Source organism: Pan troglodytes, chromosome 18, assembly GCF_028858775.2.
Source record: "Pan troglodytes isolate AG18354 chromosome 18, NHGRI_mPanTro3-v2.0_pri, whole genome shotgun sequence".
Lineage (NCBI taxonomy): Eukaryota > Metazoa > Chordata > Mammalia > Primates > Hominidae > Pan > Pan troglodytes.
The window spans coordinates 56660835-56724781 of NC_072416.2; the positions used below are offsets into that span (position 1 = coordinate 56660835).

General features: G+C 48.1%; 2 protein-coding genes across 13 annotated transcripts; one reads left to right on the top strand and one right to left on the bottom strand.

The window, feature by feature from the left end:
• Window positions 1–18935: 18935 nt before the first annotated feature.
• On the bottom strand, window positions 18936–42933 carry SLC38A7 (solute carrier family 38 member 7). 12 transcript variants are annotated; one of them, XR_010152156.1, is made up of 13 exons: window positions 42066–42621; window positions 37969–38353; window positions 36808–37006; window positions 36445–36586; window positions 35438–35536; window positions 34413–34470; window positions 34064–34178; window positions 30238–30385; window positions 29191–29390; window positions 28256–28310; window positions 20749–21314; window positions 20475–20549; window positions 18936–20243 (listed from the first exon to the last, which is right to left on the bottom strand). XR_010152156.1 is itself a non-coding variant. In XM_009430837.5 (12 exons), the coding sequence occupies exons 3-12, from the start codon at window positions 38236–38238 to the stop codon at window positions 21212–21214; spliced, it is 1389 nt and encodes a 462-aa protein (XP_009429112.1). In that variant the 5' UTR covers window positions 38239–38353; window positions 42066–42194; window positions 42825–42933; the 3' UTR covers window positions 18936–21211.
• LOC107968864 (large ribosomal subunit protein eL21-like) lies at window positions 25134–25694 on the top strand. The gene has a single exon (XM_054668441.2). It carries the CDS (start codon window positions 25170–25172, stop codon window positions 25650–25652), a length of 483 nt encoding a protein of 160 aa, XP_054524416.1. The 5' UTR covers window positions 25134–25169; the 3' UTR covers window positions 25653–25694.
• Window positions 42934–63947: the final 21014 nt, after the last annotated feature.

Here is a 63947-nt window from a genome sequence, read left to right on the forward strand (position 1 = left end):
AGTTTCTTCAAACCTTCTCTAGAGAGAACACTCCCACTGCTTGAGCAAAAGAGGGTATTCCCATTTAAAGTCAAACTTTACAATGAAGCTTCTTCCTGAACCTCACCTCCAAGCTTCTCCTTACTGGTTATGTTCTTTCTAGGCTCCTGGGAGTGAGGGATTGCAGAGAGATAACTCTTGCCTGCCAGGTATTGTGCTAAATACTCTATGAGAATTACCGCCTTGCTCTTTTTTTGAGATGGAGTCTCACTCTGTCTTGCCCAGGCTGGAGTGCAGTGGCACAATCTCGGCTCACTGCAGTCTCTGCCTCCTAGGTTCCAGTGATTCTGCTGTCTCCACCTTCCAAGTAGCTGGGACTACAGGCGTGCACCACCACACCTGGCTAATTTTGTATTTTTAGTAGAGACGGGGTTTCACCATGTTGGCCAGGCTGGTCTCAAACTCCTGACCTCAGGTGATCCACCCGCCTCAGCCTCCCAAAGTGCTGGGATTACAGGCATGAGCAACCCCACCTGTGGCTCACCTTGCTTTTCTTTCTTTCTTTCTTTCTTTTTTTTTGAGATGAAGTCTCATCCCATCACCCAGGCTGGAGTGCAGTGGTGCCATCTCAGCTCACTGCAACCTCCGCCTCCTGGGTTCAAGCAATTCTCCTGTCTCAGCCTCCCGAATAGCTGAGACTACAGGAGCCTGGCACCACACCCGGCTAATTTTTGTATTTTTAGTAGAGATGGAGTTTCACCTTGTTAGTCAGGCTGGTCTCGAACTCCTGACCTCAGGTGATCCACCTGCCTCGGCCTCCCAAAGTGTTGGGATTACAGGTGTGAGCCACTGCGCCTTGCCCTTGCCTTGCTTTTCATAGCAACCTTGGAGGTAAGTCCTCATTATTATTCTTATTTCTCAGATGAGGAAACTGAAGCTCAGACAGGTTTGTTTGCTCAAGGTCACATAGCTATATGTGACCATATATATGCTATATGCCATATGCTATATGGGCTCTGCTATATGTCAGAGCCCAAATTTGAACTAATCAGTCTGTTTCCGGGGCACATATTATGCTAAACTTCTTTCCCTACATGATGTAAATCCTCACAACACTAAGTTTATTGTTGCCCATTTCATAGATGAGGAAACTAAGGCCTGCAGAGGTTAAGGAACAGCTGGGAGGTGTTGGAGATGAGACTTGTATGGCCTCTGGCTCATCCAGGCGTGTGAACTGACTGCAGCTTTTATTATGCTCAGGATGGTTTCCTTTCCATGGGATTTTACTCATATGATCTGAAATTAAGGTCCACGAGGCAATGGATTTGTGAAAACACTGGGACCCAGAGATGGGGAGTGACTGGCCAAGGTGATATCAACTAAGACCCAGCTCTGTCGCCTAGGCTGGAATGCAGCGGCACGATCTCGGCTCACTGCAACCTCCTCCTCCCGGGTTCAAGCAAGTCTCCTGCCTCAGCCTCCTGAGTAGCTGGGATTACAGGCGCACGCCACCTTGCCCGGCTAATTTTTATATTTTTTGTAGAGACGGGGTTTCACCATGGGCATTTTTTTTAAAGAGACAGGGGCCTGGCTATGTTGCCTACGCTAGTCTTGAACTCCTGAGCTCAAGTGGTCTTCCCGCCTCGGCACCCCAAAGTGCAGGGACTACAGGCATGAGCCACCATATCTGGCCGAGGCTTTAGTTTTTTTCTTAATTTTTTACAAACTTGCCCCACTCTCTCTTCATTTTAAAGGGAACTTATGCTCCTGTTTGGCTGGGCTGGGCTGCTTTGATTAAATCTCATGCAGGGCTGCTCCCAGAAAGCAGAGATCCTCTCTAACAGGAGCTAAACCTAACTTCACATGGTTTAGTTAAGATGAGAGGAGTCTTAGCCAGGCACAGTGGCTCACACCTGTAATCCCAGCACTTTGGGAGGCTGAGGCAGGAGGATCACTTGAGGTCAGGAGTTCGAGACCAACCTGGCCAACATGACGAAACCCTGTCTCTACTAAAAATACAAAAATTAGCTGAGCGCAGTGCTGGGCCCCTGTAATCCTAGCTACTCGGGAGGCTGAGGCAGGAGAATCACTTGAACCCGGGAGGCGCAGGTTGCAGTAACCCGAAATCGTGCCACTGCACTCCAGCCTGGACGACAGAGCGAGACTGTCTCAAAACCAAACAAACAAACAAAAAAAAGATGAGCGAAGTCTTTCAAGGCCCAGCCCAGTGCTAAATGAACCCTCCTTCTTTTCACTGCTGGTCTGCCCTCAGCAGGATGTAGGCCATAAAGAAAGAACCACTTTTTTAAGCCTAAACATCTTCTTGCTGTGTAACTTCACAACACTCGCTTCCCTCTCTGGGTCTCAGGTTACCTTTTTCTGTAGTGGGAGGGTTGCAGCCAATGACTGCTGAGGTCTTTCTGACTAGGAAATCCTATGGCTGCAGTTGAAGCTTGCCACTAATGATCCTGCAGACACCACCATCCATAGCTGCCACCCCAACCCATATGGCTGGCGGGGCTGAAGGCAGGCCAGGAACCAGCTGCAAGATCTGGGGCAGCATGAGTCCTCAGCGAGGACCCCAGAAAACAAAGGGAAGCCAATGTTCTCTTGCCAACACAGGGCCGCCTCCCAAGAGGCCCACTTCCAGGCAGCTGGGCAGCTTCCTGGCCACAGGACTGGCTACATAATGTGCAGGGCCCTTGTTCAAGAGTTAGGAAGAATTTAGGCTGGGCTCGGTGGCTCATGCCTGTAATCCCAACACTTTGGGAGGCCGAGGCGGGCGGATCACTTGAGGTCAAGATTTCGAGGCAAGCCTGGCCAACATGGTGAAACCTCATCTCTACTAAAAATACAAAAATTAACTGGGTGTGGTGGCTGGCGCCTATAATCCCAGCTACTCGGGAGGCTGAGGCAGGAGAATCGCTTGAACTCGGGAGGCCAGGGTTGCTATGAGCCAAGATTGGGTCAGTGCACTGTAGCCTGAGCGACAGAGCAAGACTCTGTCTCAAAAAAAAAAAAAAAAAATTCAAGAGCATTAAACCAAGAGCAGGGACCTTCTAAACAGAGGTCCCTGAGTGACTGCGTGGGTCACATACCCATGACATTTACCCTGCCTGGCCACCCTAAGACACAGTACCAAAGGATCACTTTCTTTCACTTTCACAGGTTTTTTGTTTGTTTGTTTGTTTTGTGACGGAGTCTCACTCTGTCGCCCAGGCTGGAGTGCAGTGGTGCGATCTCGGCTCACTGCAGGCTCCACCTCCTGGGTTCACGCCATTCTCCCGCCTCAGCCTCCCGAGTAGCTGGGACTACAGGCGTCCGCCACCACGCCCGGCTAATTTTTTGTATTTTTAGTAGAGACGGGGTTTCACTGTGTTAGCCAGGATGGTCTCGATCTCCTGACCTTGTGATTTGCCCGCCTCAGCCTCCCAAAGTGCTGGGATTACAGGCTTGAGCCACTGCGCCCGGCCGATCACTTTCACAGGTTTTTACAGTCCCGAGGGACTCTTCATTAAAGCCTCCGTGCTCTGGCTGAGTGGTGGTCCTGGCTGCAGCTCCACAGAGGAGGGAGAGAATTCTGGCTGAGAAATGGCCCTACTGGGTGAGGCAGAGTCTTCTTCTCAGGGATGAAGGTCATCTGGCCTACTTTTTCCTTCATACAAGCCACAGCTATGCTGAAGGTCCCAAAGGAGCTCCGATTGACCTAGTGCCAGGCTGTAAAGGCTGCGGGCAAGGCAGACTCAGGACTCCAGAGCCAGAAACTCTGGAGGACGTTTGAAGAGCAAGCAGCTCAGTGTGGCCGAATGAGCCCAGCCCAGCCAAACAGGAGCATAAATTCCCTTTAAAATGAAGAAAGGGTGGGGCAAGATTGTAAACAATTAAGAAAAAAACTAAAACCTGGTCCAGGCATGGTGGCTAATGCCTTGCCTGTAGTCCTGGCAGTTTGGGATACCAAGGTGGGAGGATCACTTGAGCTCAGGAGTTCAAGACCAGCCTGGGCAACATAGCCAGACCCCTGTCTCTCTCTTTTTTTTTTTTTGAGACGGTGTCTCACTCTGTCGCCCAGGATGGAGTGCAGTGGCGCCATCTCGGCTCACTGCAAGCTCCGCCTCCTCTGTTCACACCATTCTCTTGCCTCAGCCTCCTGAGTAGTTGGGACTACAGGTGCCTGCCACCAAGCCCAGCTAATTTTTTGTGTATTTAGTAGAGACGGGGTTTCACCATGTTAGCCAGGATGATCTTGATCTTTTGACCTCGTGATCCGCCCGCCTCGGCCTCCCAAAGTGCTGGGATTACAGGCGTGAGCCACCGCGCCCGGCCTAGACCCCTGTCTCTTAAAAAAAAAAAAAAAAAAAAAAAATTGGCCATACGCGGTGGCTCACACTTGTAATCTCAGCACTTTGGGAGGCTGAGGCAGGCAGATCACGAGGTCAGGAGTTTGAGACCAGCCTGACCAACATGGTGAAACCCCATCTCTACAAAAAATACAAAAATTAGCCAGGCATGGTGGCCTGCACCTGTAATTCCAGCTACTCAGGAGCTATTCTCCTGAGGCAGGAGAATCGCTTGAACCCGGGAGGTGGAGGTTGCAGTAAGCCAAGATCATGCCACTGCACTCCAGCCTAGGCAACAGAGTGAGACTGTGTCTCAAAAAAAAAAAAAAAAGGCCAGGCGGGTGGCTCACGCTTATAATCCCAGCACTTTGGGAGGCTGAGGCGGGCGGATCACCTGAGGTTATGAGTTCAAGACCAGCCTGACCAACATGGAGAAACCCCATCTCTACTAAAAATACAAAAAAATTAGCCAGGCATGGTGGCCCATGCTTGTAATCCCAGCTACTCAGGAGGCTGAGGCAGGAGAATTGCTTGAACCCAGGAGGTGGAGGTTGCAGTGAGCGGAGATTGCGCCATTGCACTCCAGCCTGGGCAACAAGAGCGAAACTCCATCTCAAAAAAAAAAAAACCAAAAAAAAATCAACAACCAAAACCTGATTACCCAGCAGAGCACCCTGGCGGGATGCACTTGATAGAGTGGTGTGTTCTGTGTTCTGGTGGCCACACCTGCAGTGCACACACCCTGGGCCAGCCCAAATGCTGAGGACGTTCCAACACTGAGCTCACTTAATTCACCCAACAAACCTGTCTGATGTTTATTTTTGTTTTCATCATGTAGAAGTAGAAATTTGGACTCAGAGAGGTAAAGTGTCTTTCCTGAGGTTTTTTATGCAATGTGTTTAGAGCTCACTGATCAAATTATAAGGCACAGGAAGTGTTATACACAGTGCTAAGTGCATACATAGTAAATGCTTGAGAAAGGTTAGTTATATAAGATCCTACTGACTGGAAATGGTAAAACCAGGATTCAAATTCAGACTTATCCAATTCCAACTCTGCTCTATTTCAAATATCAAGACTGTCCCAGTGCCCAAGCCCTGTTTGGTTAAACCTCAGTTAATTTGAACTCAGCTATCTGGAGCTCACAATTATCTTGATTTTTTTTTCCCCATGGGCTTTCAATCCTTAGGAGAAAAACAAATCCTCAAGACACAAACTAGTATTCAGTACAAGCCACAGCTTGTACTGAAGTGAAGGTCCCCAAGGAGCTCTAATCGACCTAGAGCCAGGAAGTTAGGGTTGGAAGCAAGGCATTCAAACTAGAATTAGTCTATAGGCTGGGCGTGGTGGCTCAAGCCTGTAAGCCCAGCACTTTGGGAGACTCAGATGACTTGAGGTCAGGAGTTCGAGACCAGCCTGGCCAACATGGTGAAATCCCGTCTTTACTAAAAATACAAAAATTAGCCAGACATGGTGATGTGTACCTGTAATCCCAGCTACTCAGGAGGCTGAGGCACAAGAATTGCTTGGACCCAGGAGGCAGAGGTTGCAGTAAGTCAAGATCACACACTGCATTCCAGCCTGGGAGACAGAGCAAGACTTTGTCTCAAAATAAAAACAAACACAAACTAGAATTAGTCTATGAAGGCAACTTCTCAGGAACGTTCTGTAGTTAGTACTCACTCTGGCCCATTGCCTGCACCTTCTTGGTTCTCGAGCCTAGACAGGGGTGACACGTCATAGGTGCTCAAAAACAACTTTTGCAGGAAAGGAAGCTCTTTTCCAGACCTTAAAGCAGCCAAGAAAGATTTGGTTTTATTCATGAGGTTTGTTCAAGAAGAAAAGATTTATTTCTTTTTTTAGAGATGGGTCTCACTGTGTTGTCCAGATTGGCCTCAAACTCCTGGGCTCAAGGGATCCTCCCGCCTCAGCCTCCTAAGTAGCTAGGACTACAGGTGCATGCCACCACACCTGGCTAGAAGAAAGGATTTCTAACACATGTTAAGATTATTTATTTTAAACATCAAGGAATATACAGGGTAGAAGACTAAACCCATATCAATCAGGAATTCAGTTACATACAGTGGTCATTAGGCTCTGGTTATTTGAGGTCCAGCTGTATTAGCGCACAACCCGGAAGCCTCCCTTATACTAATACTCATGGTGCCAGCCTCCCTTATACCAATATCTTGGGTGTGGCTGAAGAGAAGGTAGAGTCAGCTTCTCCCTGGGCTTCTGTTAACCATGAGCAGCCAGACAAGTAAGGAGGATGTTGGGATTTGTGAACTGCTAAAGTTTGTGGTGAAGCTGAGAGGCTGCATCTGTATCACCTCACTCCCTGCACAACCCTTGGCTAGTGTTCCTGGTCAGTCCCATTCCCTTTGTCAGCCTGAGCTTCTGAGTAGAGGCTGATCGGACAGCTGGCTCTGAAGCAAATCTCTGCTCAGCTACTGGCATTTCAGTGCCCCAGGGTGAACGCTAGGTTGCAGGGAAGCAAAGGGGTGGGCTGGAATTGGCTGATTTGGTTCAAGGTCAATTGCAGCTCTTTAAAACCCAGATGTTCCCCGGGGGCAGGTAGGGCATATACATGAGAAAAGCTGCCAGGTTGGAACGGTAGTGAACTTGAGGGCAGGGGTCCATCCAACTCTAGCTCATGGTTTCTAAGCAGGAATGAGGACCAGGGTTGCTGGAAATTCCAATTTCTCAGAGAAGCCAGACATTCAGATACTTTTTTTTTTTTTTTTTTTTTTTTGAGACAGTCTTGTTCTGTTGCCCAGGCTGGAGCACAGTGGCATGATCTCAGCTCACTGCAACCTCTACCTCCCAGGCTCAAGAAATTTTTGTACCTCAGCCTCTTGAGTAGCTGAAATTATAGGCACATGTCACTATGCCTGGCTAATTTTCGTATTTTTAGTAGAGATGGGGTTTCACCATGTTGGCCAGGCTGGTCTTGAACTCCTGGCCTCAAGTGATCCACCTGCCTTGGCCTCCCAAAGTGCTGGGATTACAGGCATGAGCTACCACACCCAGCCTGGCTTAGTTTTGCTTTTTTGTTTTTTTTCTGTCTTTTCCTTTTTTTGTTTTTTTTTGGGGGGGGGATGGAGTTTCACTCTTGTGCCCAGGCTGGAGTGCAGTGGCACAATCTTGGCTCACTGCAACCTCCACCTCCCACATTCAAGTGATTCTCCTGCCTCAGCCTCCTGAGTAGCTGGGATTACAGGCACGTGCCATCATGCCTGGCTCATTTTGTATTTTTAGTAGAGATGGGGTTTCACCATGTTGGCCAGGCTAGTCTTGAACTCCTGACCTCAGCTGATCCACCTGCTTTGGCCTCCCAAAGTGCTGGGATTACAGTCGTGAGCCACCGTGCCCAGTCCCGCTCTTAGTTTTGTTTTGTTTTGTTTTTTTAGACGGAGCCTCGCTCTGTCGCCTGGGCTGGAGTGCAGTGGCGCGATTTCGGCTCACTGCAAGCCCTGCCTCCTGGGTTCACGCTATTCTCCTGCCTCAGTCTCCTGAGTAGCTGGGACTACAGGCGCCCACCACCATGCCCGGCTAATTGTTTTTGCATTTTTAGTAGAGACGGGGTTTCACTGTGTTAGCCAGGATGGTCTCGATCTCCTGACCTCGTGATCTGCCCGCCTCAGCCTCCCAAAGTGCTGGGATTACAGTCGTGAGCCACCGCGCCCGGTCCCGCTCTTAGTTTTTAAATGCTTCTTCTTCTCCGCTTTCCCTGCCTTCCTCTTCTTCCTCTTCTTTCTTTCTCCCTTCTTTGTTTTTTCTTAGTCTTTCTTCTCTTCCAGTTTATTTTTTTTCCCCAAAACATCAGCACACAACGACTTCTATTTACAACCTCTGGGGAGAAGAAGGCTGAGGACAATTTAATCAGCCAGAGCTGGAAGGAACCACAGAATCTCACCATCTCACAAATGTGGGACCAGCGCAGAGGGACCTGCCCAAGGTCAGGTAGTGGTGAGTGCTGGAGCCAGCACTGGAAGCCAGGGCCCAGGCTCCATCCAAAAGGAGGATTTCAGTCCCTGAGGCTGAATTAGAGGGGAGAGGTTTGCCGCAGAGAGACTGGAGTTAGTTGTAAAGAACTTCCCAGCAGCGAAGATGGGGGAACTGAGAGGCAGCGGGAAAAGCCATGCTCTCCCTTGGGCCAGGCTGGTGCTTTATTTCACGGAGATTGCACCAGACCCGCAGACTTGGTCACTTGTCTGGTCTGCTGTCTTCCCATCTGCTATGTGCAGCATCTGCCTCATTTCTTAGAGTGTGCCTTGTACACACTGAGCATTTGCTTTGGGGGACCTTGCCCTTTTACTATTTTTAAAGTTTGCCCCTGTTTGGCCCTGTTCCCAGTGCAAAGAGTCCTGATGGGAGCTACAGAAAGCGAGTGCCTTTGTTCTATGGTGAATGGCTGTGTCTCAGCTAAGAAGATGAAAGGAAATAATCATTTGTCTACAAATGCTGGGAGCTGGGGTCCTCACAGAATGCAGTGTTTTCCTCTCACCTTAGCTTCTTTGGCTGCAGAGGGCCTCTAAGCTAAGATTCCATTCCAGGTGGGTCCCACCACAGTCTCTCCTGGCAGCTCCTCCTTGAGTCTTTTTCCCATGACCACAGCCCTACCTGCGGGGAGAGAGCTGGGGGAATAGAGGAGGAGTAGATACTGCAGACTCTACCCATGGGCAGCTAGCTGCCGTTTTGTGCTTTTTCTGAAATAGGTCACTGCTGAGTCTGTTCTTTTGAGGAAAAAGGACAGAGAAGGATCTCAGGGTTTTCACCTCATATCCACATCTTTCCATTCCCTGGATTGAGCATCAAGGACATAGGCAGAGACAGAGGCTCAGCCAGCTAAATATTAACCATTAGACTAGGAGGCTGGAGGCCTGGCTTCCAAGCTGCAATTAACTGCTGGTGACCTTGATAAGCCACCTTCCCTCACTGGGCCTCAGTTTTCTTCTCATTTTAATAAGAATGTTGGATAAGGGGCCAGGCGCGGTGGCTCACGCCTGTAATCCCAGCACTTTGGAAGCCAAGGCGGGTGGATCACCTGAGGTCAGGAATTTGAGACCAGCCTGGCCGTCATGATGAAATCCCATCTCTACTAATAATACAAAAATTGGCTGGCAGTGGTGGCAGGTGCCTGTAATCCCAGCTACTAGGGAGGCTGAGGCAGGAGAACTGCTTGAACCTGGGAGGTAGAGGTTACAGTGAGCCAAGATTGTGCCATTGCACTCCAGCCTGGGCAACAAGAGTGAAACTCCGTCTCCAAAAAAAAAAAAAGAATGTTGGATTAAATCAGGTTCCCAGATTTGAGGCTTTCATGGATAAATAAAATCTCTATCCCCATCAAAAAAAGAAAAGGTTGAGATTTATTTATTTTTTTTTTCTGAGACGGAGTTTCGCTCTGTTGCCCAGGCTGGAGTGCAATGGCGTGATCTCAGTTCACTGCAACCTCCTCCTCCCGGGTTCAAGCCACTCTCCTGCCTCAGTCTCCCGAATATCTGGGATTACAGGCATGTGCCACCACACCCGGATAATTTTTTACATTTTTCTTAAAGACGGGGATTCCCCATGTTGGCCAGGCTGGTCTCCAACTCCTGACCTCAAGTGATCCGTCCGCCTCAGTCTCCCAAAGTGTTGAAATTACAGGCGTGAGCCACGGTGCCTGGCCATAATCAAAACTCTTGAATCAAAACTAGGACTAGGCCAGGCGTGATGGCTCATGCCTGTAATCCCAGCACTTTGGGAGGTCGAGGCTGGTGGATCACTTGAGGTCAGGAGTTCAAGCCAGCCTGGCTAACATGGTGAAACCCCATCTCTAATAAAAATACAAAAAATAGTCAGGTGTAGTGGTGCATGCCTGTAATCCCAGCTGCTTGGGAGGCTGAGGCAGGAGAATCCCTTGAACCAGGGAGGCAATGGTTGCAGTGAGCAAAGATGATGCCACTGTACTCCAGCCTGGGCAACAGAGCAAGACTCCATCTCAAAAAAAAAAAAAAGGCCTGGCACAGTGGCTCACGCCTGTAATCCTAGTATTTTGGGAGGCCGAGTTGGGCAGATCAGGAGTTCAGGAGTTCAAGACCAGCCTGGTCAACATGGTGAAACCCCGTCTCTACTAAAAATACAAAAATTAGCCGGACATGGTGGCACACCTGTTAATCCCAGCTACTCGGGAGGTTGAGACAGGAGAATAGCTTGAACCAGGGAGGGAGAGGTTTCAGTCAGCCGAGAGTGAACCGAGATTGTGCCACTGCACTCCAGCCTGGGGCACAGAGCAAGACTCCGTCTTGGGGCGGGGTGGGGGGCAGGAAATAAAGAAAGACACATGGATGAATGGATGAAGGACAGATGGATACATGAATGGATGCATGGATACATATGTGCATGAACTGGCTGAATGGAATCCAGGGTGACCTGGGAAGAGAAAAGTCAAGAGCTGGCCATAGGATCACCAACCCAAAGCACAGCCCATGAAATCTCAAAATGGGAATGCTGAAAGGTTGGAGAAGCTCCCGGCTTTCAGAAGAGGAGACTGTAGGACTTGCTCCTGGCTCAGAGGTCATTCATGAGGGAGCTAGGAAGGAGTTCAGAGTCCTCTGGCGTTCCTTATCTTTTTATTGACAGAGTGTAATTCTATGCTCCTTCTTTGCCCTTATATCACCCTTTTTTTTTTTTTTTTTTTTTAGACAGGGCCTCACTCTGGTCACCCAGGCTGGAGTGCAGTGGTGCAATCTTGGCCCGCTGCAGCCTTGACTTCCCAAGCTCAGGTGATCTTTCTACCTCAGACTCCCAAGTAGCTGGGACTACAGGCGTGTGCCACCATACCCAGCTAATTGTATTTTTAGTAGAGATGAGGTTTCGCCATGTTGCCCAGGTTAGTCTTGAACTCTTGGGCTCAAGTGACTCACCTACCTTGGCCTCCCAAAATGCTGGGATTACAGGTGTGAGCTGCTGTGCCAGGCCCTCTTGTATCATCTTAATCATTTTATTTTAAACAAATGAATCCCCTTCCCTGTCTCCCATAATAAAATGCGGTTTATCGAGGATGAGGCTATGACTTGAAAACTTTTTTTTTTTTTTTTTTTTTGAGATGGAGTCTTGCTCTGTCACCCAGGCTGGAGTGCAATGGTGCAATCTCAGGTCACTGCAACCGCCGCCTCCCAGATTCAAATGACTCTCATGCCTTGGCCTCCCGAGTAGCTGGGATTACAGACGCGTGCCACCATGCCCAGCTGATTTTTGTATTTTTAGTAGAAATGGGGTTTCACCACGTTGCCCAGGCTGGTCTCAAACTCCTGGCCTCAAGTGATCCACCCACCTAGGCCTCCCAAAGTGTTAGGATTACAGGCATGAGCCACTGCGCCCCACCCCATTCTCATTTTTGACCAACAACCAAAGCCCAAGGGATGTCATTCAGTTTTAGCTGGTGGCTGGGAATCAGGTTCCTGGTCCAACCACTGACCCTCCAGGAGATGGAACTAGTCACATCCCCAGCAAGACCCTCTTTCTCCACGTTGGGCCTTCAGAAGAGACCTCACTGAGTGTGCAGGGTGCAACTGTAGTTAGTGGGATGTCAGTGAAATGACACATGACCCAGGTCCTCTTTTCCAGAAACTAGGGAAGCTTGCTATTTAGGGTGATGTAAGGTGAATCCTCTTATGTGAAGAATTCCATCCTGATTTACTTAAGGTACTCTTTGATGCCAAATGTAACCTTTTAAAAGAATAACAACAGTCAATGGTTTATTTATTTATTTTTTCATTTATTTCTTCAATCATCCCTCATTATGGGCAAGGTACTTTCTATGAATTCCATATAATTCTTGCAAAAACCCTTTGATCCAAGTATTTGTGTGTATTTTCCAGATTATGTGCTAGACAAAATGGCCACAAGTTCTTTGTCACTTCTCTCTTGAAGAGATGGGGTCTAGCTCCCCTCCACTTGAATCTTGCTGGGCTCTGTGACTCACTTGCCTGAGAGAATGCTACGCAAGTGGCATTCTGAGACTCCTGTAGCTGAAGATGCTTCTCTCTGGGCCTCTTGAAATGCTCACTATTGGGCTGGGCATGGTGGCTCACACCTGTAACCCCAGCACTTTGGGAGACCGAGGTGGGCAGATTGCTTTGCACTCAGGAATCCAAGATCAGCCTGGGCAACATGGCGAGACCCCATCAAGAAAATACAAAAGACCCCTACAAAAAAAATACAAAAAATTAGCTGGGTGTGGTGGCATGCCCCTGTAGTCCCAGCTACTCGGGAGGCTGGGGTGGGAGGATCAGGGAAGCAGAGGTTGCAGTGAGCCCAGATCACACCACTGTTGGGACTCTCCCAAGAATGCAGCCACCACACTATGAGAAGTTGAAGCCACATGGAGAGATCATGTGCAGATGCTCCAGATAACAGCTCAGGCGAGTTCCCAGCCAGCAGTCAGCAAGTGAGTGCGCCATCTTGGACACTGTGCCCCAAGTAAGCCTCCACATGGCTGCAGCTCTAGCTCTAACTTACACTACACAGAAGAGAAGAACCACCCAGCTGATCCTGGTCAACCCACAGGATTGTTACGAAAGTAAACTTGTGTTTAAAGCCTCTAAGTTTTGGGGTGGTTTATTATGCAACAATAGAGAACTGGAGAGATGAGAAAGCTAAACATCAGATTACTCCTGTTTTTGCAGCTGATGAAATTAAGATCCAGGGAAGTTAAATAACTTACTTGAGGTTACATAGCTAAGGAGCCAATGGAGGAATTAGTTGGGAGTCAGACTTTGATCTTTCCGTCTCCAAAGCCCAAGTTTTATGCATTCTGCTCAGCGGGCTTTTCTCCATATCTGACTCCCACACCAAGTGCTTACAAGTATGTGGGACATTAGGATGGGGATGTCATTTGTTGTTGTTGTTGTTGTTTAAATAATTTTCTTTTCTTTTCTTTTTTTTGAGACGGAGTCTCGCTCTGTCACCCAGGCTGGAGTGCAGTGGCGCGATCTCGGCTCACTGCAAGCTCCACCTCCCGGGTTTACGCCATTCTCCTGCCTCAGCCTCCCCAGCAGCTGGGACCACAGGCGCCTGCCACTACGCCCGGCTAATTTTTGTGTTTTTAGTAGAGATGGGGTTTCACCGTGTTAGCCAGGATGGTCTCCATCTCCTGACCTTGTGATCCACCTGCCTTGGCCTCCCAGAGTGCTGGGATTACAGGCATGAGCCACCGCACCCGGCTTTTTTTTTTTTTTTTTTTTTTTTTGAGATGGAGTCTCACTCTGTCTCCAGGCTGGAGTGCAGTGGTGCGATCTCGGCTTACTGCAACCTCTGCCTCCCAGTTTTGAGCAATTCTCCTGCCTCAGCCTCCCAAGTAGCTGGGACTACAGGCATGTGCCACCATGTCCAGCTAATTTTTGTATTTTTAGTAGAGAAGGGGTTTCACAATGTTGGCCAGGATGGTCTTGATCTCTTCACCTCGTGATCTGCCCGCCTCGGCATCCCAAAGTGCTGGGATTACAGGCGTGAGCCACCGCGCCCAGCAATTTGTATTATTTTCAACCACCCACCTGCTGGCCCCAAGCCTCACCCTTGCCTTCCATGTGCCTGAGCAGGGCCACCTGCATTGGACTGTGACGTCAGTGAGATATGAACGTTTATGGTGTTAAGCCACTGGGATTTTAGGATTTATCTGTAGCATCTCTTAACTAATGCATCTTTTTTTTTTTTAGACACAGTCTTGCTCTGTCGCCCAGGCTGGCATGCAGTGGGGAGATCTTGACTCACTGCAACCTCCGCCTCCCAGGTTCAAGCAATTCTTGTGCCTCAGTCTCCAGAGTAGCTGGGACTACAGGTATGTACCACCACGCTGGGCTAATTTTTTCTTGTTTTTGGAGATGGAATCTTGCACTCGACCAGGCTGGAGTGCAGTGGTGCCATCTCGACTCACTGCAACCTCCGCCTTCCAGGTTCAAGCGATTTTCCTGCCTCAGCCTCCTGAGTAGCTGGGACTACAGGCACACACCACCATGCCTGGCTAATTTATTTTGTATTTTTAGTAGAGACAGTGTTTCGCCATGTTGGCCAGGCCTCAAGTGATCTGCCCACCTTGGCCTCTCAAAGTGCTGGGATTAAAGGTGTGAGCCACTGCACCCAGCCCAGGGTTTTTTTCTGGTTTTTTTTTTTTTTTTTTTTTTTTGAGACGGAGTCTCACTTTATCGCCCAGGCTGGAGTGCAGTGGTGCAGTCTTGGCTCACTGCAACCTCTGCCTCCCGGGTTCAAGCGATTTTCCTGCCTCAGCCTCCCAAGTAGCTGGGACTACAGGCATGTGCCATCACGCCCAGCTAAGTTTTTGTATTTTTAGTAGAGATGGGGTTTCACCATGTTGGCCAGGATGGTCTCGATCTATTGACCTCGTGATCCATCCGCCTCGGCCTCCCAAAGTGCTGGGATTACAGGTGTGAGCCACTGCGCCCGGCCCCCAATTTTGTTTTTAATGGGAGAAGGATCAAATGAATCAATCTTGTGTCTGTTTCCCTTAGGAAACTTGACAAGTTTGGAGGACCGGACGTCTACCTTCTTCCTGTCTGCAAAGTCTGTGGCCTTCCTCCACATCTACTGACATTTTTTAAATTGTATCACACCTAACATTCTTACCAAATTATTTCAGTACCAAATCTGGGTTTGTAATATCTGTATCTATATCTAGTGTATGTACCTATACAGTTAGCATCTGTGATTATTCAATTGGTCTGATTCCCCCATCAGGCTCTGGGCCATGACTGAGAGTGGCCTTGCCTTAGTATACGGGTGTCACTCAGATGGACCAAGCAGCAGCCAAGTCTCCAGGAGCTCCAGTGACTCAGAGGCCTGGAGTCTCTTCTGTAGCTACAGGGGTCCCACTTTCATGAGCAGAGATTATGCAAAGGTGACCTCTACTGACCAAAGGAAGAAACGGCCGTTATACATTCCCTGTTCCTTCTAGTTCAGCAAAATGACTGACATAGTCACTGCTGTTGGCCAGGCACTTGACATGTATTATTATGCCATCATCCTTGCATTTGTAATGTCTACATCTACAAAGTGGGCATCATCACCCCACTTTATAGATGAGGAAATGGAAGTTCAGGGAAGTGAAGTAACTCCCTGAGTTCTCACAGTGTTAAGAGGCATCGCTAGGATTCAAGCCAGGTCTGTCTGATGCCAACGACTCTGCGCTGTCCACGAGGCACCTGCCACTCAAAAGTGTGGCTCAGGGATTACCAGAGCGTTGGCATCTTTGGGATTGTTAGCGATGCAGACCTCAGGCCCCACTCCAGACCTAGTGAATCAGAATTTATAGCCCAAGGAGAGCCACCAGGGGATTTGTGATAATTGTGTGCACTTGTATGCATGTTAAAGTCTTAGAAACAGGCTGGCTGCGGTGGCTCACGCCTGTAATCCCAGCACTTTGGGAGCCCAAGGTGGGCGGATCACGAGGTCAAGAGATCGAAATCATTCTGGCCAACATGGTGAAACCCTGTCTCTACTAAAAATATAAAAATCAGCTGGGCGTGGTGGCGTGTGCCTGTAGTCCCAGCTACTCAGGAGGCTGAGGCAGGAGAATTGCTTGAACCCGGAGACGGAGGTTGCAGTGAGCCAAGATCGTGCCACTGCACTCCAGCCTGGGCAACAGAGTGAGACTCCAGCTGAAAAAAAAAAAAACGTCTTAGAAACACCCTGACTCCCAGGAGATGGCAGGGAAACCCCAACATGGGGCCTCTTGGGAAGAAGTTGAATTTGTACATTTCTTTTCTTTTTTGTTTTTTGAGACAGGATCTTGCAGTGTCATCCAGGCTGGAGTGCAGTGGCACAATCACAGCTCACCGTAACCTTAAAACTCCTAGGTTCAAGTGATTCTCCTGCCTCAGCCTCCTGAGTAGCTAGGACTACAGGTAAGCACTATATATATATATGTTTTTGTTTTTTTTGAGGCTGAGTCTTGCTGTTGCTGAAGCTGGAGTGCAGTAGCACAATCTTGGCTCACTGCAACCTCTGCCTCCTGGGTTCAAGTGATTCTCCTGCCTTAGACTCCTGAGTAGCTGGGATTACAGGCGCCCACCACCACACCTGACTAATTTTTGTATTTTTAGTAGAGACAGGGTTTCACCATGTTGGCCAGGCTGGTCTTGAACTTCTAACCTCAAGTGATCTGCCCGCCTCAGCCTCCCAAAGTGCTGGGATTATAGGTGTGAGCCACTGTGCCCAGCTTTTTTCATATTTTTTTTTTCAGAGATGGGTCTTACTATGTTGCCCAGGCTGGCCTTGAACTCCTGGCCTTATGCAATCCACCTCCCAAAGCGCTGCAATTACAGACCTGAACCACTGCACCTGGCCTGCTCACTTGTCTATTTATGCAAGTTAAAAGCACTGTCTGCCTCCAGTCTTACAACCTGTGGGACCGTGGGCAAAATATTTAACTTCTCTTAGCTTTTGCTTCTTCATAGAAATGTAAAGACCACGATTGTGCAAGTAAAGTGTCAGCACAATATAAGAACTCAACAAACGCTGCTATTCATTCATTCATTCTTTCAGTAACTACTGAGCGCTTGTGCCAGGCACCGGGTGGAGGCGCCTGGTGGGTAAAGAAGACATAAGCCTGCTCTCATAGAGCTTACAATCTAATGGGAGAGATGGACATTAACCAAGTGCTTACAAGTATTTGGGACATTAGGATGGGGATGTCTTTTTTCAAAAATCTGTAGGCCAGGCACAGTGGCTCACACGTGTAATCCCAGCATTTTGGGAGGCTGAGGCAGGTGGATCACCTGAAGTCAGGAGTTTGAGACCAGCCTGACCAACATGGTGAAACCCCATCTCTACTAAAAATACAAAAATTAGCCGGGCATGGTGGTGGGTGCCTGTAATCCCAGTTATTTGGGAGGCTGAGGTAGGAGAATCGCTTGAACCCAGGAGGTGGAGGTTGCAGTGAGCTGAGATCGCGCCATTGCACTCCAGCCTGGGCAATAAGACCACTCCAGCATGGGTGACAAGAGGGAAACTCTGTCTCAAAAAAAAAAAATTGTATACATTTTAGGGGTACACATACCATTTTGTTACGTGGCTATATTGCATATGGTGAAGTCTGGGATTTTAGTGTATCCATCACTGAAATAATGTACATTGTATCCATTAAGTAATTTCTCATTATCCACCCGTCACACCAGGATGAGGATGTCTTGAGTGAAGTGTATGAATGGATGAACTTGGCTGTTTGCACTGGAGTACGCCTGTGGCATAGACGCATCCTTTCCTTCCTTCTGTTGAGAGAAGGTGAAACTCAACCTCGTTATTCGCTCCCTAGTCAGGCCCAAAGCCCAAAGCCCAAAGCCCAAAGCCAACCTACCCTTCGAGCCTTTCTGAAGTATTTCTTCCTTGCAGGGTCAGTCCCCCACTTTTACTAGGAGTTGGAGCCTGACCTTCACTTGAGTGTGGCTGGAGCGGAGAGGGGAAGTGTGGTGAGAGATGAGTTGGTTAGACTTGACCCTAAAGGCAAGGGGGAGTCATTTAAGACCCTCCCAACACACAGTCAATGTCTGGCTACCTTGGCCACTTTTCAGTTCCTGAAGTCATGTTCCTCCCAGCTCAAGGCCTTTGCACATGCAGTTTCCATTGCTTGGCAAAGTCTCCCCACCTCTCTTTACTAATTCCTACTCATCAGTCACAGGCCAGCTCAAACATCACTTCCTCCAGGAAGTCTTCCTTGACTCCCCAGACAACCTTCCAGCCCCCAGACTAACACACTGTATTTTCCTTCCTTGGCACTTAACCACAATTTGGAAGTGTATATTTGTGTCATTGCTTGCTTAGCATCAGTCTTCCCACAACTAGGCTGACAGCAGTACTGGAGTCTGTTTTGCTGGTTCTTTTTTTTTTTTTTTAAGATAGAGTTTCACTCTTGTTGCCCAGGCTGGAGTGCAATGGCGTGATCTCGGCTCACTGTAACCTCTGCCTCCTGGGTTCAAGCAATTATCCTGTCTTAGTCTCCCAAGTAGCTAGGATTACAGGCATGCGCCGCCATGCCCAGCTAATTTTTGTCTTTTTAGTAGAGACAGGGTTTCAGCATGTTGGCCAGACTGGTCTCGAACTTCTGACCTCAGGTGATCTGCCCACCCTGTTCTCCCAAAGTGCTGGGATTACAGACGTGAGCCACTACACCCGGCCTTTGCTGGTTTTCTTGCCAGCACTGAGCGTGGTGACTGGTGGCTCCATAACCAAGACAGCTGGGACCTGCTCAACGCTCGCCTCTGAAAAGATGGGGGCGGATACTCAGGAGTTTAAAGCTCTTGCCAAGATCTGAAGTCAGGGGGACAGTCTGAGACTACAAAGGCACAGGAAAGACAGTGAGGGCTTGAGTGAAGGCAGAGGTCGCAGGATTGGAGACTGCGATACATTCCTAAGTCACTGGAGAAGGACAGGTAGAATGTGGAAGAAAGCAGGGGTGGCAAGAGCCACTTGCAGGTCCCTGCTTGGTAGAGGGAGCATGGCGGTGCCATTCCGGAGATAGGGGTCAGAGACAGTGACATGCCATCTACACCTCCTACCCCAGCCCTTCTTCCTCCTGGCAGTGGCCCAGACTCTGTCCCCAGGACCAGATACAGGGGACACAGCTCAGCAGCACAAATCCCTTTTATTAACCATCTTCCCTTTCCCGAGTATACACAAGTAGAAAAGAAACAGTGAAGTACCCCGATAGGGAGGGTGGGGAGAGGATGGGAGGGGGCTCCTGAGGTTAGGACAGGAGGCCAGATTCCAGCTCCTTCTCCTGACTGGTCTGTCTCTGTGCAATGACTCCACTTACATCCCTTGACCCCCGAAACACGGCACTGGGGGACTGCAGCCCTGCTGACCAGGCTGTCCTCCTAGCCCTGTCAGGGACTGGTGCTGGCAGAGCTTGGTGCTGTGCCACAGACTGACAGAAAACAGCACAGTGGGTCTGGCCCCGGGGGCAGAGAAGATCAGGCACCAAGAGGGGATGTGAGAAAAGGCAGTTTATCCATCTGGGGACTGGACAGAAGCCCAGCCAGCCTCCAACCAGCTTCTGCTTCTTAGATCGGACTGCCCTGAGTGGTGGGTGGCTGGGCAGGGGGTCCCTCTCATACCCTGTACAGAGGTTTTGGGGAAGAGGGGACAAGGAAATGCTAGGGGCTCCAGGTGGAGGAGGAAGTCTGATTGGTGCCTGGGATTGGCCAAAGTGAGAGGGGGCAGCTGAGGGGCTGAGGTGGTCAAAACGGGAATATAGTGGGGAGTGGGGTGGGAGGTGGGGAGATAGCCTATCTCTTCGCCCTGTCTGGGGTAACAATTCCAGTGTGACATCAATGTGGCTGGCCACTGAGGCCAGGCCTGATGGACGTGCGTTGCTGAGGAGGCTGGTAAGAGAGCCCCCACTGTCCCCAATTATGTGCGTGGGAGAGACTGAGCTACACAGTGAAATGGGATGGGAGGTGAAGAGGTAACGGGGTGAGGGGGAAGGAAGGAGCAGACAAAATCCAGACTGGAAGGGAAACTTCCAGGCCAGTGTGGCAGGCTCAAATGCTGCCCATCAGTGACAACCCAGCTGCCTTTTTGTTTGTTTTTGTTTTTTTGAGATGAAGTTTCACTCTTGTTGCCCAAGCTGGAGTGCAATGGCACGATCTCAGCTCATTGCAGTCTCTGCCTCCTGGGTTTAAGCGGCTCTGCTGCCTCAGCCTCCCAAGTAGCTGGGATTACAGGTGCCCGCCACCATGCCCGGTTAATTTTTTGTATTTTTAGTAGAGATGGGGTTTCGCTGTGTTGGCCAGGCTGGTCTCGAACTCCTGACCTCAAGTCATCTGCCCGCCTTGGCCTCCCAAAGTGCTGGGATTACAGGCGTGAGCCACTGTGCCCAGCCAGCCCTGCCTTTTTTTTTTTTTTTTTTGTCTCTGGGTAGTCACGCTAGGGCTGGCGGGGGAGGAGGCAAAGGAAAGGCAGGGAGAAGAGAAAACATCACTGAAAAAGAAGGTGTCGGGGAGGTACACCCTGATTCTGACCAGCCCAGCCCACACAGAGGGTCTGAAAGGTTCTCAGCCTTCTCCATCACCCACCCTGCGGCCTCTGAAAAGAGGGGCCCATCTCAGACACAAAAGCAGATACCCCCAACCTTATGGGGAAAGCTAACGGAGGAATACTCACAGCACCGTGGCACGGGACGGCCCTTGGCTTCAGAGCCGGGCTGGCACCGTTTGTAAACATTAGACCTGGTGATGTCTGGGGATGGAGGAGGAGAGGGATGCCCAGCCTGGACCACCAGGTTTGATGAAAGAGACAGGGTGGGGCCCCTCAAGGCCTGGGAAATGTCCATTAGCTATGGGAAAGAGGCTGACAGGTTCATGGTGGGGGTTGCCCAGGAAGGTGTGGACAAGGTCTGAATCTACCTGTCTACGCATTTGCATGACTTCAGTGCTACCTTTGCAAGTGGCCAGGCTCCTGAGGAAGCTACCACTGGCCTGGGGTAATGAGCACAACCCCTACTCAGGACAGGGTGCTCTGTGGAGGATGGTGGCCTTCTGTCCATAGTCATTCTCCAGAGGGAAGTCAGACTGGATTCTTTCTTATGAGATCTACCGACTCTCTTCACCCGTGGATTCCAGGCATGGAGAAGTTGAGAACTGGGAGAGGAGGAAGGGTCCTCTATGATGTGAGACTTCCTGCCGCCATCCATGGCACTGCCAGGACTGGGGAGCAGGAAGGGGACTGGATTTGAGCTGTCCAGAGGTGTGGGGCCTGAGTTTGCCCCAGTCCCTGGAAGAGGATGTCCGGATGTCATCCCACCAGTTGGAATGATCGTGGACTAAGAATGGCCCCATAGCTCTAAGAGATGGGTTCCTGCGACCAATGGCAAAGGCCTTGTGTTCCCTGGGAGGCAGTGGTTATGCCAAGAGATCCACAAAGATGGCGTTGGCTGTGGTCTGGCCGAAGATGAAGGCTCCCAGGGTGACCAAGAGGACTCCGTAGCTGACCAGCACCCACCAGCTGTAGAACAGAGGGTGAGAGAGGTCTGATCAGTCATCCCATCCCATGACTGCAGACTTCAATATATATAACTGTTAATTACTGTAATTATCGCACTTCTCCTGTTGGTAGAGCACTTCCTACTTCCCAAAGACTTCAATACGAAGGTAATGTGGGGCCAGGTGTATTGTCCCTAGTCCATAGGTAAGAAGACCAAGATCTAATGGGAGTAACTGATTGTTCACATCATGCCATGATTCGAAGGTAGGCATCCTGATGGAAAGATGTTCAGAAAAAAGCATGTCACATGGAATGTGGTCTATTTCATTAAAAAAAGGAAACAAAAAGCAGACATCTGCAAATGTATGTACCAATTAACAGCAACAGGGATAAAACGGAATTGAAATAAAGGGTGATTTCCGGCCGGGTGTGGTGGCTCACGCCTGTAATCCCAACACTTTGGGAGGCCAAGGCGGGCAACCTGAGGTCAGGAGTTCGAGACCAGCCTGGGCAAGATGGCGAAACCCCATCTCTACTAAAAACAGAAAAATTAGGCTGGGTGCAGTGGCTCATGTCTGTAATTCCAGCACTTTGGGAGACCGAGGCAGATGGATCACCTGAGGTCAGGAGTTCAAGACCAGCCTGGGCAAGATGGCGAAACCCCATCTCTACTAAAAATAGAAAAATTAGGCTGGGTGTGGTGGCTCATGTCTATAATCCCAGCACTTTGGGAGGCCAAGGCAGGTGGATCACCTGAGGTCAGGAGTTTCAGACCAGCCTGGCCAATGTGGTGAAACCCCGTCTCTACTAAAAAAATACAAAAAATGGCTGGGTATGGTGGCTCACGCCTGTAATCCCAGAACTTTGGGAGGCCAAGGTGGGCGGATCACCTGAGGTCAGGAGTTCGAGATCAGCCTAGCCAACATGGTGAAACCCCGTCTCTACCAAAATACAAAAATTAGCCAGGCGTGGTGGTGCGCACCTGTAATCCCAGATACCCTGGAGGTTGCAGTGAGCCGAGATCATGCCACTGCACTCCAGCCTGGGTGACAGCGAGATTCTATCTCAAAACAACAACAACAAACCCAAAAAATTAGCTGGGTGTGGTGGTGGGCGCCTGTAATCCAAGCTACTCAGGAGGCTGAGGCAGGAGAATCGCTTGAACCTGGGAGGCGGAGGTTGTTGTAGTGAGCAGAGATCGCGCCATTGCACTCCAGCCTGGGCAACGAGTGAAACTCCATCTCAAAAAGACAAAAAAAAAAAAAAAAAGACAAAAAAAAAGAAATAAAGGGTGATTTTTTTTATTCTTCTTCTTTTTCTTTTTTTGAGACGGAGTTTTGCTATCACCCAGGCTGGAGTGCAGTGGTGCGATCTCCACTTACTGCAACCTCCGCCTCCGGGGTTCAAGCAATTCTCCTACCTCAGCCTCCCGAGCTAGGACTACAGGCATGCGCCACCACAACCAGGTAATTTTTGTATTTTTAGTAAAGACGGGGTTTTGCCATGTTGGCCAGGCTGGTCTCGAACTCCTGACCTCAGGTGATCTGCCTGTCTTGGCCTCCCAAAGTGCTGGGATTACAGGCGTGAGTCACTGTGCCTGGCCAATTTTTTTTTCTTTTTTAGACATGTTTGTATGGCTTTTTTTTTTTTTTTTTTTTTTTTGAGACAGAGTTTCCCTCTTGTTGCCCAGGCTGGAGTGTAATGGTGTGATCTCGGCTCACTGCAACCTCCGCCTCCTGGGTTCAAGCAATTCTCCTGCCTCAGTCTCCCAAGTAGCTGGGATTACAGGCAGGTGCCACCATGCCCAGCTAATTTTGTATTTTTAGTAGAGATGGGGTTTCACCATGTTGGTCAGGCTGGTCTCGAACTCCTGACCTCGGGTGATCTGCCCATCTTGGCCTCCCAAAGTGCTGGGATTACAGGCGTGAGCCACTGTGCCCAGCCGACATGTTTGTATTTTTAACGTTTTTTATAATGAACAAGTATTGTTATGTAATAAGTTTTTATTGTTGTTGTTGAGACGGAGTCTCGCTGTGTCACCCAGGCTACAGTGCAGTGGTGCAATCTCGGCTCACTGCAATGTCCACTTCCTGGGTTCAAGTGATTCTCCTGCCTCAGCCTCCCGAGTAGCTGGGATTACAGGCGTGAGCCACCACACCCGGCCAGAAATCACCCTTTATTTCAATTCCGTTTTATCCCTGTTGCTGTTAATTGGTACATACATTTGCAGATGTCTGCTTTTTGTTTCCTTTTTTTAATGAAATAGACCACATTCCATGTGACGTGCTTTTTTCATTCCATGTGACGTGCCAGGCACCATGCCTGGCTAATTTTTGGATTTTTAGTAGAGACATGGTTTCTTCATGTCGGCCAGGCTGGTCTCGAACTCCTGACCTCATGTGACCTGCCCGCTGAGATTACAGGCGTGAGCAACCATGCCTGGCCCTTTTATGTAACAAGTTTTTAAAAGCAGGCACCTGTTCTCAAGCTTTCTACTATTCAGGGAAATGTGTACATGAAAACAATGTGTTTTTCATCCATCTGTCTAGCAAAACTTAGAAAGCCTGTAATATCCAGTGCAGGCAGGGGTGTGAGGAAAAGGGGACTCCCATTCACTGCTGCTGGGACTCTTAACTAGCACTGCCTTTTTGGAGGATGATATGAACCCATGTGCCAAAGTAAAATGAACATGGCTTGTGACTTCACAGTTTCCATCTAAGAACTGATCCTACCCAAATCCTTGAACATGTGTGCCAAGAAGTATAAGAATGTCACATTCAGGACAGTTTCATACAAGAGAATATTCTGCAGCCATTTAAAAAATGAAAAAGCATGGCCAGGTGTGGTGGCTCACACCTGTAATTTCAGCACTTTGGGAGGCTGATGCAGGAGATCGCATGAGGCCAAGGAGTTCAAGACGGGCCTGGGCAACAAAGTAAAACACTGTCCTGGCTGGGCTCGGTGGCTCACGCCTGTAATCCCAGCACTCTGGGAGGCCGAGGCGGGCAGATCACTTGAGGTCAGAAGTTCGAGACTAGCCTGGCCAACATGGTGAAACCCCATATCTACTAAAAATACAAAAAATTAGCCAGGCGTGGTGGTGGGTGCCTGTAATCCCAGCAACCCAGGAGGCTGAGGTAGAATTGCCTGAGCCCGGGAGGCAGAGGTTGCAGTGAGCCGAGATCGCGCCACTGCACTCCAGCAATCCAGCCTGAGCAACAAAGCAAGACTCCATCTCAAAAACAAAACAAAACAAAACAAAAAAGAACGCTGCCTCTACAAAAAATAAAATAAGTAGCTGGGTATAGTGGTGCATGCCTATAGTCGCAGCTACTTGGGAGGCTGAGGTGGGAGGATCATTGAGCCCAGGGGTTGAGGCTGCAGTGAGCTATGACTGCACCACTGCACTCTAGCCTGGGTGACAGAGCAAGACCCTGTCTCTAAAAACTTTTTTTTTTTTTTTTTTGAGACGGAGTTTCACTCTTGTCATCCAGGCTGGAGTGCAATGGCATGACCTCAGCTCACTGCAACCTCCGCCTCCTGGGTTCAAGTGATTCTCCTGCCTCAGCCTCCCAAGTAGCAGGGATTGCAGGCATGTACCACCATGCATGGCTAATTTTGTAATTTTAGTAGAGACGTGGTTTCACCATGTTGGTCAGGCTGGTTTTGAACTCCTGACCTCAAGTGATCCACCTGCCTCGGCCTCCCAGTGTGCTGGGATTACAGGTGTGAGCCACAGGGCCTGGGCAAAAATTTTTTTTTTATTTTTAATTTTTTTGTCTTCCAAGACTCCGTCATTCAATCTTTTTCTTAAATAAATAAATAAATAAATAGTTCCTTTCGGCCGGAACCGCCATCTTCCAGTAATTCGCCAAAATGACGAACACAAAGGGAAAGAGGAAAGGCACCCGATATATGTTCTCTAGGCCTTTTAGAAAACATGGAGTTGTTCCTTTGGCCACATATATGCGAATCTGTAAGAAAGGTGATATTGTAGACATCAAGGGAATGGGTACTGTTCAAAAAGGAATGCCCCACAAGTGTTACCATGGCAAAACTGGAAGAGTCTACAATGTTACCCAGCATGCTGTTGGCATTGTTGTAAACAAACAAGTTATGGGCAAGATTCTTGCCAAGAGAATTAATGTGTGTATTGAGCACATTAAGCACTCTAAGAGCCAAGATAGCCTCCTGAAACGTGTGAAGGAAAATGATCAGAAAAAGAAAGAAGCCAAAGAGAAAGGTATCTGGGTTCAACTAAAGCGCCAGCCTGCTCCACCCAGAGAAGCACACTTTGTGAGAACCAATGGGAAGGAGCCTGAGCTGCTGGAACCTATTCCCTATGAATTCATGGCATAATAGGTGTTAAAAAAAAAAATAAAGGACCTCTGGGCTACAAAAAATAAATAAATAAATAAATAAATAAATAAATAAATAAAAATTTTAAAAAAGCAGCAGATCTTCTTATGCTGATGTTAAGTGAAAAAAAGCAAGTGGCAGACCAGATGCTGTGGCTCAGGCTTGTAATCCCAGCACTTTGGGAGGCTGAGGCAGGAGGATCGCTTGAGTTCAGGAGTGCAAGGCCAGCCTGGGCAACACAGTGAGACCCCGTCTTGTAAAGAAAAAGTGTTGGGGGGAACTCAGTCCTTGTTTTTGCATATGGCCTTTGAAGATCAAAACAAATCTTTTTTTTTTTTTTTTTTTTCCTGGCCTTCAAGCTGTCCAGAGGTTTTAAAAAAACTATCTGAACAAAATAAACAAATGGGACCTGAGATCTGTCTTCAAATGATTTTGGGGGGCAATACTCCTCCTAAGGCCTTTAAATATTTTTGATGGTAAAAACGAATGTCAGTGGCCAGGTGTGGTGGCTCACACCTGTAATACCAGCACTTTGGGAGGCTGAGGCAGGTGGATCACTTGAGGTCAGGAGTTCAAGACCATCCCGGCCAACATGGTGAAACCCCATCTCTACTAAAAATACAAAATTAAGCTGGGCACGGTGGCTCACATCTGAAATCCCAGCACCTTGGGAGGCCAAGGCAGGCGGATCATGAGGTTAGGAGTTCAAGACCAGCTGACCAATATGGTGAAACCCCGTGTCTACTAAAAATACAAAAAAAATTAGCTGGGCGTGGTGGCGCATGCCTGTAGTTCCAGGTACTCAGGAGGCTGAGGAAGGAGAATCACTTGAACCTGGGAGGCCGAGGTTGCAGTGAGCCAAGGTCATGCCACTGCATTCCAGCCTGGGCGACAGGGCAAGACTCCGTCTCAAAATTAAAAATAAAAATAAAAGTAAAAATACAAAATTAGCCAAGCGTGGTGGCGTGTGCCTGTAATCTCAGCTACTCAGGAGTCCAAGGCAGGAAAATCACTTGAACCTAGGAGACGGAGGTTGGTGAGCCGAGATCGCACCATTGCACTCCAGCCTGCCAAAAAGAGCAAAACTCCGAACTCCGTCTCAAAAAAAAAAAAAAAAAAAAGCATGTCAGTTACTTCAATTAGTAACTACTGTTCCACTACTAGACTGGGGGTTGGGGGGCTCCCTGAGCTTACCACCTAGACAAGAGGGAAAAAAAGAAAGCATTGGGAAGGCAAGAGAATTAACTGCTGTCTATACAATACTAATTTTAAGTCCAGAAAATGCAGATTGCTGTGGACTGACATTGGTCAGTGGAGGGATATGGAAGAGGAGGCTGGAAAAAGCTGATAGCCAGAAAGGGCTGAGAGGAGCCCAGGAGCCAGGTCTTGCTGAAGAGCAGGGGATCATTACAGAGAGTGTGGGACAAATTATAGAAGCTGAGGAGGCAGGGTCTGGGTCTGAGGCAGTGGGGGTGTAGGCTGAGAAAGGTGGGGTAAGAGCTTTAAGAAAAGCTGTTTGAACGTGACATGGGACTGTAAGGGGTGGAGACCTGACTAGAAACTGGAACAAAGGGACTAGACCAGGAAAGCTAAACCTGAACCTAAAACCATTTTTTTTTTTTTTTTGAGATAGTGTTTCGCTCCGTGGCCAGGCTAGAGTGCAATGGTGCGATCTCGGCTCACTGCAACCTCCGCCTCCCAGGTTCAAGCGATTCTCCTGCCTCGGCCTCCCAAGTAGCTGGGATTACAGGTGGCCACCACCATGCCCAGGTAATTTTTTGTATTTTTAGTAGAGACGGGGTTTTACCACATTGGCCATCCTGGTCTCAAACTCCTGACCTCAGGTGATCCACCTGCCTTGGCCTCCCAGAGTGTTGGGATTACAGGCGTGAGCCAATGCACCTGGCTGAAACCACTTTTCATAAAACAAAACAAGAGCCCTGCATCTGTGTATACATCTGCATAGCTATGTGTACACAGACACGCACACATGTACAGAAGTGGTTGAGGACACAGACCATACTGGTAACATGGAGCTATCTCAGAAAGGATGTGGGGGCGAGTGGGTTGTGGGGGAAGAGGGACTTCCATCTTTTTCTATTAAGCCCTTTATTAATGTTTAAATTGTTAACAACTAGCACACTACCGAATTTTTTAAAGTATTAAAAAAAAAACAACAACAACCTGGCTGGGTGTGGTGGCTCACGCCTGTAATGCCAGCACTTTGGGAGGCCGAGGAAGGAGGATCACCTAAGGTCAGGAGTTCGAGACCAGCCTGGCCAACATGGTGAAACCTCGTCTCTACTAAAAATACAAAAATTAGCTGGGTGTGGTGGCAGGCATCTGTAGTCCTAGCTACTCGGGAGGCTGAGGCAGGAGAATGGTGTGAACCCAGGAGGCGGAGCTTGCAGTGAGCTGAGATCGTGCCACTGCACTCCAGGCTGGGCGACACAGCGAGACTCCGTCTCAAAAAAAAAACAAAACAAAAACCCATGATTTCTAAGTACACAAGCCTCTGACTCCTATCTGTTTTAAGGCCCCCACAAAGCCACGTTCCAATCCAGCACCTCCCTGAGAGGATCAAGGGCTGGGCCCTGCTTTACCTGGCTGGTTTGACCTCTTCCATCTCAGAGAGTTTGGCTTGAATGAGGCACAGCCCTGAAAGAGAAGAAGTGGCCCTGAGCATTTGTGAGGGGAGAGGGCTCCCTCCCTCCTAGCCACCCCCTTTCCCAAGAAGCAGTGCTGGATGGAGAAAGGCCCATGTTTACTCTTCTAGAAATTCCATCTCTGCCCCCACGCCACATCCTGCTGGGGTCGTCTGGCATCTGCTCTCCCATGACAGGCTGGCATCTGACAAGACCCCTTGGGCAGCATGCTAGACTCAGCTAAAGGGACAGCACTCAATGGTGACTCAGTGGTGGCCCAACCCCAGGGGTCTTCCTATACACTTCCCAGCAGATCTGGCTCCCCTGCTCCAAGCAAAGCAGCTGGGGCTTTGAGGGTGGCTTCCTGGATAGAGACAAGCTGGAAAAGGGTGGAACTCATGGCTGGGCAGACAGGACAGTTCTCCAGGGATCTGGCGGTAGATCTGTGTCTGGAACCCAGGTTCCCTGATGTCTGTGTCAGGGTGCCACCCCAGACCCCACTGCCCTCTGGGCTATAATGGGCTGAACCAGCCAGATAGATCCCTCATAGTCAAAGAGCAGCAGACACCTGAATGAATGGTTAAAAGAATAGACTCTGGACCCAGACAGCGTGGGATGGAAAAGGTTTGTTACTAGTTGAGTTTGTTAAGCTCTAGGCAAGTCTGTGACCCTTTCTGAGCCCCACGTGCCATCAGTAAACTGGAGATCACAACTATACCTTCTTTCCAGGAGATAATGCTTGGATAGGGGCTAGTACAGAGGCGAGGCAGGTGATCAATTAGTGCTGGCGGTTACTCTCTCCTGCATGTTTTGAGCAAGTAGGGAGCTGAGGCTAGGCAGGCCCTGGGAGTCTGTGCTGTGGGGCTGTGAGATGGGGCGCCAGGGGTCCGCACCTGGGAAGACGAAGATGAAGCAGGCGGCCAGGCCTCCAATGACTGAGATCACCTTGCCGATGTCAGGGATGAAGAGCGCCAGCAGCAGGGTGAGCAGGAACCAGACCAGCGTCTGCAGCACTCGCCGCCGCCGCTCCCGCCCCACGTCCTCCTCCACTGGCACCCCCTGGTAGCGCAGCCACAGGCCTTCCACCACCGCCCTGCCCACATGGAGAAGGGCTTAGAGGTGCCCCTGCCGCTAGCAGCTCCCCACCTCTAGCTCACAGGAGCCAGACCCCTAACTGGGTGGACTGCGGGGAAAGCCCCATTCCTGACCCTCAGTTTCCTCTTCTGTAAAATGGGCCACCAGCACTCTGTTTACCACAGGGACTAGAGACGGTGAATGTGGAGAGCTTAGCACTTTGCTTTACATCACATGGAAACTGATATTGTTTTTTCCTTAAAAGGAACTGTCTGGGGCATCCAAAGGGGAGGGTGTCCATGTGAAAGCTCAGGAAAGGATCTGGATATTCTTTTGTTTTTTGTTTTTTTGAGACAGGGTCTGGCTCTCTCACCCAGGCTGGAGTGCAGTGGTGCAATCTTGGCTCACTGCAGCCTTGAACTCCTGGGTTCCAGCCATCCTTCTGCCTCAGCCTCCCAAGTGGCTGAGTAGCTGGGACCACAGGTGCATCCCACCACACCTGACTATTTATTTTATTTTGTGTAGAGACGGGGTCTCACTAGGTTGCCCAGGTGGTCTTGAACTCCCAGGCTCAAGCGATCCTTCTGCCTCAGCCTCCCAAAGTGCTGGGTTTAGAGACGTGAGCCACCGTGCCATGCCATGGATAGAGATTCTTACAGGACTCACGGAATGTTCTGGTGACCCCAGGACAAAGGGCGCTTCTGAGACCTGGCCTGGGATATGTAGGGACCCATCCTAGGCACCGACTCTTTTCTACAGGCTTCAGTTTCTCCTTCTACAGGATGGGGTCCACACAAGGCCAAAGGACCATGTTGGAAGCGCTCACAGGGGCTAGGAGGGGCCCTGGGGAGTGGAAGGGGGCTCACCGCCCACAGAAGTGCAGGATAGGGTAGGAGGTGAGCACGCTCAGGATGATGAAGGCTCGGGCAACGGCCACGGCCATGTCCTCCGAGGGATAGGACAGGAGCACGTCAGGATCCACAGCAGCTCCAAAGGTCAGGAAGCCACAGATGCCTGTGGGCAGGGACAACTGGGTCAGGGCAACCCTGGGAGGGTAGTGGGGTGGACTGCCCACTCCTCCTAGGAGCAACATCAGCCTGGAGGCTGCAGCAGCAGCTCTGGACACTTAGATGGAGGCTCAGAGTGGGAGATGGGGCTCCGATCAGATGCCTCCCTCCCTGACTTCTCAGATCCCCCATCGCTGGAAGCCCTCCAGCCCCCAGCTTTTTGAGCCTGAACTTGCCCAGCACATTTCCACCTCAGTGCCTTGGCACTGACTGTTCTGTCTGGCAGACCTTCAGATGCCATCTCCTTATTATTCAGGTCTCAGTTTAGATGTCCTTCCTCAGAGAATGCTTCGTGCCAGTCCATCTACAATGACCCCCACCCCAGGCACTCTCTCACATCACGCTGTCTTATTTTTCTTTTCTTTTTTGAGACAGAGTCTTGCTCTGTTACCCAGACTAGAGCGCAGTAGTGTGATCACGGCTCACTGCAGCCTTGACCTCCTCGGCTCAAGCGATTCTCCCACCTGAGCCTCCCAGGTAGCTAGGACTACAGGCAGATGCCACCACACCCAGCTAATTTTCTTGTAGAGATGGGGTCTTGCTATGTTTCCCAGTCTGGTCTTGAACTCCTGGGCTCAAATAATCCTCCTACCTCACCCTCCCAGAGTGTGAGCCACTACACCCAGCCTTCTTCTTTTTTATTTTTTTGAGATGGAGTTTCACTCTTGTTGCCCAGGCTGGCACACGGTGGCACGATCTTGGCTCAGTGCAGCCTCCACTTCCCAGGTTCAAGTGATTCTCCTGCCTCAGCCTCCTGAGTAGCTGGGATTACACCATGCCCGGCTAATATTTTTTTTTTTTTTTGAGATGGAGTCGCGCTCTGTCATGCCCAGGCTGGAGTACAATGGCATGATCTTGGTCTCCTGGGTTCTCATGCCTCATCCTCCTAAGCAGCTGGGATTACAGTCACCTGCCGCCACACCTGGCTAATTTTTTTTTTTTTTTTGAGATGGAGTTTTGCTCTTTCACCCAGGCTGGAATGCAGTGGTGCGATTTCAGCTTACTGCCACCTCTGCCTTCTGGTTTTAAGTGATTCTCCTGCCACAGACTCCCGAGTAGCTGGGATTACAGGCGCCCGCCACCAAGCCTGACTAATTTTTGTATTTTTAGTAGAAACGAGGTTTCACTATGTTGGCCAGGCTGGTCTCGAACTCCTGACCTCGTGATCCGCCTGCCTCGGGAAGTGCTGGGATTACAGGCGTGAGCCACCACGCCCAGCCCTAATTTTTTTATTTTTAGTAAGATGGGGTTTCGCCATGTTGGTTGGGTTGGTCTCGAACTCCTGACCTCATGTGATCTGCCTGCCTGGGTCTCCCAAAATGCTGGGATCACAGGCGTGAGCCACGGTGCCTGGCCATTTTTTTTTTTTTTTTTAAAGACAGGATCTTGCTCTGTCACTCAGGCTGGAGTGAAGTGGTACAATCACAGTTCCACTGTAGTCTTGAATTCTTAGACTCAAGTTCCTCCTGACTTGGCCTCCCAAGTCGCTGGGACTACAGGCACATGCCACCATGCCTGGCTAATTTTTTTTTTTTGAAGACAGAGTCTCACTCTCTCCCCCAGGCTGGAGTGCAGCAGCGCGATCTTGGCTCACTGCAACCTCGGCCTCCCAGGTTCAAGTGATTCTCATGCCTTAGCCTCCCGAGTAGCTGGGATTACAGGCACCACCACCACGCCCGGCTAATTTTTGTAATTTTGATAGAGACAGGGTTTTGCCATGTTGGCCAGGCTGGTCTCGAACTCCTGGCCTCAAGTGATTCACCCACCTTGGCCTCTCAAAGTGCTGGGATTACAGGCGTGAGCCACCATGCCTGGCCGATGCCCAGCTAATTCTTTAATTTTTGTAGAGATGAGTCTCACTATGTTGCCGAGGCTGGTCTTGAACTCCTGGCCTCAAGCGGTTCTCCCATCTCAGCTTTTCAAAGTGTTGGGATTACAGGCATGATCCACTGGGCCTGTCCCCTAACACTCATTTCTCTCTTTTTTAGAGACAGGGTCTCACTCTGTTGCCCAGTTTGGAGTGTAATGGCATGATCATGGGTCTCTACAGCCTTGATTTCACAGGCTCAAGCAATCCTCCCACCTCAGCCTCCCAAGTAGCTGGGTCCACAGGTGCATGTTACCATAACCTGGCTAATTTTTAAATTTTTTGTAGAGATGAAGTTTCACCATGTTGCCCAGCCTGTCTTGAACTCCTGGGCTCCAGAGAACCTCCCACCTTGGCCTCCCATAGCTGAGATTATAGGTGTGAGCCACTGTGACTGGCCTCATCGCTTTCTAATTTTTTTTTAACTGTATTATCACACTGGTCTTTAAGTAAACAATAATACGAATAAAAATAATAACAATAATAATAGTAATTAATTTTTACAGGCTTATTTTCTGTCTCCCCAGCCAGGACATGAGCCCCAGGAGAATAGGGATTTGGCTGTTTTCCTCTCTTGTTCCCGGCTGTGTATTCAGAGGCTAGAACAGTATTGGCCCAGGCAGCTCCTACGGTCTATCCGTGGAAAGAACTCAGGGGATCCTTCTTCCAGGGTCTCCTAGACTTGCTCCCTCACCCCAACCACTCTCCACACGGCAGCCAGAGCCACCTTTCCCCGAACCACCCCCCTGCTTAAAACACTTCCTCTATGACTCCCAGCAGCCCTCGAGGCCCAACAGGATCTGACTGCCAGTGCCTGTCTGGCCTCACTGCCTTCACCTGCCCCCATCACACACCACTCCAGCCACACAGACTTTCTTCCTGGCCCTGCCTCAGTGATTTGGTGTTTTGTGGTTCCTCTGCCTAGAACCCTTCTTCCCCAGCTCCTCCTCTTCTGGCTCTTTCTCATCATTCGGGCCTCCTCTGAGAAGAACCTTCTGTGAACCACTCCCAAAGCCACCCATCCAGTCCCATTCATACCTTCCCCATTTTAGGCTGGGTTGGTGGCTCATGCCTGTAACCCCAGCACTTTGGGAGGCCGAGGCAGGAGAATTGCTTGAGCCCAGGAATTCAAGACCAGGCTAGGCAACATAGTGAGACCTTGTCTCTGCTAGAAAAAAAAAAAATTAGCTGGGCACAATGGCACATGGCTGTAGTCCCAGCTACTCTGGAGGCTGAGGCAGGAGGATCACTCGACCTCAGCAGGTTGAGGTTGCAGTGAGCTATCATCATGCCACTGCACTCCAGCCTGGGCGACAGTTTCTGAGACCCTTTCTCAAAACAAAATAAAATAGAATAAAACAAAACACACCTTCCCTATTTCACTGTCATCAGGATGCTCGCCACCATCTGGAATTCCTTACTGATTCCCCAGTTACTCCTGCATGACTGTCTCTCCAACAAGAATGTCAACTCCATGAGGGCAAGACCAGTTCTGTCTCTCTCCATGGCATCCCCCATGCTGAGAACCGTTCCTGGCACTTCCTAGGTACCAACTTAGAACTGGTGAATGAATGGATGAATACACCACTCTCATCTTGGCAGGAGGAGGCTCCAGGCAGGCCAAGTTCAAGCCAATGCCTATACAAGTCATGCTGGGAATGCAGGGCTGTCCCCAGGAAAGCTAGGCCCCAGGACCTAGGGACTCCTGTGGAAGTGAGAGCACTCTAGTCCCAGGTCTTGGGGGGGCGGAGCACTCACCGGTCCCCATGTAGACAGCGAGGGCTATGACCATGGCAGCTGTCACCACTCCACCCCAGGTCTTCACTTCAGGCTGCTGCATGCTGTTGAAGACGGGCACACTGCTGACGTGGCACTGTCCAGGTGAAGGGCACGGTCATGGTGGGGAAATGACCTCAACCCCAGTTTCCAGAGGAAGGTACCTTGGGAACAAAGACCCCAGGAACAAGGGGCAAGTCCTGAGGCCCCTGTTCCATCCTTCCCCCCAGGATTTCCTCCATTCTGCCTGGGTTCCTCCTCCTTGCTGGGTTCCATCCCAGGGTGGGGTGATCTAAGGGGACAGCAGGGACCTTGCAACTGGCACTGGCACCTGAAATCCGAAGCAGATGGTGGGCATGGCATTGAACACAGCCATCCAGGAAGCCGGCCTGTGAACAAACACACATGGTGCTGCCACCTGGGAACCCCTCAGAGCCACAACCCACCCCACGCCCTCACTCTTCGGTCAGCCCACCATGGTCTCCAGCAACTGGCATTCTATAGCTTCAACCCACAGAAGTCTGGGAACAGGGAGAAGAGGCATCCTTATGTCCCAGGGCCCTCTGGGATGGGGACTGGAGGTTCAGAAAAGCCCCCCTGGGGCCAAAATCCAGAATTCCTGGCTCCTGGACTGGGACTTTTGCTTTACTGGTTTGTTCCTTTCAAAAGAAGGAAATTGTTTTTTTTGTTTTGTATTTTTTTGAGATGGAGTCTTGCTCCATCCAGGCTGGAGTGCAGTGGCGCGATCTCGGCTCACTGCAACTTCTGCCTCCCGGGTTCGTGCCATTCTCCTGCCTCAGCCTCCCGAGTAGCTGCTACTACAGGCGCCTGCCACCACACCCGGCTAATTTTTTTGTATTTTTTAAGTAGAGACGGGGTTTCACCGTGTTAGCCAGGATGGTCTCAATCTCCTGACCTCGTGATCCGCCCGCCTCGGCCTCCCAATGTGCTGGGATTACAGGCGTGAGCCATTGTGCCTGGCCACCCCCCCTTTTTTTTAAATAATAAATTCACTCTCAAAGATACAGAAATTACAGATAAGCAGATGCTGGAAACACAGGCAATTCCACCCTGGGATTCCACCCTCAGGTTCCTCCACAACCCAAGGCCTAGCCTCACACTGGCTCATCTGTTGGATGTAGGTGGCAAAGTGCCTCCTGTCTCTGATTCTTGCTCTTCCTTCCAGTAACATCAGAGCAGGGGCTCTTTCCTCCTTCCTACAATGACCAAGTCAGCCCTGATGAGCTCATGAGCCTTGAGAAGAGCACCTGTGTGGCCTTCTGGTTCCTGACCTAGCACCTGCTGGGGCCCAAGTGGTGGCTTCTTCCCCATGTCTCCTAGGGCCCTCACCCTCACCTGGTCAGGATGTTCCCTGGGGTCATCTCTTTATCTGGCCAGATGTACTTGATGATAACGATGGCTGTGACGTACCAGGTACCCACGACGCTCAGGAAGCTGCCGGGAAGGAGAGACTAAGTGTCCTCATCCCCAGCTGCCTCTTATCTGATTCCACCCCTAGGGACATCCACCTTCAGCTCTAGCGACCACAAGTGTCCACTGAATGAACCGGGGACTATGCCAAGCAGACTCAGGAAACGCCTGAGAAGTAGTTTCAGAGAAACCTGCCACAGCTAGGAAGGAGCTGGACAGCCAACAGGGGACCTGATCAGCATCCCTGGCCATCAGGAAGTGCTGGTTCAGCTCCATGGCTCAGAGACGATGCAGAGAGCAGAGCTCCAAAGCACACCTGGCACTTGAATCAGAGCAGCCCAGCCCGGGCAGGGGCTGTGGGAGACCATCCTCTGAGCCTGGCCTTTGAGAACTAAGAGATGCCAGAGGTAAGAGGGTTGAGAGTACAGACACTTTTGTGTCAACATTTATGGGAGCCTTGGAGAGAGCGGAGCATGGCCCCTGCACTTACAGACGGGGAAGCCTAGAATCCCACAGCCTTTCAGACACTGAGACAGGAAACCAGTCTCCTTCCTTCATGCCAAGCTGCAGGTAAGATGCTGGTAGGCTGACAGTCTCAAAGACCCAAATTCCTCCCAGGGAAAGCCAGGAGGCTGCCTTCACCGCCCAGATACCACCTGTTCCTTCTTTGACAAGGGCACTTAGAACTGAACTACTCATGGATGCAAAAGGACATTTAGAACTGAATCTCTCACGGATGCATCCTTTTTCTATGATGGAGACAGAAAAGGATGGTCTTATCTGAAACCCTGCAAGCCCCGGTCTGCCCTGCCTTGCCTACTCTTGCTCCCCAAGGTGAGGTGGCATGGAGGAGCAGGGTTCCCCAGGAGCCCTTGGGTCTACAGCTGCCCAGGATCATAGCTTCTGTCTGACCCAGGCTGGGGCCTCCAAACCTGGCATATTTCTGGAAACCAATCTCCCTGGGGATGGAGAGGGGCAGGATGAAGAGGAAGGCAGTGAGGCTGATGGTGAACTTGCGGTCTGTGTACCAAGGGCCGCTGGCCCCCTCCGGCTCTTTCGCCATCACAGCTATAACTGCACAGGGAGGAAGGAGGGAATGTCAAGCCAGGCCACCATGGGGTGTGGCCCTCCTGCTCTGCTGGGCCCCAGGACCTCCCTCTGCCTGGAGGGAGGATTCCCAGATGAATGCTGGGCCCAGGTAAGTCCTGTAGAGGTGTTCAGTGCCTTTTCCCTCCACCCCAGGATCCCTGGGGCTGATAAGAAGAGATGGGGTAGGGACTGAGGGAGAAGCTCACTCTTGTCCTGCTGGTCGCCAATGATGATTAGGAAGGCAATGCAGGTGCCAAAGGTGTAGACAGCGATGGCCACCTCACAGAGCACACCTGTTAGCTTGCCACACACAGCCCATACCACCTCCTGGTAGGTCCTCTCATTGCTGGCCTGGGAGCAGTAGGCCAGGATGACAAGGCCACTGATGATGAAAACCAGCATACCCTGCAGGCAGAGGCAGAACAAGAGCTTGTGGCAAAGGCCTGGCAGCAGAGGGCACCCTGGGCTCGCCTAGCATTTACTGGGCCAGTGCCCAAAGCAAGCTTGGCAAATCTCACAAAGGCAATTTTAAGAGACTGCTAGAGGATGCCCAGTTGAGATTTTCTTTAAAAACAAAAAGTTTTTTGAAAAATTGCAAACATACAAAAGTAAAGAGAATAGGCTGGATGCAATGGCTCATGCCTGTAATCCCAGCACTTTGGGAGGCTGAGGCAGGAGGATCACTTGAAGTCAGGAGTTTGAGACCAGCCTGGCCAACATGGTAAAACCCCGTCTCTACTAAAAATACAAAAATTAGCTGGGCATGGTGGTGGGTGCCTGTAATGCCAGCGACTTGGGAGGCTGAGGCAGGAGAATCACTTGAAACTGGGAGGCAGAGGCTGCAGTAAGCCGAGATCGGGCCACTGCACTCCAGCCTGGGTGACAAAGCAAGACTCCATCTCAAAGAAAAAAGTAAAGAGAATAGTAAAAAGAACTGGCATGTATCCATCACTCAGCTTCAAAAATGACCAATGCATGGCCAACTTGTTTCATCATTCCCCTTCCCTCCCACTCTGCATTTATTGTGAAGCCAATATAAGCTATCATATCATTTCATCAATAAATATTTCAGTATGTAGTTCTAAAAGATAAGGGCCCTCTTTTTAAACATACCACAAAATCAATGTTACACCTAAAAAATTAGAGATGTAATTGATGTTCAAATTTCTCTGATTGTTGGAAGGCTTCTGAAACCTCATTTGGGTCAGAGGAAAGAATACTAGAATAGATTAGTCATGTCTGCCATGTGTGAGGGAGGGGAGAGCAGTGCGTGTATCACTTACTGGCCATCCCTGACCCGAAGCCTCCCTTTTGAGGCAAAGCGCCCAACTGAACTGCACCTCTGCCCTCCCGGCCAGTGCACTCACCATCTGCAGTGCGATGCCTGCTGCCACGCCCCCCGCAGTGCTGAAGGCTGCTGGGAAGTTGAGTAACCCTGCACCCAGGCACGCGTTGACGACGATGAAGATGGCCCCAAGTGTGGAAGTGGTGCCTCTGTCCGGACCCCCAGGAGAGGCTTCCCACTCACTCTTGGGGGCTGTGTCCACACAGGGACTCTGCAGCAGCCGAGCCCGCTCCCCGGCATCCGTGCTCAAGTCCCACTCGCTGTAGTCATTGTTGATGCTGACCTGGGCCATGGCCCCAAGAGCCTTCTTCCTGCAAGGTCTGTGGGTTCTGCCTTACAACCACATGCCCCAGGGAGCTAAGCAACACCCACCTGTTTGGGGCTGTTAGCTTAGGACTCTTCTCAACCTAGATGGGACAAAGGCAGGCACTACTGTTATCCTAAGATGGGGGAACTAGGGAACAAAAAGGTGTAACAACTTTCCCAAGATCACATGGGTAGGGTCCAAACCCAGGTATGCCTCTGTGCAGACAGTGCACTGGGTGCCAAAGTATGGGGAGACAGACACAGAAACAGATCAGGTGCAAATCATGCTTGCTTCAGGCATACAGACTCATTGGACCAGTTAGATGTCAACATAAAATGGGTACTAACACATCAGCACTAGATAGAGGCCCCGCATCAGGCAGGTGTGTCATGGATATACTTTATCTCATTCAATCCTTAGGATGGTCTTGTGGTCAAAAGGTTCGGAGAGATCCCATCACTGACCCAGGGTCATATATTAGCAAGTTGCATAGCAGGATTTGGATCCAGATCTGTCTGGCTTCCCAGCCTGTTTCCACCCCACAGGGTCCCAAAAGGACCCCTTACCAAGAACTGAGATTCAACATATTACAGTCCAGCACGCCTCCCGGTGGCCTGGAGTCTGAATTCTGTGGCTTTCGAGGCCCTTCGAAATTCAGGCCAATTCTCGACTCTTCTCTCATGTGACAAGCCCCCATGCCTGTCATGTTTGCGTCTTCAGGAAAACAGTGATTCATCCCATGCTTCGAATGCTCCCAACTCCTTTGCCGCCACCCTTTTAGGTCCTATTTCTTCCCCATTTCCTGGGTCACTCACTGAGCTCTTCTTGGAGTCATGTAGGGGCCCAGAACCACTCTAGCTGGTTTCTTCTCAGTACTCTCTCATGTGCTAGCATCTCACTGGCCACTAGGCTTGCTTTCCTGGGCTAGATTACAATGATCAGTGCCAAACATGCAGTGCTGTTTGTCACTATAAACCACTATTGCTGCAGCTATGGAATGCTTTCTCATTCAATCCTCAATGCAGCCCTAAAAGGTAGACATGACAGTCACCATTTTACCAAAGAGGAAGCTGAATCCCAGAGGGGATAACCACTCTCCCCTCAGTCATACGGCGGTCAGTGGTGGAGCTGGGATTCAAACCCAGGCCTGTCTGACCATAGGGCATCCATCTGTTTGTATCTGCCCCACTCCTGGGTCCAAGATGGTACCTTGGGTATGGCAGAACTCAGATAACAGGCTTATCACCTGACTGATTCTCTTTGCTCTCTGGATAAACACAATTGAGATGCAGTTTTTTTTCTTCCAAGAATCTCGAGAGGCTCTGAGGAGCCCAGCCCTGAAAAAAGACCTTCAGTGTTCTCAAGGTTCAGCTCATAGCCTGAGACCCGCAGAGAAATGATGGTCCTAAAGCATCAAGTCCACCCCCAGATCAAGAGCAGCCCTGGGTAGGGCTGTGATCTGGGTCTCCGAGTAGGTTCTGCCGTCAGAATGCTGACTCCTCTGCTGCCTATCTGTGTGACCCTGGGCAAGTCACTTCGCCCCTTTAGGCCTTTACATCATATGTTCCTGTGGGTCGTGTGTTAATATCAGTAAGGGTTTAAGACTCAATAAATGGTCACTGCTGCTGTTATTTCTGCAGGTGCCCCTTCCCATGTTGCCCACCACCACCATGCCTGAGACTCTCCAGCCCTAAGCAAGCAGAGAGCAGAACACTGATCAAAACCAGAGCCTGGGCCGGGTGTGGTGGCTCACATCTGTAATTCCAGCACTTTGAGAGGTCGAGGTGGGCAGATCACCTGGGGTCAGGAGTTTGAGACCAGCCTGGCCAACATGGTGAAACCCCATCTCTACCAAAAATACAAAAATTAGCCAGGTGTGGTGGTGCACCCCTGTAATCCCAGCTGTGCAGGAGGCTGAGGCAGGAGAATCGCCCGAAATTAGGAGACAGAGTTTGCAGTGAGCCCAGATCACGCCACTGCACTCCAGTCTGGGTGACAGAGTGAGACTCTATCTCAAAACAAACAAACAAAACTCAAACCACAGCCTGGTGCTATTGGCCAGGTAACAATGGGCACAGAGGCCCTGGGATAGCTAATGGGAGAAAGAGCAGGAAGAAGGCCAGATTTCAAGGGCAGGAACTAAGGGGGCAGGGAGGAGCCAGGGCAGTCTTCCCCAGAGGCTGCTATTAGCTGGTTACCACCCAGGCTGGCGAAATCTGCCAAAGACTCCTTCTCCTAGAGTCTCCTCATTCCTGAGTCCCGATTTCACGGTACTCATACAAAACTCCATTTTAATCTCTACTCCCTCCCTGGTTTAGTCTTTATTTATTTAGAGACAGGGTATCACTCTGTTGCCCAGGCTGGAGTGCAGTGGCGCAATCAGAGCTCACTGCAGCCTCAATCTACCAGGCTCAAGCAATCCTCCCACCTCAACTTCCCGAGTACCTGGGACTACAGGTGTGTGCCACCACAGCCAGCTAACTTTTTAATTTTTTTTTTTTTTTTTTGAGACGGAGTCTTGCTTTGTCACCCAGGCTGGAGTGCAATGGCACGATCTCAGCTCACTGCAACCTCTGCCTCCCGGGTTCAAGAGATTTTCCTGCCTCAGCCTCCCGAGTAGCTGGGATTACAGGTGCCCGCCACCATGCCTGGCTAATTTTTGTATTTTTAGTAGAGATGGGGTTTTGCCATGTTGGCCAGGCTGGTCTTGAACTCCTGACCTTGTGATCCCCCTTGGCCTCCCAAAGTGCTAGGATTACAGGCGTGAGCCACCACGCCTGGCCAACTTTTTAAATTTTTTGTTCCTGTGGGGAACAAAATTGGCCTTTCAAAATTCAGGCCAATTCTCAACTCTTCTCCCATGTGACTTCTCCCACGTGACAAGCCCCCCACGCCTGTCGTGTTTAAATTTTTTGTAGAGATGAGGAGGTCTCACTATGTTGCCCAGGCTGGTCTTGAACTCCTGGGCTCAAGCAATTCTGCTGCCTCGGCCTCCCAAAGTGCTGGGATTACAGGCGTGAGCCACAGCCCCCCGCCTGGTTTAGTCTTTATAGCCCAGAGGGAAAAAAAGGGAACTGAGCATATTCAGCCATAATGACTGCCCTAACCATTGGGCCACCCTCTCTGATGCCTTCAGCCCACTGGGGGTTTAAAATGACTAACAAGACCCCTTGGACTACTTCCCATCGCTCCTCCTGATGATGGACAAACAAAGCTGGGGACCATCCACTCATGAGAGGGAAAGGGTGAAAGTTCATGTGCTCTCAGCCATCTGTCATCAAGCATGGAACCAAGGGACATGGCACCAGAGGAAACATTCCTCTGCTGGCTCGAAACCCAGAAAGATCTGTCAGATGTCACAGGGCTTACACATCCTCTTACACATCCTGTCACCCAACCAGCAACTCAGCAAAATCAAAGCAGTGAGCAGCGAAGGCAGAGTCTTGGGACTCCCAGGCTTCCAGTGTAGCTAGAGAAAGAACCCTGCAAAGTGACCACTGCCAGAGCTGTGACCATCTCCTCCCCGCTGCTCACATCACAGAGACAGAGGTCTACAGAGTGATTCGTCCAAGGTCACAAGGCTTGGTGCGGCTTCCTGACTCTCCAACCAAAATGTTTCCCTTGGGCACCCCTGCCCGAGTCCTGCACCATCTTCCAGCCTCTCCTGCCACCCACATGAGAGTGCAGGCTGGGGTCCTCGTGGAACTCAGAAGCTAGGGGTCCCACCTCTTGCAGATTCTCTGCCTTGGTTAAGACCTCTCGGCACCCCCACTGCTCACTGGCAAATTACTCAGCTCATTGTTGCACCTTACCTGCTCTTTCTCCCTGATGGGCTGTGCCAGAGGCGGTTGCTCCTTCTCCCCAAAGGTCTGGGATCTGATTCTCCTCACTTCCCTTTCTGGACCCAATTTCTTCTTTCTCAAGACTTTGCCTAAAATTTGCTGTCAGCAGAGGGAAGAGTTTGGGCTACTTCTGTGCTGGCTTCAGCAGAGCTGGAGGAAACTGAGCGGCTCTCACGCTTACTCAAATGGAGCTTCAGGACAGATAGGAAAACAGGCTCAGGAGGGAGAGGTTAGACTAAGGTCACAGTGGGTAGCTGGCAGAGCCAGAATAGAAGCCTGATGCCCACATGCTCAGGCCAGCGATGTAGGCCCCTCAGATCCCAACTGGAGTGTGCTCCCAGTCCAGCCTGGGGTTGGAGCCCTGAGATAGAAAGGGTGGGCTGCTTTGTGAGGTGAGGCTTTGTGAGGTGAGCCAGGGCGCACCCGGGCCAGGAGGCCGGGGCGGGGCGATTCCCAGGCCTGGAGCGAGAAGGGTGGGCTACTGTGGGGTAAACTGGGGAGGAGCTCCGGGACCCGATCCCGGCCTAGGACTGGGTGGAGACCCTCTGGCTGGGTAAAGGCGCGGCAGAGCTGGCGCAACAGAGGGACGGGCGTGGGGCGAGGACGCCGGGATCTGGACCCCTGCAGGGAAAGGGTCTGAGCTCTTCCGCGGTGGCGGGGACTGAGGGGCTCGACAGACCTCGGGGATCTAACACTTCCACCCTCCAGAGCCTGTCTCCGGCCACCTACCTTGGGGGATTCTTTCCCGAGCCGGCTGCGGAGACACGTGAGCATGCATCACATGACGCCCGCTCGGGCGGCCGCGGGACACGCTGGGAGTTGTAGTTTCCGCAAATGTGAAGCTTGCACAACACCAGCTCCCTGAATCCTCAGCCCGACAGCACTGCCCTGAGCCAGCCTCGCGTCCAGCCAGCTCGTGTTTATCCTCTTACTTTTAGTCTTGGCCTCTTCACCAAATCAAACACTGCTCCTTCCTCCAAGGAAGAGCATTAGGAGGTCTGGCCTCTTTGCCAGTCCCGGTGGCGGTGGGCCAAAGCTATTTGGCCTCGTTATCCTCCCGGTCTCTGTCCTTGCCTTCACGCCCATGGCCAGAGCACTGGAGTTTTTTTAAATCAGTAATGTGGGGGACCTGGAGCCACGGTCTTTCCTGCAAGAGAGTGGGCTGGGGGCATGGTTACGACCCCATCGGCTTAGACTCTAGAACAGTTTTTGAGGGATTGTAGGTGCTCAGTAAATATTTGTTGAATGAAGAAATGGGCATCCAGTCCTGGTTCTATTCTTGGCTGTGTGTCACTCATAAATTGTCACATAATCTCCAGCATCCCAATAGCCTCATCTCTGTTTTGTGGATATGCTCTCCACTGCACCTATCTCTCCATGCATCAGAGGTCCTCACCGATGAGGACACACTGGGAATCCTTAGAAACCCAAATCACACCTTTTTTTTTAAATTTTTTTTTTGAGACAGAGTCTCACTCTGTTTCCCCAGCTGGGGTGCAGTGGCACGATCTTTGCTCACTGCAACCTCTGCCTCCCGGGTTCAAGTGATTCTCCTGCCTCAGCCTCCCGAGTACCTGGGATTACAGGCATGCACCATCACTCCCAGCTAATTTTTGTATTTTTAGTAGAGATGGGGTTTCGCCATGTTGGCCAGGTTGGTCTCGAACTCCTGACCTCAAGTGATCCACCCACCTCGGCCTCCCAAAGTGCTGGGATTACAGGCATGAGCCACCGTGCCTGGCCTCCAAAAAGTTTATATAAATTGAATCATACTGGTTGAGTGCGGTGGCTCACACCTGTAATCCCAGCACTTTGGGAGGCCAAGGCGGGCTGATCACTTGAGGTCAGGAGTTCGAGACCAGCCTGGCCAACATGGCGAAGTCCTGTCTCTATTAAAAATACAAAAATTAGCTGGGCATGATGGTGCACACCAGTAGTCCCAGCTACTCGGGAGCCTGAGGCAGGAGAATCACTTGAACCCGGGAGGCGGAGGTTGCGGTGAGCAGAGATCGTGCCACTGCACTCCAGCCTGGGAGACAGAGTGAGACTCTGTCTCAAAAAAAAAAAAAAAAATAGAATCATACTGTCTTAATCAGTTAAGACCGCTGTAACAGAATATCATAGACTAGGTGGTTTAAACAACAGAGATTTATTTTTCACCGTCCTGGAAGCTGTCAAGACTGAGGTCAGAATGCCAGCAGAGTCAAGTTCTGGGGAGGACTATCTTCATAGTTTTCAGATGGCCATCTTCCTGCTGTGTCCTCACATTGTGGAAAGCAGAGAGGGAAAGTAAACTCTCTCTTATTTTTATTTATTTTATTATTATTATTATTATTATTATTATTATTTTTAGAGACACGGTCTCTGTTGCCCAGGCTGGAGGGCAGTGGCGCAATCACAGCTCACTGCAGTCGCCATCTCCCAGGCTCCAGTAGTCTTCCCGCTTCAGCCTCCCAAATAGTTGAGACTACAGGCACGCGTGCCATCATGCCTAGCTAACTTTTCATTTTTTATAGAGACAAGGTCTTCCTATGTTGCCCAGGATGGCCTCAAACTCCTGGGCTCAAGTGAACCTCCTGTCTCAGTCTCCCCAAGTGCTTGGATTACAGGCATGAGCCACCATGCCTGGCCTTGTTTCTTCTTATAAGTGAACTAATCCTGCGGCTGGGTGTGGTGGCTCATGCCTGTAATTCCAGCACTTTGGGACGCCGAGGCAGGTAGATCATGAGGTCAGGAGTTCAAGACCAGCCTGACCAACATGGTGAAACCCCATCTCTACTAAAAATACAAAACAAATTAGCTGGGTGTGGTGGCTGAGGCAGGAGAATTGCTTGAACCCAGGAGGCAGAGGTTTCAGTGAGCCGAGATCGTGCCACTGCATTCCAGCCTGGGTGACAGAGTAAGACTCTGTCTCAAAAAAAAAAAAAAAAAAGTACTAATCCCATCACGAGGGCTTTAATTACCTAATTACCTCCCAAAGGCACGTCTCCAAATACTATCACGTTGGGGATTAGGGTTTCCACATATCAGTTTGGGATGAACACAAACATTCAGTTCATAGACCACACAGTCTGTAATTTTCTAAGACTGCCTTTTTTTTTTTAACTCAGTAAAATTCCCTAGAAGAGATTCATCTAAGCTATATACGTCAACACAGATAGGTTTTATTGCTGAGTAGTATTCGATGGTATGTATGTACCACAGTTTACTTACCCATCACTCTTTGAAGGACATTTGAATTGTCTGCCTTTTTTTTTTTAACATAGCTTTATTGAGGCCAGGCGTGGTGGCTCATGCCTGTAATCCCAGTACTTTGGGAGGCTTAGGCAGGCAGATCATTTGAGGTCAGGAGTTCGAGACCAGTCTGGCCAACATGGTGAAACTCTTGTCTCTACTAAAAATACAAAAATTAGCTGGGTGTGGTGGTGCATGTCTGTAATCCCTGTTACTCAGGAGGCTGAGTCACGAGAATCACTTGAACCTGGGAGGTGGAGGCTGCAGTGAGCCGAGATTGCACCACTGCACTCCAACTTGGGCGACAGAGTGAGACTCTGTCTTGGAAAAAAAAAATTAAAAAAATAAGAATAGTTTTGTTGAGATATTCGTATGCCATAAAATCCACCCTTTGAAAGCGTCCAATAAGGTGCATTTTAGTTTCTTCAGAGTTGTGCAATGATGACCACTATCTAATTTCAGAATATTGTGATCACCCTCCCCTACTAAAATCCTGAACCCATTAGCAGTCACTTCCCATCTCCCCCTCCACCAAGCCCCTGGCAACTCTGAATCTACTCTTTGCTTCTGTGGGTTTGCCTATTCTTGACCTTTCATATAAATTGAGTCACACAATATGTGACCTGTTCTGTCTGCTTCTTTCACTGAGCATACTGTTTTCAGTGCTCATCCTAGTTGGAACATGAACCAGTATTTCATTCATTTTTATTGCTGAATAATGTTCTGTTGTATGGCTATACCACATGTAGTGTGGCAGGTCCCCCATCAGGTTACTTGGAGGTGTACGTCCACTGCTTGAATCCTGAATGCTGGGTGGTGAGCCAAGGCCATGGTGCCCAGCCTAGGAGAAGATATTCCTGAGAACTCAAACATCCTGGAGAGGATCTGAGAATCTACCAAGGAAAACAGTCCCACTGCATACACGCAGTAGGCAAAGAGCTAGAAAATTAGCTTAAAAACGGCTTAGAGATGGGAGGTGGCGCGGATCTCTAGCACTGTCCTGCTGCTGTCCAGGAGTGTCCCGTATGTAAGTCCTCAAACTCATCTACTCGCCAAGCTGGACTTGCCTGAGTCATTCTCTGGTCTCTCAACTGCCTCCAAGTTTGGGGGAAGGTTTTTCATACAATTCAGTGTTTTTCTCGTTACACCACATATTTTTTATCTGTTCAGTAGTTGATATTTGTGTTATTTTTTCTTTTTGGCTACTGTGAATAATGGTGCTGTGAACATTCATGTACAAGGTTGTTTTATTTGAGATGGAATTTCGCTCTTTTTGCCCAGGTTGGAGTGCAATGGCCTGATCTTGGCTCACTGTAACCTCTGTCTCCTGGGTTCAAGCGATTCTCCTGCCTCAGCCTCCCGAGTAGATGGGATTACGGGTGCCCACCCCCACGCCCAACTAATTTTGTATTTTTAGTAGAAATGGGGTTTCATCATGTTGGCCAGGCTGGTATTGAGCTCCCGACCTCGGGTGATCCGTCCACCTCGGCCTCCCTCATGGACTAGTTTTTGTGTGGACATATGTTCTCATTTCTCTTGGGTATACATGTAGAAGTGGAATTGATGGATCAGATGGTAAATCTATGTTTAACCTTTTAAAAATTATTTTATTGGCCGGGCGTGGTGGCTCACGCCTGTAATCCCAGCACTTTGGGAGGCTGAGGCGGGTGGATCACGATGTCAGGAGATCGAGACCATCCTGGCTAACACGGTGAAACCCTGTCTCTACTAAAAATACAAAAAAATTAGCCGGGTGTGGTGGCATGCGCCTGTAGTCCCAGCTAGTCGGGAGGCTGAGGTAGGAGAACTGCTTGAACCTGGGAGGTGGAGGTTGCAGTAAGCCGAGATTGCACCACTGCACTCTAGCCTGGGTGACAGAGCAAGACTCTGTCTCAGAAAAAAAAATTATTTTATTATTATTATTATTATCATTTTAGAGACAGGGCCTTGCTCTGTTGCCCAGGCTGCTGCTCAGCACAAAATCCTGGGCTCAAGTGATCCTCCCACCTCAGTCTCCCAAGTAGCCAGGACTGAAGATGTGTGCCACCATGTCCAGCTAATTTTTAAATTTTTTGCAAAGACAGGGTCTTGCTGTGTCGTCCAGGCTAGTCTTGAATTCCTGGGCTCAGGCAATCCTTCCACCTCAGCCTCCCAAAGTGCTAGGAATACAGGTGTGAGCCACTGTGCCACTCCTACAACTGTTTTGTATATTGATCTTATACCCTACAATTCTGTTGAACTTATTTACTAGCTCTAATAGTTTTATTAGTGGAATCTTCAACATAAGATTATAAAACCTGTAAATAGAGATAATTTTATATCTTCCTTTCTAATCTGGATTCCTTTTATTTTCTAGCCTTGACTGTACTAGAACCTCCAGTACAATGTTGAATGAAATGATGAGAGTGGACATCCTTGTTTTGTTTCTTGTTTCAGGAGACAATCATTCAGCGGTTCATTATTAAGTATGATGTTGCCTGTGGATTATTTGTAGATGCCTTTTATCAGGGTAGGAATTTCCTGTGTATTCCTAGTGTGTTGAGTGTTTTTTATCATGAATGGGTGTTGGATTTTGTCAAATGGTGGGTTTTTTTTTCTGCTTCTATTGAGATGATTATGTGATGTTTCTACTTTATTTTATCGATGTGGTATGTACATTGATTTTCCTATGTTGAATCAATTTTGCATTCCTGGATTAATATTTCTTGGTGATGGTGTAGTCTATGTGAAGCTGTCAAATCCTCAGTTTTTCTTGGTGGGAAGTCTTTGGATTCTTCATTCAATCTCTTAATTGTAAGTCTATTCAAATTTTCTATTTCCCTTTGAGTCAGTTTTGGTAGTGTTTTTCTTTGAGATGGGGTCTCACTCTGTCACCCAGGCTGGAGTGCAGTGGCACGATCTTGGCTAACTGCAACCTTTGCCTCCCGAGCTCAAGTGATCCTCCCACCTCCCAGGTAGCTGGGACCACAGGCATGTGCCACCACACCTGGCTAATTTTTTGTATTTCTGGTAAAGAAGGAATTTTGCCATGTTGGCCAGGCTGGTGTCGAACTCCTGACCTCAAGTGATCTGCCCGCCTTGGCCTCCCAAAGTGCTGGGATTACAGGTGTGAGCCACCACGCCTAGCCAGTTTGGGTAGTGTTTTTCTAGGAATTTGTCCATTTAATGTAGGTTATCTGGCTTGTTGGCATATATTTTTCATAGTATTCTCTTATAATCCTTTTTATTTCCATAAGGGCAGTATTAATGGCTTTTATTTCATTCCTGATTTTAGCAATATGAGTCTTCTCTTTCTTGATCAGTGTAGTTAAAGCTTTGTCAGTTGTGTTGATTCTTAAAAAGAAACAATTTTTTATTTTGTTGATTTTCTCTATTTTTCTATTCTGTTTCCTGTATTTTAGCTCTAGTTTTTATTATTTTATTTTCTTCTGCTTGCTTTGGGCTTAATTTGATCTTTTATTTACAGTTTCTTAAGATGGAACATTAGGTTATTGAATTAAGATCTTTTTTCTTTTTTTTTTTTTTTTTTTTGACAGAGTCTCGTTTTGTCGCACAGGCTGGAGTGCAGTGGTGCGATCTCGGCTCGCTGCAACCTCTGCCTCCTGGGTTGAAGCAATTCTCCTGCCTCAGCCTCCCATGTAGCTGGGATTACAGGCACGTGCCACCACGCCTGGGTAATTTTTTGTATTTTTAGTAGAGATGGGGTTTTACCACGTTGGCCAGACTGGTCTCGAATTCCTGACCTCAGGTGATCCACCTGCCTTGGCCTCCCAAACTGCTTGGATTACAGGCATGAGCCAATGCACCTGGCCAACATCTTTCTTCTTTTTTTAACACAGGCATTTATAGCTACGCACTGCTTTAACTACGTCCCGGAAGATTTGATATGTGTTTTCGTTTTCATTAAAATATTTTCTAATTTCCCTTGTGATTTCTTCTTTAACCGATGTTATTTAGTAGTATGTTGTTCAACTTCCATGTATTTATAAATTTCCCAAATTTCCTTTTGTGATTGATTCCTAGTTTCATTCCACTGTGGTCGGAGAACAAACTTTGTGTAATTTCAGTCCTTTTATGTTTATGGAGGCTTGTTTTATGGCCTAATGTATGGGCTACTCTGGAGAATGTTCCATGAGCATTTGAGAAGACTGCATATTCTGCTCTTGCTGGGTCAAGTGTTCTACAGATTGTCTATTAGGTGTAGCTGGTTGATTTACGGTATCATTGAAGCCTTCTCTTTTCTTGTTGACCTTCTGCCTAGTTGTTATATCCATTCTTGAAAGTATGAGGCTGGGAGCAGTGGCTCATGCCCATAATCCAATCACTTTTGGAGGCTGAGGCAGGAGGATTGTTGAACTCAGTAGTTTGAGACCAGCCTGGGCAACATAGTGACATCTCATTTCTACTAAAAATTAAAAAAATTAGCCACGTATGGTGGCACATGCCTGTGGTCCCAGTTACTCAGGAAGATGAGATGGGAGCATTGCTTGAGCCTAGGAAGTTTGAGACTGGAATGAGTTGTGCTCATGCCACTGCGCTCCAGCCTGGGTGACAGAGCAAGACCCCATCTCAAAAAAAAAAAAAAAAAAAAAAAAAGATTGTCTTTTGTCAACAGCATGTAGTTGGATCTTTTAAATAAAAAAATCCCTTCTGCTAGTATCTGTCTTTTAATTGTAGTGTTTAATTCATTTACATTTAATGTAATTACTAGTAAGGTAGGCTTTACAACTGCCATCGTGCTGTTTGTTTTCTGTATGTCTTTTGGTTGTTGTTGTTGTTATTCCTCTGTTCCTCCATTATTGTCTTATTTTGTGTTAAGTACATATTTTCTAGTCTATCATTTTATTCCCTTGTGATATCTTTTACTTTTATCATTTGAATATGTCCCCCCAAATTCATGTGTCAGAAACTTAATACCTAATGCAACAGGGTTGGGAGGTGAGGCCACATAAGAGGTGATTAGGTCATGAGCGCTCTGCCCTGATGAATGGACTAATATCATTATTGTGGGAGTGGGTTAGTTATCATGAGATTGGGCTTATTAGAGAAGCAAGTTCTGGACTGTGGACGGTGGCTCACACCTGTGATTTTAGCACTTTGGGAGGCTGAGGTAGGCCTCACTTGAGGCCAGGAGTTCAAGACCAGCCCAGTGAACATAGCTGTCTCTACAGAAAAGAAAAAGTAGCCAGGCATGCTGTCTCATGCCTGTAGTCCCAACTATTCAGGAAGCTGAGGCAGGAGGATTGCTTGAGTTCAGGAGTTTGAGGCTGCAGTGAACTATGATCCTGCCACTGTACTCCAGCCTGAATGACAGAGCGAGATCCTGTCTTAAAATAAAAATAAAAATAAAAATAAGTGTTCCACCTTCTGCCATGGGATGACTCAGCATGAAGGCCCTCACCAGATGGCAGCACCATGCTCTTGGACTTCCCAGTCCCTAGAACCATGAGCCAAATAAACTTCTATTGCTTATAAATTCTCCAGTCTGTGGTATTCTGTTACAGCAACTCAAAATGGACTAAGACATTTACTATATACAGTTTTGAGTGATTTTCTTAGTGGTTGCCCTGTGGATTATAATTAATGTTAGTACAACAATCTAGTTAGAATTAATACCAATTTAATTTACTTGGATCCAAATCTTTGCTGCTATATCCTTTTGTTCTCTTCCCCCATATGTTACTTCAGTATGACAACAGTTTATATACATTATAAACCCATCAACATAGTTTTATTGTTAAATTTAAAAAATTCTTTTTCTGACACAGGGTCTCACTCTGTCATGCAGGCTGGAGTGCAGTGGCACAATGCTGACTCACTGCAACCTCTGTCTCCCGGGTTCAAGCTATTCTCCCACCTCAGCCTCCTGAGTAGCTGGGACTACAGGCATGCATTACAGCTGGGACTACAGGCATGCATTACCACTAAAAATACCTAAGTTTTGTATTTTTAGTAGAGACAGGGTCTCACCATGTTGCCCAGGCTGGTCTCAAACTCCTGGGCTCAAGTGATCTGCCCACCTTGGCCTCCCAAACTGCTGGGATTACAGGCATGAGCCACTGAGCTTGGCTCCATCAACATAGTTTTATAATTCTTACTTTATGCAGTTGCCTTTTAAATGAGAGAGCATGGCCAGGTGTGATGGCTCATGCCTGTCATCCCAGCACTTTGAGAGGTGGATATGGGTGGATCACTTGAGCCCAGGAGTTTGAGATCAGCCAGGGCAGCAAGGTGAAACCCCATCTCTACCAAAAAAAAAAAAAAAAAAAAAAATTAGCTGGGTATGGGGGTGTGCACCTGTAGTCCCAGCTACTGGAGAGGCTGAGGCTGGAGAACTGCTGAGCCTCGGAGGCAGAGGTTGTAGTGAGCTGAGGTTGCACCACTGTACTCCAGCCTGGGGGACAGAGCAAGACTGTGTTTTAAAAAATAAAAAATAAGTAGGGAACACAAGAAAAGTGTTATAAACAAAAAAATGCATTTGTACTACTTTTAATATTTACTATGTAGTTACTTTTACTGGTGCTCTTTATTTCTTCATTCAAATTACTGTCTAGTGTCCTGTTATTTCAGCCTTAAGGATTTCCTTGAATATTTCTTATAGGGCAGATCTGCTAGCAACAATTTTCTCTGTTTTCATCTGGGAATGTCTTAATTTCTCTGTTTTTGAAGGATAGTTTTGCTGGATGCAGAATTCTTAATTTATGGTCTTTTTCTTTGAGCACTTTGCATGTGTCTCCTCACTGCCTCTGGCCTCCATGGTTTCTGATGAGAAACCAGTTGTTAAGCTCACTGAGGAGCCCGGTATGTTTTCCTACTCTTGCTGCTTTCAAATTTCTCTCTTTGACTTTGGATAGTTTATGATGTTTCTAGGTATGGATCTCTTTAAGATTATCTTAGGCTGGGCGCGGTGGCTCATGCCTATAATCCCAGCACTTTGGGAGGCCAAGGTGGGCGGATCACGAGGTCAGGAGATCGAGACCATCCTGGCTAACATGGTGCAACCCCGTCTCTACTAAAAATACAAAAAAAATTAGGTGTGGTGGCGGGCGCCTGTAGTCCCAGCTACTTGGGAGGCTGAGGCAGGAGAATGGCGTGAACCTGGGAGGCGGAGCTTGCAGTGAGCCGAGATTGCGCCACTGCACTCCAGCCTGGGCAACAGAGTGAGACTCCATCTCAAGGAAAAAAAAAAAAAAAAGATAAAAAAAGATTATCTTAGAGTTTCTTGGATGTGTAGATAATGTTTTTCTCAACTTTGGAAAGTTTTCCATCATTATTTCTTCAAATATTCTTTCTGCTCCCTTCTTGCTCTCCTGAGACAGCCATTATGTATATGTTGGTAAGCCTGATGGTGTCTCACAGGTCTCTGAAATTCTGTTCATTTTTCTTCATTCTTTTTTTTTGAGACAGTCTGGTTCAGTCACCGAGGCCGGAGTGCAGTGTTGTGATCTTGGCTTACTGCAACCTCCCTCTCCTGGGTTCAAGTGATTCTCATGTCTCAGCCTCCTGAGTAGCTGGGATTACAGGCATATGCCACCATGCTCGACTAATTTCCATATTTTTAGTAGAGACGGGGTTTCACCTTGTTGGCCAGGCTGGTGTGGAACTCCTGGCTTCAAGTGATCTGCCCTCCTCAGCCTCCCAAAGTGCTGGGATTACAGGTACACCCAGCCCTCATTTTTCTTCATTTTTTTTCTTTCTCTTCCATAGGCCGGATAATCTCAATTGATGTATCCTCATGTTCACTGATTCTTCTGTCAGCACAAATTTACTATTGAGCCCTTGTATTAAAATTTTAATTTCAGTTATTACTGTACTTTTTAACTCCAGAATTTCTATTTGGGTCTTTTTAATAATATCTATTCATCGATAGTCTCTATAAGACAGGACACTGTTCTCATACTTTTCTGTAGTTGTTCAGACATACTTTCCTTTCATTCTTTGCCTATGTGATTCCAAGTCTTTGTCTAGTAAGTCTAATGCCTGGGCTTGGGCTTCCTCAGGGACAGTTTCTATTGACTGCTTTTTTCCCTATGTATGGACCATACTTTCCCATTTCTTTACATTTTTCATAATGTTTTTGAAGACTAGACACTGAAAAATAATATAATATGGAAATCCAAAAATTGGAGTTTGGTGCTGCTACCTTTTGTGTAGTGACCTTCCTGGACTAATTCTTTAAAGTCTGTATTCTTTGTTGTGTGTGGCCACTGAAGTCTCCTCTGAGTTAGTTTAGTGAATTTGATAGATTTCCTTAAATGCCTTGAACCAGTAAGTATCCCAGCCCGTTTGATTTTAATTCTCTGGTTGGCAGTTTATCCCTCTGTCCTGGACTTCACTTTCTGTTTGCACAGAGGCTCAAGGCCAGCCAGTAGTGAGAGATTAGGATGTTCTTAGATCTTACCTGGACATGTGCACAGCCTGTGCCTGTTCATGGTTTTCTAGTTTTCCAGGAGAATGACAAACTTTTACTTACTTACTTCTTTTTTTTTTTTTTTTTGAGACAGAGTCTCACTCTGTTGCCCAGCCTGGAGTGCAGTGGCACAATCTTGGCTCACTGCAATATCCCCCTCCTGGTTCAAGCGATTCTCCCACCTCAGCCTCCCGAGTAGCTGGGACTACAGGTGTCTGCCATCATGCCCAGCTAATTTTTTTGCATTTTTTCATAGAGACTGGCTTTCACCATGTTGGCCAGGCTGGTCTTGAACTCCTGACCTCAAGTATCTGCCTGCCTTGGCTTCTCAAAGCACTGGGATTACAGTTGTGAGCCACTGCGCCTGGCCCTTACTTATTGAGACAGGATCTCACTCTGTCATCCAGGCTTGAGTGCAGTGGCATGATCATGGCTCACTGCAGCTTTGACCTCGTGGGCTCAAGTGATCCTCCTGCGTTTGTCTCCCAAAATGTCGGGATTATAGGTGTGAGCCACTCAAAACTTTTTAAAGGCCTCTACAGACAATTCATTCCCCAGCTTTTTTCTTTTGAAGTTATTATTTTTTTTCTTTCTTAGTTTTTTTGAGACCAACTCTTGCTCTGTCACCCGGGCTGGAGTGCAGTGGAAAGATCTCGGCTCACTGCAACCTCCGCCTCCCAGTTCAAGTGAGTCTCATGCCTCAGCCTCCTGAGTAGCTAGGAATACAGGTGTGCACCTGCATACCCAGCTAATTTTTGTATTTTTAGTAGAGATGGGGTTTCACTGTGTTGCCCAGGCTGGTCTCAAACTCTTGAGCTCAAGAGATCCGCCTGCCTCGGCCTTCCAAAGGGCTGGGATTACAGGGATGAGCTACCGCACCGGTCCCTGACACCAGTTTTGAGTCTTTTGGTTTTTAAGGCTACCATGGAGCTGGGAGGAGGGGGATGGGAATAGGGCGTTAAATGCTACAAGTCTTGCCGTTCTTACTGAGGTTGTCATTTTCCTTGAATAAACTCTCCTGGGATTGTTGGAAGCCTTTGCTTCATTCCCAGAATGTTGATCTTGGCAATTTTTGACAGTATTCTCATTGCTTTTATGGAAGAGAAGATTCTCTCTTCCACATTGTGCCATTTCAAAAATGCTCTCATAAGAATCATTCTATTTTTTTTTGAGATGGATTTTTGCTCTTGTTGCCCAGGCTGGAGTGCAGTGGTGCGATCTTGGCTCACTGCAACCTCTACCTCCCAGGTTCCAGTGATTCTCCTGCCTCAGCCTCCCGAGTAGCTGGGATTACAGGCGCCTGCTACCACACCTGGCTAATTTTTGGGATTTTTAATATAGACAGGGTTTCACCATGTTGGCCAGGGTGGTCTCGAACTGCTGACCTCAGGTGATCCACCTGCCTCGGCCTCCCAAAGTGCTGGGATTACAGGTGTGAGCCACTACGCCTGGCCAAGAATTGTTCTTTATTTTCCACTTCCTCCAGTTTAGAGTAAGAGTTTGGATGGGGATCAATGTTCATACTGATGCAACCGAATTGAGATGGAGCAGATGACATTGTTCCTTAAACCGCTTTGCCTACAGGATCCAGTAATTCCTTAAGAAGACATAATGCACTTGGTGGTGTGGCCTCTGCCTGCCCTGCTAGACAGATCTCTTGCTACTCCAATTTTTAAGCTCTAACTTGCTTCCAGGCCTTCCATTATGCTTTTGCATCTGCTGTGGAATATCCTAAACTGGACCAACTCAGAATAGGTCTTCAGACATTTGTTGAAATTGAGAAAGAGAAGCTTTTTTTCTTTCTTTCTTTCTCTTTTTTTTTTTTTTTTTTGAGAGGGAGTGGAGTTATTAAAAACTCCTGGAGCTGCTAGTGAGTATCTTCTCACTGTTGAGAGGATGGCCTTCTCAAGAATGAAGCCAGTACCCGCCAGGCGCTGTGGCTCACGCCTGTAATCCCACCACTTTGGGAGGCCGAGGCAGGTGGATCACTCGAGGTCAGGAGTTCGATACCAGCCTGGCCAACATGGCGAAACCCCGTCTCTACTAAAAATACAAAAAATTAGCCGGGTGTGGTGGCAGGCACTTGTAATCCCAGCTACTTGGGAGGCTGAGGCAGGAGAATCGCTTGAACCTGGGAGGCAGAAGTTGCAGTGAGCCAAGATCGCACTACTGCAATCACTCCAGCCTGGGTATCTGAGCGAGACTCTATCTCAAAAAAAAAAAAAAAAAAAAGAAGAAGAAGAATGAAGCCAGTGCCAGAAGACGAAGAATGAAGCCAGTGCCAGCACCAGCAGCAAAAAAAAGTGAAGCTGACAAATGGAGGCAGATTCTTGGCAACATAGAGCACTTGGCTCTGGCTGTTGGACCTACCAGCTAGAGAGCTAGAGCTACCGTTATATCAGCCTTGGGCTGTTCTCCAGTACATGTACATGAGGTAATTCCCTTTTTATTCTTGTGCCAGTCAAGCTGGCTTTTGGCACTTGCAACCAAAGGAGCCCTAATTGGTAAAGTCTATAGTGTCAAAGCCAAGATGGGGAAAAACAATAACGGGTGCCTTCGAGTTCTAAGCACAAATGACCTGCCACAGTATTTGCTCAAAAATATTTATTGAAGGTTGCTATGGGCATCAAATAATCAAATAAGATCATGTACTTTTTTTTTTTTTTGAGACGGAGTCTCACTGTTGGCCATGCTGGAGTGCAATGGTGCCATCTCGGCTCACTGCAACCTCCGCCTCCTGGGTTCAAGCGATTCTCCCTGCCTCAGCGTCCCAAGTAGCTGGGATTACAGGTGCCCACCACCACACCTGGCTAATTTTTGTGTTTTTAGTAATGATGGGGTTTCACCATGTTGGCCAGGCTGGTCTCGAACTCCTGACCTCAAGTGATCTGCCTGCCTCGGCCTCCCAAAGTGCTGTGATTACAGGCATGAGGCCCCGCACCTGGCCGATCATGTCCATTTTTAAGTGCCATGTAAATAAAGGTAAGGGATTGTTAAATATAAGCCTGACAGAAATTCTCAGCTGCAATTCCTTCACATTGCTCCAGGAATTGGTCTGAAAAGATCTTTGGATATTGAGTAACTTCCTTTTTTAGATTTGGACATTTAGAGAATGGCCTTCATTTCATTTTTTTTCTTTAGCGTACATATACTTTTTACAAAAATCTTTTTTGAGACGGAGTCTCTCTGTCCCCCAGGCTGAAGTGCCATGGTGCGATCTCGGCTCACGGTAACCTCCAGCTTCCAGGTTCAAGCAATCCTCCCACCTCAGCCTCCTGAGTAGCTGAGACTATAGGCCGTGCGCCACCACACCCAACTAATTTTTGTATTTTTAGTAGAGTTGTGGTTTCACCATGTTGCCCACGCAAGTGATCCTCCTGCCTTGGCCTCCCAAAGTGCTGGGATTATAGGTGTGAGCCACCACGCCTGGCCTATATTTTTTGATTAAAAAAAATTCTTTTTTAGAGACAAGGTCTCATTATGTTACCCAGACTGGACTTAAACTCCTGGACCCAAGTGATCCTCCTGCCTCAGCCTCCCAAATAGCTGGGACCACAGGCCTATGCTACTGCATCCAGCTAGAGAATGGCCTTCCTGTCTGCAGATTCCCCAAACCTACCACCTCACTGGGGACTTGACAGCAAGTTTTTACTGTTTTAAAACGAAACCATGTGGTTTTGTTTTTATCTTCTGCTTATTTCCTAAGCTCTGCCAACTCACTTATTCTCTTTTTATTGTTTTTTTTTCCTTCCTCGATCTCTACTTTACATAATTGTCTTTCAGTGCTTTCAACATATGTGAGAATCTGTGGCCAAAATTTCTATTTTCTTTGTGGCATTATTTTGCTTTCTTTGGTATGCTCATTTGCCTTGTTTCTCCCACTCCTTTTTTTCTCCTAGTATTTTTTAAAGCTTATTTTAGGGCCGGATGTGGTGGCTCATGCCTGTAATCCCAGCACTTTGGGAGGCCGAGGTGGGCGGATCATGAGGTCAAGAGATTGAGACCATCCTGGCCAACATGGCGAAACCCCGTCTCTACTAAAAATACAAAAATTAGCCGGGCATGGTGGCACACGCCTGTAACCTCAGCTACTTGGGAGGTTGAGGCAGGAGAATCGCTTGAACCCAGGAGGCGGAGGTTGTGGTGAGCCAAATTGTGCCACTGTACTCCAGCCTAGCAACACAGCAAGATTTCATCTCAAAAAAAAAAAAAAAAAAAAAAAAAAAAAAAAAAATTGAAGGGTAAGACACATATAGCAAAGTGACTAAAATATACTAAATTCAGCACATCCTGATGAATTTTTACTTATGTATTCACTTTTGTAACCATGACCCAGAGCAAGATTTAAAACATTTCTAGCACAGCTCTTATAGCTTTTTTTTTCTTATCCCTATGACAGATTAAGCAATTTTTTTTCTTTTGGAGATGGGATATCACTATGTTGCCCAGGCTGGTCTTGAACTCCTGGGCTTAAGCAATCCTCCTGCCTCATCCCCTCAAAGTGCTGGGATTACAGGTGTGAGTCACTGAGTCTGGCCAGATTAAGCATTTTTAATAGATTTTGTGCTGGTTCTTTAAAAAAATATATTTACTTTTATGTTAGGAACAACTTTACATGTAATAAATTTTAATTGAAATTTTTACAAGTGTTTATACATACATGCAACCACCACTCAGATTGATACAGAACGTTTCCAGCATCTCAGAAGACTCTCTTGTGTCCCAGGTAATATCCCCCTCTAGAAAAGGCAACCACTAGTCTGGCTGATGTCACCATAGATTAGTTTTGCCAGTTCATGAACTTCATATAAATTAAATTATACAGTATTTGCTCACTGGAGTCTAGTTTCTTTTGGTCAATACTATGAGATTCATCCAGGTTGCTCTAAGTAGCTATACATATATACACACACATATAAATATAGCAATATATATATACACACACATATATATAGCTATATATATATACATACACACACATATATACATATATATATATATATTCCCCCCATGACTGTGAATTTTAAGAAACTATTCTTTTTTTTTTCTTTTTTTTTTTTTTTGAGACAGAGACTCGTTCTGTCGCCCAAGCTGGAGTTCAGTGGCACAATCTTGGCTCACTGCAACCTCCGCCTCCCAGGTTCAAGTGATTCTTCTGCCTCAGCCTCCTAAGTAGCTGGGACTACAGACGTGCACTGCCATGCCCAGCTAACTTTTGCATTTTTAGTAGAGATGGGGTTTCATTGCCATGTTGGCCAAGCTGGTCTTGAACTCCTGACCTCAGGTGATCCACATACCTTGGCCTCCCAAAGTGCTGGGATTATAGGCATGAGTCACTGTGGCCAGCCAGAAACCCATTCTTCTAAGAGAAAAATTCATTCTTCTGTTGATGAATACTTGGGTTGTTTTTAGTGTTGGCAATTGATATAGTTTGGTTCTGTGTCCCCACCCAAATCTCATCTCGAATTGTAATCCCCATGTGTCGAGGGAGGGAGGTGACTGGATCATGGGGGTGGTTTTCCCCATGCTGTTCTCGTGAGAGTGAGTGAGTTCTCATGAGATCTGATGGTTTTATAAGCGTCTGGCATTTCCCCTGCTTGCACTTCTCTCTCCTGCCACCATGTGAAGAAGGTCCCTACTTCCCTTTCAACTTATGCCACGACTGTTAAGTTTCCTGAGGCCTTCCAGTCATGTGGAACAGTGAGTCAATTAAACCTCTTTCCTTTATAAATTACCCAGTCTCAGGTATTTCTTTTTCTTTTTTTTCTTGAGACAGAGTCTCGCTCTGTTGCCCAGGCTGGAGTGCAGTGGCGTGATCTTGGCTCACTGCAACCTCCACCTCCCAGGTTCAAGCGATTCTCCTGCCTCAGCCTCCTGAGTAGCTGGGATTACAGTCGTGTGCAACCACGCCTGGCTAATTTTTCTATTCTTAGTAGAGATGGGGTTTCACCATGTTGGCCAGGATGGTCTTGATCTCTTGGCCTCATGATCCGCCTGCCTCAGCCTCCCAAAGTGCTGGGATTACAGGCGTGAGCCACCGTGCCCAGCCAGTCTCAGGTATTTCTTTATAGCAGTGTGAAAACAGACTATACAGCAATTAAGAATAGGTATTGTGTATGTTCTCGTTCATGTCTTTGGGTTGACATATACAAATTTCTCTTGAGTGTATACCTAAGAATGGAATTGCTGGGTCATAGGATAGGAATATGCCATGGTTTTGATATGTGACTCCTCCAAATTTCATTTTGAAATTTGATCCCCAATGTTGCAGGTGGAGCCTAATGGGAAGTGTCTGGGTGATGGAGGTGGATTCCTCTTGAATGGCTTGGTGCTGTCCTCATGGTAATGAATTCCCACTCTATTAGTTGGCAGAAGTTTCCTTCACAGCTGACTGTTTAGAGGAGCCTGGTACCTCTCTTCCCCTCTCTTGCTTCCTGTCTCACCAAGTGATGTCTGCCTACACCAGCTCCCCTTTGCCTTTGCCAAGAGTGATAGAGGCCGGAGGTCCTCACCAGAGCAGATGCTGGTGTCAGGCTTCTTGTACAGCTTGTAAAACCATAAGCCAAATAAACCTCTTTTTATAAATTACCCTTGTCTTGTTTGCTCCGAGAATACTCACTGGCAACGCTTGTGGCTGCAGCATTTACCCTGAGATAAATTTGCCACGAAATATCTCGCTTTTATTATTTTTGTATTGTTCTAGTATATCAGCTTTGGAAACAAAAGACATCGTTCTATTTATAGCATTGTGTTTTTAGCAGTGGTATTTTCATTTACTACAGTAATTGCCTATCATTGAAAATGTCAAATCCTAGAAAATGTAGCATTCCTATGCATGATGTTAACATCATTCTCAAACAGTTGTTGGCCAAAGATTCATTTGATGAATCTGATTTTTCAAAAATAGACAATTCTGATGATTCTGATGTTAGTTCTTTTTAGAAATAACTCCAAGAACAGTTTTTATGTTTTCACATTGAAAATCAATCAGATTTGGTTCAGCCTCAAAGAGTGTGTTTATGTAAAATTCAAATGAGCGCTGGCAGCAAGCTGCGTTTTTTTTTTCTAAATGGGAAAGGGTTAATAGCGACACAAAAGGACTAAGACAGCCTATGTGTAGCTTTAGTAAATTCCGACAGTATTTACTCCACTGGCAAAGTGAGAGTTCTAGTTACACATCTTCACCAATCTTGGTGGTGTTTGTCTTAATTTTAGCCATTTAGGTGGGTGCGTCTAATAGTGGTTTTGTGTTTCCCTGATGAATGATACTGAACACTTTTTCATATGCTTTGAATATGCACAAATTCAAATTTGTATATCCTCTTTTGTGACTTGCCTGTTCATGTCTCTTGCTCATTTTAAAAACTGGATTGTCTTATTGATTTGGAATAGTTCTGGATATATCTGGATTCTAGTTTTATTTTTTTAAGACAGGGCCTCACTCTGTCGCCCAGGATGGAGCGCAGTGGCACAATCATGGCTCACTGCAGCCTCGACTTCCTTGGGCTCAAGCGATCCTCCTACCTCAGCCTCCTGAGGAGCTGGGACTACAGGTATGCACCATCACTTCCGACTAATTTTGTATTTTCAGTAGAGATGGGGATTTGCCATGTTGCCCAGGCTGGTCTCAAACTCCTGGGCTCAAGAGATCCACCTGCCTAAGCCTCCTAAAGTGCTAGAATTACAGGTGTGAGCCACCACTCCTGGCTTGGATTTTGGTGTTATTTATATGTGCTGTCAATATATTCTCCATCTGAAGACTGCTTTTTCACTTTATTGGTTTCCTTTGTGGAACAAAAATCCTTGATTTTGATGAAGTCTAATTATGGTCAGTGCTTTTTATGTCTTGTTTAAGAAACATTTGCCTAAAGTTTTGAAGATTTTTTTTTTTTTTTTTTGAGATGGAGTCTCACTCTGTCGCCTACGCTGGAGTGCAGGGGCACAATCTTGGCTCACTGCAACCTCCGCCTCCCGGATTCAAGTCAAGCAATTCTCCTGCCTCAGCCTCCTGAGTAGCTGGGATTGCAGACGTGTGCCACCACACCCGGCTAATTTTTGTATTTTTAGTAGAGATGGGGTTTCACCATGTTGGTCAGGCTGGTCTTGAACTCCTGACCTCGTGATCCACCTGCCTCGGCCACCCAAAGTGCTGGGATTACAGAAGTGAGCCACCACGCCCAGCTCCCCCTTTTTTTTTAAGACGGAGTTTCACTCTTGTTGACCAGGCTGGAGTTCAATGATGGCGATCTCGGCTCACTGTAACCTTCATCTCCTGGGTTCAAGTGATCCTCCTGCCTCAGCCTCCTGAGTAGTTGGGATTACAGGCACATGCCACCATGGCCCGGCTAATTTTTATATTTTTTTTGTAGAGACGGGGTTTTACCACATTGGCCAGGCTGGTCTCGAACTCCTGACCCTCAGGTGATCCGCCCGCCTCGGCTTCCCAAAGTGTTGCGGTTACAGGCATGAGCTACTGCATCTGGCCCTTTTTTCTTTTTTTTAGAGACAGAGTCTCACTATGTTGCCCAGTCTGGTCTTGAACACCTGGGCTTAAGCAACCCTCCTGCCTCAGCCTCCCAAAGAGCTAGGATTACAGGCATGAGCCATGGTGCCTGCGCCTACTTTTTTTTCTAGAAGCTTTATTGTTTCACTTTCCACATTTAAGTCTGTGATGCATCTTGAATAAACTTTTGTGTATGTTGTTAAGTAGGGTGTCAAAGTTCATTCTTTCCATTTAGATCATAGTTCACTGCAGCCTCAAACTCCGGGGCTCAAGTGATCCTCCCACCTCAGCCTCTTGGGTAGTTGGGTACAGGCCCAAGTCACTGTGCTCAGCCAAAATTATATTAGTAGTACAATCTCTACCATGTAAATATTTGCACAGAAAAACCAAGGGAAGACAATTCAATACAAACAACTGTTATCTCCACATGGTAGGCATTTGAGGAATTTAAAATTTTCTAAAATGAGCATACCCTACTGTTATCAATAAAAACTACTGTTTTCAACATTTTTATAAGATATCTTGAAAAAGAAACAATTGGTCTTTCAGTTATCATTAGGTATAAATAAACCAATAGGCCGGGTGCGGTGGCTCACACCTGTAATCTCAGCACTTTGGGAGGCCAAGGTGGGTGGATTGTTTGAGTGCAGGAGTTTGAGACCAGCCTGGGCAACATAGCAAGACCTGGTCTCATAAAAAAACAACAAAAACAAAAACAAAACAAAACAAAAAAACCCCCAGTAATTTCTATGAAAAAAAAAATCCAGAAAAAAGGCTTAGAATAAACTCTCAAGTTGGCTGAGTAAGTTGGACTTTGGTTGTTTAGATATATACCTGAAACAGTTCAGGCTGATAGTTCCCCATGGCTGATCTATGGGTGAGCTATATTTGAATCAACTGCAGTTTTTTTTTTTTAATTTAAAAAAATAGATTGTCAAGCTTTCTCTTAGACATGCTGAATCAGAATGCCTAAGAGGTGAGGCCAGAGAACCAGTACTTTAAATAAATGATCTAGATTTGGGAACTATTCTACCTTGAATTATAATGAAACCAAGGTATGACTATTCTCTCTGAGCAGGCAAACTACTATCAGATTGGAGAATGTTAACATTTTAGACCCAGACTAGGGAGCTAGGAAAAGGCTGTGGGCCAATGTTCTGACCTTCTCAGTAAACCATCAAGCTGCAGACACCACATGATGAATGGGACTTAGTCCAGTGTAAGGTGGTAGTACCCATGTTTAAAAATAACAAGGTCAGGCCGGGTGCAGTGGCTCATGCCTGTAATCCCAGCACTTCAGGAGGCTGAGGTGGGCGGATTACGAGGTCAGGAGATCAAGACCATCCTGGCCAACATGGTGGAACCCCGTCTTTACTAAAGATACAAAAAATTAGCTGGGCGTGGTGGCACACGCCTGTAGTCCCAGCTACTTGGGAGGGTGAAGCAGGATAATTGCTTCAACCCGGGAGGTGGAGGTTGCAGTGAGCCGAGATCGCACCACTGCACGCCAGCCTGGGCGACAGAGTGAGACCAGGGGGTGGGGGTTAAGTTCCTTTCACAATTAGTTGAGGTCTTGGCAACCAACTTTCAACCATTTTTGCTCCAGACAGGGAGAACTTCAGTTTCTCCTAACTTAGGCAGTCAGTACCTTTGCAGAGCAGCGGACTAATATGTCTATTGTTTCCCCTTTTCAGATAAAGACATC

What these genes read in the sequence shown, in the direction of transcription:
- LOC107968864 (XM_054668441.2), top strand. Translation starts at nt 25,170, where the DNA reads ATGACGAACACAAAGGGAAAGAGGAAAGGCACCCGATATATGTTCTCT.
- SLC38A7 (XM_009430837.5), bottom strand. Translation starts at nt 38,238, where the DNA reads ATGGCCCAGGTCAGCATCAACAATGACTACAGCGAGTGGGACTTGAGC. An exon ending in CAGGCATCGCACTGCAGATG is followed by an intron (nt 37,007 to 37,968) that starts GTGAGTGCACTG and finishes CTCTGCCTGCAG; the next exon opens with GGTATGCTGGTTTTCATCAT. An exon ending in CTTCATCTTCGTCTTCCCAG is followed by an intron (nt 28,311 to 29,190) that starts GTGCGGACCCCT and finishes CTTCTCTTTCAG; the next exon opens with GGCTGTGCCTCATTCAAGCC.